The 72,089-nt window shown below is 33.8% G+C and overlaps 1 protein-coding gene across 1 annotated transcript; it reads right to left on the bottom strand.

Moving 5' to 3' along the window:
- Positions 1-33,023: 33,023 nt before the first annotated feature.
- On the bottom strand, positions 33,024-48,088 carry LOC113496399 (monocarboxylate transporter 12-B). Its single transcript, XM_026875588.1, has 8 exons — positions 47,951-48,088; positions 37,858-38,031; positions 37,107-37,377; positions 36,536-36,738; positions 36,197-36,449; positions 35,358-35,527; positions 34,408-34,573; positions 33,024-33,994 (listed from the first exon to the last, which is right to left on the bottom strand). The coding sequence occupies exons 2-8, from the start codon at positions 37,969-37,971 to the stop codon at positions 33,645-33,647; spliced, it is 1,527 nt and encodes a 508-aa protein (XP_026731389.1). The 5' UTR covers positions 37,972-38,031; positions 47,951-48,088; the 3' UTR covers positions 33,024-33,644.
- Positions 48,089-72,089: the final 24,001 nt, after the last annotated feature.

The following is a 72,089-nucleotide window of genomic DNA, read 5'->3' as shown; positions in this document are numbered from 1 at the left end:
CTACCAAAACATTTATTTTAAAATAAAATGAAACCTCCAAAATCCCAAATGTATCCAAGAGAAAAAAATGAAAGTTATAAATTGACTTAGAAGACTCTTAATCCCGTTTTTGTAACAAATTTCATAACTGATCTGCTTTCATTACTGAATATAGCTAATATAGATAATATACCTAATAGCCTTCCTGTACAAATGGGCTATCTAACATTAAAGAAAGAAATCAAATAGTCCCGGTAAATCCTGAGATTTGTGCTTTCAAATAAACTCCTCAACTTTGATATACTAGCATAGATGAAAAAAAAAACAATAAAAGTTCTTCGAAAACTATTCCAGCATTGTCTTCCTAACATGCTAAACAAACATAAACGTAGCCACAGCACTGTAACAACTAGTATTTGCTGGTCTAAGTGAAGCTCTCGCCGCATATGCAACCAGTCGGGATCATTTCCGAGGTCTATTGCTCTAAGACAACCATAATAACCCATTTTCCTTCTGCCAGCTCTCGCGAATTGTACGACAGCCAGATTCGTGCTAATGCAGTTTTGTTATAGCTAAAATGTTTACAACAACTGGTGACCAATAGAACGTTTAGAATGTGAACTGGTTACAAAAAAAATTGAGAAAAGGCACTCCACATCTCGTCGACCAAATATTTTTTTTAACTCATAATAGTGATTTTTTCCAAAGCGGTAATGGTCCCACCAAGCTCGTGGTCTATGCAAATCGAAAGTTTCCTCTAAATTTATTTACTTCTAATATAAAAATGAGTGAGAGAATAATCTTTACTATTGTACCTTGACGTATAGAACTCTATAAATACCCAATGAGGTTCAAAAACAGAACTGATACAATTTTGGAAGCAAGACAGCGAACTACACTGTGAATAGCGGGATCCTGCTTCCCCATTCTAAATAATCCTGTATGGGTTCTTACCCATCATAAACTCACTCCTACCAAGCATGCTTAACTCATTTAAAAGTTCAAGTCGTCTCCAAACATACGATTCCTGGCCAAAAACTGCATCTCGGCCTTCCTATTTCGATCTATATAGCAACAACTTACGTTTACAAATTGCTCGTACAGTACTGTAACCGTATCGTTATCAGAGATTACTATGAAACATCCACACATGTGTTATCTACGATCATAGTACGGGGTCGTGAATATCACTGAACGACGTCAAAGAACGATAAAACATTTCTAATCTATTTGAATTAGATAAGAAAAGTATGCTTCAATTATGTTTGTCTATTGGTTCCGCTTTCTGCTAAACCCTTAAGCTAATTTTGATGGGTTGGAGTTTTTGGGTCTGACGGTAAAATAAAGTAATGATAAGGGCAGATAAGTACAATGACGATTTCAATTATGATACCGAATATAATATTGTTCTTACTTAACAAAATGCGATGGCTAATCTACTTTAATATCAAATAATCAGTTTTTGTATTACGTATTTGAAAATGAGCGAAATTAATAAAACAGTGTATTTGCAAAGGAGCAACAGCTGTGCAGTCTAATTAATTATTCAAAATACATTTTCATTTTAAACTTTGATGCGTTTCATTTAAAACGTGTTGCTCATAATTTTATATTCATCTACTTAAAAAGAATAAGTAGTTTAATTATCCTGTAAATTAAATTAATAATGGCGTTGATAGAAAAAAATAAATATTTAATTTTCCTTCATTCAAATACGCTCTTCGTCGTGTTTCCGCTCTCGCTCTCTCGTAACTCCGTCTCGCTTGCACCCACAGCTATTGTAGTTTTAATTTGAGAGGTAGTGTTAGGCTACTTGGATACCATACAGTCTATGACTTTACTTGTAAATAATATTTTTAAGTACAAAAACATACGACCGACATTAATTAAAAAGAAACATAAAATTTAATAACAGCTATTTCACGTTAAATGTAAAATGAATGAACAGAATAAGGTAAAAATATATATGAAATAGATGAATTGAGAAACTTCTCCTTTTTTGTCGGTTAAGAAGTAAATAGACAAATCCACATAACCTTATTAGTGCTTTAGTAGTAACACGAGTTTTCATGACCTTCAAGTCAATTACTCAAATATTTTATCATTACCGTCATAAATGGAACATAATCAATCGAAGACATGTGATAGTATTAATATCTAATCAAATTTTTATATAGTTATTTTAATTTACTCTTATGTAATTTTGTTCATGTCGCTGCATGAAGTGATGGAATTAACGATTTTTATAACAGTAATTAAATTTTTACGTCACCGGTTTTATGCAACTGAAACGTCATTATACTCATAGATAGATGCGTTAACTTCCAGCTTCCCGTTTAATATAAATTTAAATTTGATTTTTAAGTTATTTAACCGAACCCGCGACACATCACGCACTTTTGGTTTGCCGCGAAAACCTTTACCAATCCATCCAGTCAAATCAGAATCTTTAAATTGGTACCGGTACCGGTAGTGGTACCCAATTTACCACGTAAATTACCAATGTACTAATCTTTCGCTAGCTCTATACCCAAAATCTACCATAATTGGCTCAATCGTTTCAGATCCATAAAGAAACCTCATAAATGTTCTCCTTTACTAGAAGACTGATTAAAGGACATCATAGACAAATGAATATAAATGAAAATTATATATCAATTGCTACTCAAACCCCAACTTCTCTTTTCAAACAAAAATAATTAAAACAGTATTCCATTCCATAAGTCTGAAACGGTTCCACAGTCACAAACTCACATTGCAATATGAATATATTTTTGTTTAATTTGGTTGCGGCTAAATAAATTCATTCCCGCTGTGCCGGCGTGAATCAAGAGGGTCCTTTTCTATTTTCCACCAAGATTCAGGGATTACGCGGCCGGCCTTGAATTGTACGTATTCTCTTTGTAAGATATTATAAAACTTACTGTTGATTTTAATATAATTTTTAATAACTCCGACTCATATTTAGGATTGTTATAAGATATTTAAACTTGAATAAGTTTGAATGTTTCACTTTCATAAGTTTTAATTTTTCAAATTGGTTTCTTAGTAGATGATTTTAGGCATTCAACGAGTCACTATTTGTAATTTTGAACTATTAGTGGTCAATTTTGGATTTTGCTAAAGCAATGAGAATCAAACACAACTCTTGTTAACTTTATAGTATAGTTTTTTTCATCAAAACCTGCGTTTACGACACCTTAAATGTATACAAAAATAGGTTTCTAAGCCCAATATAAACATTCCACATGATATACCTAAACCAAGAGTCATATTTATTTCTTAGAAAGCAAAGCTCAGCCTAAGCTCCAATACGGAGCATACCTATTTTATTAAGGACTGAATGTAGTAAGTACGTTATTTTGCGGTACTTCCGTCACAAAGACAAGCCAAAAGGATAATGTTACAGTCACCGCGCGTGACAAGCAGATTGGCGGCTGAATACCAAGATTATGTAACCTGATGTTGTGTGGAATTTCTATAGAATTTAAATTTAAATTTGCACTAGGTAAGTAGGTACATTAGCTATGAGCCTCGTTTGCAGTACTGTTACAGTTGTAAAAGCAGGATAGCGAACCGACACGCGTTGATTTGCGTCTCTGTTCGACATCAGGCATGAGACTGGTAAAAAGAAGGTTGGGGACCAGAAAGCTTACCTCTATCTACTAATATAAGACAGTTGAGAGCATAGAAATGGCTCTTTCGTAGCATGCTGTTTAATGAGTTCCGTATCTAACAGGAAAAATCGGAACAATGTCACTAGGGCTTAGTTTATATGAAAATCCGTCCGTCACCATTTCGTTTTCTGTGTATTGTATGCGATATAGCAGCAACAAATTAAAATCGACTGGTTAAACGGCAATTGTAAAGTCATAAATTTCATGTGCGTATATTTTTTGTTTTTTTTTTTCCATATAATTTTCACGTCACTCTTATTATCGCGAGACCAATTTGCTGGACCGGATTATTAGCTTCCATTCTCGCTTAGCAGCAATGTGTAACGTACACCCTAAGCCATCACTACAAAATTGAATACCAATACAAAATTTCCATATGAATGACCTGTAAAAGACTCAAAACATCCATGCATGTGACGTAACAGTTCCCCAGTAAAGTATTGTCTTAGTCGGGTAGATCACACGAAATAAGCCAGCGGTTTGTAAACAGCGGGTATATTGTTTCTCCTTACACAATGCGGGCACACACGCGCAGATTCACTTGTGGTTTAGACAGATGAATCGGATGCGAAATTGTGAATATATTTTATTTCGAAACAAATTGTATTTTATTAAAAGCTTTTTATTTGTTTGTTAAGTTGTTTCGTTTACAATGGGCGGTTCAATGGATTTTAGAGGTAGGTCGGGTTTAAAGTGATTATTTTGAGCGCTGGTTGATTAGGTCGCTTTCGCGTCGAACGGGAATGAGTAGCGAACGATGTGTTTGTTACTATCCAATAATGTGAGCAAGAAATGTATTGCGAGGTATGTGTATTGAGAAGGATGTATTACTTGTCTGGGACATTTTCCTGGCACAGGTTTGGTTGAAATACCCACACATTATCATAGCAGAGGTTACTGGTTACTGGTGATGGGCTCCTTTTTCCGCACGTAGGCTCCAAGTCGGCCCATTGTGCGTCAGGTGGCTTTGGGAGGCTGTCAGTCCAGCCATCCCAACTCCCTCCAGAAGCGCAGAAGTCTCCTGGGACGTTCGCAGGCTTCTGTGACGGAGCTCGGTGAACCGAGGATCCCTGCCCGCATACCAGAGGTAGCAAGACACATTTCACACGCATATCTCTGGTGGACACTCAGACTAATCTTTTAATCTGCATTAAATATCATTGTAAAAGTTCTTTAAAGGCTGTTTGACGTCTGTCCGTCCGTCAGTTTGTACCTCTTGGAACGTACAGCAATGGCTCTTACCGCCAAAAAACTGACATGCGGCTAATTTTTCGTTAGGCTGATTGAGGTTTATTTCTTTTCCTTTAGCTGATGAACTGTCTTAACTTTTGATAGATCTTTTTCGTTCAATGGCAGTCGCTATCATACACATGCTGTGATTATTACAAATTACCTCTATCTACATTGAAACAACAAATGTCATACAATTCGCAACATCCCATTATGCAAGAGTTTCAGGAAATCTAAGTGGGAAAGTAATCGTATCGCGCTGGCGTGTTCGCAAACGTTTCGTACTCAGGATTAGTAAACAAGCCAAGTTTTACTTGTTATTGTTTAATTAGAAACAGTAATAATCTGCAAGTGCAGTACGATTTTATTTATATGATGTTTGGTCTTTGCATGCATTCAAATTGGTTTGATGAGGCGAGGAAACTAAGAATTTAAATTCCTGATATTTTTTTCTACACAAAAATGTCAAATTACTATGTTGTAATTAAACAAAATATTTGAACAGTTATAGCTATAAGAGACGAAGATCATTTTATCCAGAGATGTTTGGGATCAATTATTCGAGGAGTTCGTGGCTAAGCAACAACTACATATGTAAGTTGATCGATTAAATTGTGGGTGTTGTTAATTAATCTTAGACAGACGCTATGTAATAGATTTAAATAATTTTTTTTCATAAAATCTATTAATTAAAAGATATTAGAACCACATTTGTAGTCTCATCGGTGCTTTTACATTGAATTCTAAATATTATGTAAAATAACTTTAGAACGAATGAGTTACAACAATTAGCAGATATTAAAATTCTTTGATGTCAACATATTATTACAACATATTGATTCATAAACAGTAAAAAACAACAAAATAAAAACAATTTTTTGTGCATACTGGCATTTTAATATTTCATTGGACTTTAAAATAATTTATAAAGCTTATGCTCACGTAAAACAAAATTAAAAAGTTGTGGAATGCTGAATACAAATTGCTATAATATATGCAAGTGTTTTGTGTAACAATTGCCAAATGTGTAGTCATTCTTTTTATCACATGTGTTCTTGACGTCACTATTGCAGCCGAGGACGAGATTTACGTCTGATTTGTGATTGAGATAAGATCTGTGATGATGCAATGATGATCTAGAGATAATATGATGATGATACATCAATGTCAATTGATAAGCTGGTGATAACCGAGTGATCTTCAATGTTTAGGGTTTCTGTACAAAAAGATTAAATACGGAAACCTTATTACGGATGTCGACGCTGTCTGTTCGTCTGTTTTTCCGCCTATCACCAGTCTGTATACCAAAAACCGTTTCTAGCCTATAAATTATTTAAAGTATTTCTTGTCAGCAACAGAAATATCACTATCATAAGTGTAATTACAACAATTAAGTTCTTGTCAACCGGTTCATGAGATACGGCCCGGTAAAAAACGGACTGACGCTTTTGTAATAGGGTTCCGTTTTTACCCTTTTCGTACGCGACCACAAAACTCCTATCATTTTTTTATCTCTTATGCAGAATATTATTATAAATATATTTTTTTATACTAACATTATTATCACAAAACAATTCCGAAAATAAAGAAAATTGTCCTTTACGACAAAGTATGTTATATTCTCGCTATTGGTTAGTTTCAGTTAGCTTAATAGTGCGTTACTTTCCGGGTCAGTGACCTGTCTGTCTGTTAATAATGTGTGAAGTCCTATGTGTAGTAAGATAACGTAATCAATGATAGGATAATGGATGGTCTCCAGTGAAACTGGATTTGGTGATGGTTTTATTTACTTTTTTACATACGCTGAAATAAGTGCAGTCTTTTCATAAAGACTTTATTGAAACGCTTTTTTTAACTTACAAACTGCTATTACTTTACAAACTATTATTTTTTTGTAAATTCAATACATTATGTTACATTTTTGTTAGTTAATACGATGAATAATTCTTCATCGTATCCGTAACGTACATATCTCCATATACCGCAAACAGCGTGTGATCATTTTTCTTGCCCAAATTATCTGTTACAGACGCAATAGTGTTATACCAGGACAATAAGAATAAACCGATCGAGTACGATTTGGATACGCGGCTGTAAGAGTTCCGTACAAATTAAAATCCTCAAATGTAGTGTTGTGTAAATGCACTTACCAACAAATTTATTACCGTAATAACATCGATCTTTATTTTATAATTTGCCATTATAATGGCAAAGAAATACATACTGTCTAAAATTTCATATGATGTATTAAAAAAAAAAATCTGCTTAAGCTCAAGGTTCGTGTCTTGAGACGGACAGACAGTCAGACAGATGGCTAAGCCTAAGAAAGAGGGTTCCGTTTTCACCCTTCGGATACAGAACCCCAAAATCTTCGTTTACAAGATTTCCCGACGTCCGTACAATATTTTTATTGTTCGCCTTGACTGCAGTTAGAGGCGTCGAGATACAAAAGCAAAAAAGTATTTAATTTAACAGAGTCATGGAAATATTAACTTCACTATTCGCGTTTCAGACGTTTTTAAAATTATTTTCTATTCAGCGCAATATTGTGCCGTTGATTTATTCAATTCGGGACGTTGCTATTTCATTTCACATTTTTTTTATATTGTTGCTTTCTTTGATTAATTGAATAAAACAGGACAAAATGCAGGAGACTACCATTGTGGAAAAGAGAACGAGCGCTACAGTATGTATAGCGTCGCCTCGCTTATTTTACGTCTATTAGTAGTAAGCGATTCGCACGAGGAGAGCACCTGGCAAATTCAAGGACCCAACCTTTCGATTCAAAATATCGACTACACTGTATTACTCAAAAATATAATTTGTAGAAAAATAAAATGTAACCGATAAGCGGCGTTTACAGAGACAGTATTACATAAATCTTACTGAGCAAACCACATTTATGCGTAATAATAACATAGTATTTTCATATTAAAAAATATCTCATTTATTGAGGGGTTACCAAATATTCTTTTGTTTTTAATGATTAATTTAGGTAAGACCGACCTTAGATAGTTAATTCTGAATACTCAATACACACCACCTCACCTTAACAAGTTGTAATCGCAATCGCAAATAGTTTCTCACGTAGCCCTGGACAACATCTTAACGTTACCAAGAAAAATAAAAGCATAGTCAAAAAAACATCAAAATCTCATTAGTTCCCATTTCATGCCGAGACACTACGGAAGCTGTATAACTAATGTACAGTAATAAACAGAGACGGGGAATGTCGTATTTCTTTTTATAACTTCTGTGTACCATCCATTTTCTGGTTTAAAAGGTATATACTGAGTGGCGACGTGAAAACAGTTGGTGTTACTCGATGTTAGTACCGACGTAAAATACTTCCGAGGTTATGTTCGAATGCTAAGAGATAGGTACTGATGTTCCGTACATTGCGCTTGTAAACTCTTTTCGGTTAATGTTTCATTGTGCTTATTCCGTTTGATGTTCGCTTTGTGATTCTGATGTTGTTTTGTATGTTCATTTGGCAGTTCTGTTGTGACAGTTATTAGCTTTTTGTTTGTTTAAAGGTTAATTGTTAATGTTTTTGTTTGTATTTTTAATTTATATTAGCTGTTGTGCGCGACTTTGTCCACGTGGTTGTTATATGATGAAGCTATATGATGTTTTTAATCGGATTAATAGTTTTAGAGTGCACGCATCTTCTAATCGTTTTTTAACACATTTCATACCTATTACCGCAGTAGTCTTTCTCAATATATCGGTTATCCAAAACTGGATCTTTTCTGTGAATCGCACAAGTAGCTCCAGATATTGGCACGTTCAAACGAGTTTTTAGCTTTATAAAATACTATATAGATTATATAATTCTAAATCCTGACTAAAATAAAATGGATACTGTTTCTGATTCAAACACAATAGTTGTATCCTATTTATTAATAAAAAAGGCTTAATTCGAGTACAGAATTGTCAGTATTCAAGATATTACACTTCAATTCAAAACATCAGGTGTTTTATAAGAGATAGTTGGAAAATACACAACAGAGCATCTTCGTATTTATCTAAACATACTCCTTTAGCCTTTTAGTTCTACTTCAATGCATTGTTTTACATTCGCCGTTCGCGAGTAATGTGCCCTACCTTTTTACCAATAAAGTTTCTAGAACAGTAGGTGGTTCCTACTTGTATTCATTTTCTTATTTATATTTTTTAAACTTGAATATGTATTTTTTTTTATTTGAGATCGCCATAAAACTAAATAATCATGTATTCCATTTTAAATTTAAATAAAACTATAATTTTGGATTAAAAGGTAACTACTATACCTACTGTATTACCCGACTGCGGTACCCGATTACCGACGGTCCGTTGTCTGTCCGTCTCCAGATTTTCACTTATGATGTACATATTTCTGCTACCGTTAAAACAAATACTAAAAATAAAGTTGTTGTTGAAAGTTAAAGAACTTAAGGCCAACTTAAAACACAAAATCAAATTATACGTACCATTTTTTTCACTAAACGACCACCTAAAATTCATAAATTCCAAAAGCAACTTATATCAATAAACCTGGTGCAGTACTATAAGGTTAAGACTTAGACGGTTGGTCAGGTAAATGGAATTCTCTTGCTCGGCCAGCGAGGTCCATCGTACTTGTCTGTTTAAATTTGCAGGCGAGCCATCGTCCGCCCCCTTCCGAACTTTTCACAGCAACGACGTAGCCTGCACTTGAATCTTCTAATTCTACATAATGCGCAACAAATATGTTTGGTAGACTTTGTATTTGTTTCTCGTTAAAAGGAAATGTGGGATGTTGAATACTTGTCTATTTAATTACGGAAGAAACGCATGAAATTAGAAACAAGTTCCTATTACAGTTGAAGCAGTTTTTTATTTATTATCTTACACAAATAAAAAAACCTAAGTAGAAGGTACGTTCTGAGTAATAAACAATATTGTGCTCAAAATAATATTTATATGAATTATTTTTGTAACGATACCAGTAAATAAAATTTTGTGAAAGAGTAGATATTTAGATGTCCGTAGAATTTTTGATAAGTATCAACTTTTCAAGTAAGTAATCTTGCAATAAAAATATTTGTATTTTTTACTTTATTACTTAAACAAAAGCCTAATCCTAATCTAGCAAAAGTCACTACCAAAAACATCTGAAAATAAATAATAATAACAAAAGCTAGTAATTAATATTACGCAATTTCTTAACGAGAAGAGAAATGTTTAATCTTTTGTCAAAGTAAGTAGTGAATTGTGATTATTTTCCTTGACTGGTTGCTTCTGAAAGAATTCCACCAGGATTAATTACCTGAAACGGCTTTGTAACTCCTTTGTCTAAACAGGGAGAATTCCTAAAGAAACCTTTCAAGATTTAATTGAAATGCTTAGATAGGATTTTTGTGGACGACCATCGGTGTGGGCTGAAATCATTTCTTTTATGTGCTAACAGTCTACTTTCAACGTCATTTTTTTTTCGAAATTCAACCTCCTTTTGTAATTAATTAAGTTCGATTGGAAATTTTATTACCTACATTGCTGTGCTGTACTTTGTGGGTGGAGGCTTTTTTGTCCTGGCGTTATCAAACCATTGATCTCATCGTATTTTTTATTGTTAGAATAAAGTTATTTTTTGTGAAATCGAAACTGATAAAATTATTTTTCTAAATGTTGGTGTCGGTAAAGATTTCAACAATTAACTCAAGGCCAACTGCTTTTTGTGTAAATTGCATTAAAAAAACTGTCTATTAAAAACACACTTTAATAACTGTAAAAAATATTGATGCATTTTCTAAAAGTAGGTCACGCCGGTCCAATTATTTCCTCAACATATTCCAATGTTACCTATCAAGGCCAGGTAATTTCACAGGATAAATCATTTTATATTTGCGGGGAACCAGTCCCCTAGAGTTCAACGACCGAATGTTTATTACTCCCCTAACAAATGCAAAACGAATACATAATCAAACGTTAAACGTTTGTTCATTAACCACAGAATTATTCACGCAAATTGAGAAAAGATAAAAATTAATTACTACGCCAGAAAAGAAACGTGAAAATCCGGCTCGCCCCTAAATAAATGAGTGCTTAAACGAAAAACAAATAAAAGGAAGGGAATAAAAAGAGCTGCATATTGTGAAACTCGCAGTCAATGGTTAACCGTAGTGTTTTACTGAAAACGAGTATTCGCCATTGGAACTCAGGAGCTTCTGAATGGAAAACGAAACAAATCCAATCAGCCGCAAACATTCCAGATGCTGCAGAAAATGTTGTTACATTTTAAAATTCCAACTCCATTTTAGACGTCTTAAGTAATTACTCTGATTATATAGAAATATCTTTATTGGTTCACTTATAATTGGATCATTAAATCCGATACAAGTCCCTTCGTTTAGAAGATTTTATTGCTATTTTAAAATGTACGATTAAGATTTAAAAACACTTTTTTCAAATCTATGCAGCCAACCTGAGTGCGGATTTTTACCGTCTCACCGAAATTTAGATTTTTTTATGATAATCGCTGTTTGTATGACTTCATTTACGTATATTTTATTTCAATAAGGATATACTATAAGGTATCCATAAGCCAGACCGCTGCCTGTAATATTGAACGGTCTGGTTCCGTCTACGAATAAACCACGTCATCCCTTCTTAGGTAGCCCTAGTACCTTGACACGGTGCCGCCAAAAATTGCCTGATAATAAATAACACCTATTATTTTGACACCAAAATATTTTGTAACGTCAAAATGATCTAGCCTGAAATAAATCCTAAACTAATATAGTTAAAACCTATATTTTTAACACAATATTTAAAATAATAACAGTTAAGTCTCCTAAACGCTGTCTCTGTAGTTCTAAAAGCCTAAAATACATTTTCTCGAAACGATTTTCCATTGATATCTCAGTAAAATACGAAATTGTGGAAACGCTTTCATTTGCCTAATTTTAGTTCTCTAATTGTGTCTGTTTTTAATAATAAATTCGTTTGTACGTTGCTAATAACAGTTTCAAAAGGCAAAGTAAAATGCGCGACCTATTTTCTGCCGCAAGTTTTGTGCGTCTGCTAACGAGACTCAGGAAATAGGGAGACGTCGCGTCCTTTTTCATCATTCGTTTTATAGACAGATAAAGTTTAAAATAAGGCCCATTTAGATCCCTTTAAAGTTGTGAAAAGTTTCTTGTAGGAGCGCTCGCGGGCGATACCGGTGCAAATTTAAAGTATGTATTACTAGCGCCGCAAACCCGTGAGCGGAGCGAGCATGAGAATTCCATTACTGGTGCTGAAGTGACACGTTCGCCGCGTAACCCCGTCGACGCCGAACCTCCCGGAGAGCTATCGCGTAACAAGCAATTGCGATTTGTGATTGCTCTGCTTATTGGTTGGTTGGTCTTTTAGATATTGCGGAGACGTTCATAATATTGTTTAATGTACGTAACGAGAGAAAGCGAAGAAGTAGGGGGCAACGTAAATAGATTATTGTGTTGGATAACAAAATTTAAAATTATCGACAGTTGTATAGACTGATAAACCAGACTAATAAACTGTTAGTTAATGCTACATTAACTAGCATTAGTTACGAGTAGCATTAGCTAGTATATAGATCTAGCATTAACTAGTATATAGTTAATTCTAGATTTAAGTTACAAGGTGTCATGAGGCATGAACATTTGATTTATTATCGACTTCAAATTTAATTAAACATAAATAATGTTTAACTTCTGTTTCAATCTAAACAAATTCAAAGTCTATCCAAACAAAGCCAACACAAAGTAACAGGAATGCAAATATTCTTTGTAAATCAACAAGACAAAGATCACTTTACACAAGTTCGATAGGTTATCAAAATCGCAACAGTTTACTCATTTTTTTCATCAGCGAGAGTTTACAACTCGCAGAGCAACCAATTGCTATCTCCAGTTACGTGATGAGTCCGCGGGAGTGCTCCAGCGATAACTAGTGGATTTATTTAAATCGCCCGTTGACGTTACGCGTTTACACAGGGAATTATAGATTACCACTGTTCTGCTACTGTCGCGTTCGCCAGTGTTTTCTGCGTCATAAACTACGAACACTTGTTTAAAACAGTAAATATTTATTGCAGATTTATGCGTGCGTAGCGGATGCCACGATTGTGAATTTTTGAACATATTTTACAAGGGATCTATGAGTTTCCTTTTATTTTTTAAGTAATTCATACTACCAGACTATCAGACATTTAGGCATTTGTGTTTTACTAGCTTAAAGTTTTACTCGAAATATTATTTTACTACTTTCAATTCATGTATTTTCTACAATCAAAATTCCTAACACTAAATTATCTCAAAGAAAATAAGATTTTACAATCTCGTTACTCATTGAAAACCCAAAGCGTAATCATAAAATAACATAAAGAGCTACACACAATAAAAACTAAAACGTAAAACGGTATTCTTTTATACTTTTGCATCAGTACTTCGCAAAAAAATCATTTCACATTTTACAAAACTACACAACAGCGAAAACTCATTAAGCTTTTTAATTAAATTCAACAGTGTCTATATGACGTGGAGGCAGAACATAGGTAAGTGAATTTGGCCGACAACCTGCATGTCAGACACTGGATAATTCGCAGACGTGGTGGAAAATACTGGACAGTGGACGAGCATATGCCAATGTTACTGAATGAACATGAAATCATACCGGCTTGCTACTTAATTAATTATTGAGGGGAACATTTCGCTGTTTGTTTGTAACGTCCAATAAGTACTTGAAACTAGTATTGTGTTTGCTTGTTTGTCGTTCTCTTTTACGCAAACTACCAAAAGTAACAATAATTTTGTGACTTGTGATTATATTTACAGCTTTGGACGTGATTTTGTTGTTCTGTTTTACTCATTATATTAAAGTAAGTATAAAATAGCAATCAAATTCTAAACAAAAGAGGAGATAATTGGTTTTCTGTACAAACCTATGTAGTGCACATTCACTGTTCCCGCACAGAAACGACGTGGCGAGCTCATAAAACCTTATCTGTACCCTTCGAGGAGCATTCACACTGATTTGCCTACTTGCTTCAACTGGAGTTTTTGAGGCGAGTTACTAGACCGTATTTATTGGCCTAATAAAACCACGTTAAAGTGAAACTGAACTATAGTAATCGGTTACTATATTAATTACACTACAGATATTTTTTATTGAAATTTCAGAAAAATGTTTTTCGCTTAAATGTACTTTTTTTTTAATTTGAGATTGGCAACGAATCTTGTTTAATCATACTTAATAGTTATTTCTAAGAAGTCATTTTCTTACAGAAGCGGTATAATGCAAATCATAGATGTTACCCAACTCTAAGTTCGCGTAGTTGTGAACTTGTAAATCAGGCATTTTTATCGGTTGAATAGTTTTAGAATAATCGTGAAAAGGAAGTTAAAAAAATATCTTCAAATCAAAAACCGTCTCATCTTTGCTCAACAACACTTATTATTAGCCAGCGGATTAATGTTGAAACCGAGATATCTTTTAAGGTATTCTCTGAAAATAAATGATGCAAAATAGGGAAACTTCAAAAAAATAAATTAAAGAATTAATGAAATATTTTATTCTAAATGTAACGTGAAGGCTATAAACTCGTGATAACAAACCTACATGATCCGACTACGTTCTACCCTCGCTTTTTAAATATCTTTGGTAAGACCAGTTGTATCTTTTTCAATTCCAGAAGCTCATATTTAAGTTGATTTTTATACCGTAAGCGGTGAAAACTAAATTAATGCAGTCTGTGTACAAAATAAAAAGTATTAAAATGCAAAATATTATTTATATATTGTTATTATTTCTTATCACGTAATATCCCTTCTTAATTCACAAAATTAAGTAAAATTCTTCAAAATAAATCGACACAAAATAATCCAGAGTTATAATTTTTTTCTGCTATTAATAAATAGGCTGTTTAGGATTTTCAAATATTAAAATATATTTAAGCTAACACTTAGTGAAACAAGAAGCAAAAGGTTAACAGTTATGAATATAAAAATAAAATTTTACACAAAACAAAACATAATTAACAACAAAGTAAAAAATAACAAATATCAATAGTCAAAAAAACTGTAAACTAACTTCACTTCAAATTAGAGCATAACTCTAGTACAATGGGCTAGTTCATGAGATCGGTCGAGTAAACTCGCCCGTTCAAACGCGCCAACGCGTCGGGGATTGAAGTACCAGCAACAATGACGGTCTTTGGCTTTTGTAATACTTTATTATGTGCCGGCAAAGATCCCCTGACAAAACTTTATTGGAACATCGAGTATGAACACTCGGCCTGATATGAGGCACTAGTTATAATGGAGAGACATTATTCGTTAGATCTTCATGACAGAAGCCTTACAGTATAATGATTTATTCAGTATTTTTTCTATTGACAAACCTTTGCGTTTATTTCACCTAAAATTACACCAATTTGTGCTGTATTGGATGATATTTTTGGGATAGGTGTTATTTGAGTGACATAATTCAGTCGTAATTGATTATTATATTGCTTTTATTATTGAAAACATAGAAATAAATGTTTTTTTTTCTATGTCAATTTTTTTTTATTTAGTGATAAGTAGTGCTTAGGGTTACGCATCGCACATATAAAAATAAATGTTATTACTTATATTCTGCTGTCTTTCTGTCTTTCACCAGGCTGCGTTTCATGAACCACAATACCTAGAAATCTGTTTTTTTACAGATCATTTATTTATGTAGCCGTGGCAATAACTATTATGAAAGAATGTCTGAGAAACGCTTTGTAAGGTCATCAATTTGATGGGTTTGTTAATATTTTTTTCAGTCGCGACTCCAAAGTCCGGTTTTTTTATTGCAGGAATATCTTAAGCTTTAACCTTAAAGATATATTCCTAGTAAAAAGGTTAAAGTTAAGGCTTAGTTTAGGACGAAGAAAACATTACATTTCCGTCTTTGATTTACCCAGAATTCGTATGCCATTAATACTCTTAGAGCATGGAGCATAAGATTTAGAAATTTTCAGAATAAATTAGGAATGTGGAAGCAAATCTGTTAAAATGAACAAATAGAAGACAGTTATCCCATATTTAAAAAGATCTGTTCGTACCGTAAGTTGTACATTAGTAACAACTGAATTTGTTTGTGTTTACGTTCTGTTTGTTGTGTGTAGAATAGATAAATATTTTTTTTTTCTGATTGGGTTATAGATTGGATAACAAATAGTTTATTTGCCTATCCTTTATGCAACCCTCAATTCGAGAGTCCGTTTGCGCTTGACCGGTAAGTTAACAATTGTGGTACACTCTCAGATTTAGATCATCCTACCATATTTCATAAGCTAGAAGTATCCTAGTGGAAGTGTATAAATCTATGCCCTTTAATTTTTTAATGCGAAGACCTTAAAAACAACGACAATCGTCTCTCAAAAAAGGTTGAATCAATTTTTCAAGAAGTTTCAAATGGGCAACGAACGAAACAAATTAGTCACTGTCATAACAATGTTTTTGTATGGAGGAAGGAGATATTTCGACATTTAGAGCGCACTTCCTACAGTTTGACCTGCAGGGAGTTCAATACATCGGAGCGATACTCACTAGGTGATTTTGTGTAGTAAAGGTTGAAAAAGATATGTGCAATATATTGAGTGATAGTTCTATTTAAATGAGTCAGTAATTAACTTAGTTAACAGTCTGGTAGTTTAATTGTTTTATGTTTTAAGTGCGAGTTTTTTCTCGTTTATAGTCACACAGTATTTCTCTTCACTTGTGTACAGTAACAGTAACATAATCGTAATTTTGAAATATTGTTAGTTACCTATTCAATTTATAAACAGACACTAGAAAACAATACATCCCACTGTTTCACTCAAATTTCGAGTATCAGTAAATTACGTCAGCAATTACTCAAAACGTATATGTATTTCTTTGTTTAAAACGAAATTTCTTCACCTATCAAGTATTTTTATAATAACTATCGTGAGACTGATTCATTATTAAATGATGTAACGGTTTACTCACGCGTATTTATCGGGGTAGCCCGACTAGTTTCGGACCCAACCGGAGTCCTTAATCATGAGCAGACGCGGCGGGATCGCGAGTCGAACAGTTCGACTCGCGATCCCGCCGCGTCTGCTCATGATTAAGGACTCCGGTTGGGTCCGAAACTAGTCGGGCTACCCCGATAAATACGCGTGAGTAAACCGTTACATCATTTAATAACCTATCAAGTAGGCATTTATCTCCTTACCAAAATCTCCCCGTGCAGACCGCGCGATCCTTGTCCTGTTACAACAGCCATTGACTGGTCGTTCCTTCCTCCTGACGCCATGAAGTCTAGTCACAGACGATATAATATCACACTCCACTGCAATCGCAAAGGTAATCACATAATATTACTGTTCTCTTTACTCATTGGACTTAAACATACATGAACTGTGCACAAAGAGGGAGTGCAAGTGTATTCGTGATTATTTACGAGAATGTTTGAAAGAGTGAGCTAATGTAACGTTATAGAAATTACTAGCTGTTGCCCGCAACTCCGTCCGCGTGGTTAGAAGATATAAGTTATGATTTATACCTGCCCTGTTTTTTCCATATTTTCCATTGTATCTTCGCTCCTGTTAGTTTCAGCGTGATGGTTTATAGCATATAACCTTCCTCGATAAATGGTCTATTCAACACAAAAAAAATTCAATTTGAACCAGTAGTTCCTGAGATTAGCGCGATCAAACAAACAAAAAAACAGACAAACTATTCAGCTTTATATATTAGTATAGAGTATAGATAAGTGTGTTGTTACAAATTAGTTACCTTTGTGTTCAAATCAAATGATTACAAATCTTTTTATTGCGGGTGTTAATTTTTATTTCTATAGTCCTGATAAAGGCGCTTTTCAAACCGGACATATCAGATCGAGTGACTTAATGGCAAGGTTTTAAAATGTTATACCTTTTACGAATAACCGACAAGAACTCGATATACAAGCAGGTAGAAGTTTGAACTCTCTATGTTTAAATAGGTAATCGAATTTACAGTTTACTAAGGTATAGAATATAGATACATCTCGAAAAGATCTATTTGCGTCTGTATTAATATATCAAACGGAGTATTTGCTTCTATCAGTTAGGTACATACATGTTTCGGGCACTACCTGTTTCGGGTGGCCCGAAGGGAGGTCACCACAGTGTGTCATCAGTGCGGTGATGCGGATGACACCGCACTTCACACACTGGCCGCGTGTCCGGTCTTTGCGGAGAATCGCGCCGAACTTGTGTCTGCGCTGGGTGGAGTGGACGACGCCGAGTTGTCGGCTGTCATCGCTGCAGCGATCGGCAGCCGGGCGGCGTGGGATGCATTGGCCTCCTTCTGTGAAACAGTGATGTGACAGAAGGAGGCGGCGGAGCGCGTTCGGGAAACTGACCCCAGCGCGCCCGCCATACGCCGACGTCGAGTGGGGCGGCGTAGAGCCGCGCATGAGCGCGCTCTCCCACCCTAACTAGGGTTCTGGGCGACGCCACGGGGGTGTCTGTCGTCCGAGTATATTACCCACGGCGGGGGGCCACATTCGGTGCTATGGATGCGGTCCCAATATGAGGCGAGGAGGCCGACGCTCTTTACACGTCGGCCTCCACACAACACAAGAAAGTGACCTACCGGCCCACATTACTGGCCGGTGGAAGCCCGCGGTCGGTGTATGAAGGATTGCAAGTTTGCAACGCATTGCCATACACCGACACAAAAACGCGGATGACGTAGCACGGCGGTTCAGGTTTAGTCAGTAAAAGTCTGACACTACCCATTTCCTCCCCCAAGGGAGTGGGTGTCCATGAGGAAAAAAAGGTACATACATGTTCACGTAAAATATAAACTTTGCAAAGATTTTACGCTATATACCGAAACCTTCTATTTATCCACGTATTGTAACGCAACATAACTTTTCTTGGTATATCTGTCGCTGCTTTTCATATAAATATGATAGAGACAGCACGATACAAAAATTAAAACAGTAGTATCTTTATTCAGTAACAAATAATTCAAAACTAAAATAACTTCACAACCCATTAGTACTTGTTACACAAAAACAAAACAAATTATGTAAAAAGCTCGTTATTTTAATTAATATTCGAGCTATATAAAATGCCCATGAAGCCGCAAACCGAATAACAGAGATTAACCACGAAAAGCACTTTAAAAATTAATACATTTTATTTATATACACTCATCTGAAATGGACAGGAATTAATTACTGAGCAATAGTGGACTCCGGATATATTCTGCGAAGATACTGATCTGTTAATCAAGCAATCTACGTTAATTGGTAATCAAGAGTAGAGTGAATCAGTGATTACAAGTTTTCTTTATTTCTCTGTTTACTTATGCAAAGCGGGGGGTTAGTCGGCAAAGGTGGGTAAACATATCTTGTGCTTGCGGGACCACACCAAAACGATCATACGTTTTTGTTACGTATTTATTGGAACCGTTTGTTGTACAGCAAAAAAAAACTTCAACCAAGCTTCATTTACGTGATTTTCTGACAAACTTTTCAAAATGCATGTTTGATTTGAAGGACTCCTTAATACCTACTTAATTTATTTTATACCATGCTTATTAGATATTACGATACTATTCTTTAAAATAAGAAGGTCTCGTATCGTATGTAACATTCTAAATTATATTATTATACATTATAAACCGGGTTGTTGAGTGAGTTATTAGCTATTCTGTAGTATGAAGAGAGCTTAATTAACTTCAGTGTTCAGATGGAAGAGAACCCGAAAAACATTTCACCCATTTTCGCGTTATAAAAGGGAGACGCGACGAACACGACCCCGTGAACCCATAGAACGTTGCGGCCAAATTGTATTAAAAATGCGAGCAAATGGACTGATGTGTGCTGAGTTTTACGGCAGTAATAACTCATAAGTCATGGACGTAATGTGCGTGAAATAGATTCTGCGCGCCCTCTCTTAGCTTCTAGAAGAAATGTTTAAATTCAGGCTGACTCGGGCCGCTGGCTTGGAACGCTAAATTAGCCTGCCACGCCGCAGATCGCGTTGTTTGAAATATTATGTGAAATGATATGAGTATCACACTCAACATATTTTACGTTGAGTTTTATTCGTATTATTCTGAGGCGTGTGTTCTCTCTTGTTCTTTACTTAAAGTTCATATTTGAGTTATTACGGCTTCTCTTTGTAATGTTGAAGGTGGCATGTTTTTGTTGAATCATATTCATCTTATGAATTGGATTATTTAATTGAATAAGACTTAAAATAGTGCTAAATCGTTTTTACGATATTTTAGATACTCTTCTGTTACTTCACCTGTAACTTTATATTTAATGAAATGTGCAAGTTTAATTTAAACCTACTTCTTGGTTTAAAAGCTTAAATTTGTATCCATAATTAACATGTTTTATCATATTATTATGACTATGCACAATAGACACCCACAAGAATGCTACTTTGAGACATGGCGGTAGGCCCATAAACTTTTGCTGGGACTGAAAGGTGACCATAAAAGTTCTGCTGTATCACGAATACAACCCTATTTGTCCTAACGATTACTTTGATACCAATGTAAGAAAATAAGTATTTTGTTATTATATTTTGTCTGAAGAGAAATCGTTGAATGTCAACCATAGAATAAATTTAGGACAGTAGTGTTAATTTTTATTTAGTATCTAGCATTTTCAACTGACATATTATTTTCTCTATTAATCATATCATCATTATCATCATCAGCCCATATTTGTTGCTACTGGGCAATGGGCATAGGCCTCCCCAATTGCACGCCATGATCATATATAGCATGATTAAATAAAACTGTTTCTAATATACAAGGTTGTTTATTCAAAACGGATTGGTCAATTTCATTATGATTTATAATTACCTTGGGCGGTACAGAAATTATCGAAACGTGATTTTGATAAATATTTAAAGCCCCCGTGGGTGTTGGCGTAATTTGTAATGGAATAACTAATATGTAGATTAATTTATCTGTAATTAGTTTGCTAATACTGTTCTACCTACTCATATAAATGATCGAAGTATCTATTATAGACTGAAATTTAATATCTTATTTTAGCCTTAATGTAAGGGATACGCAAGTCAGTCATTATTTGTAGGATTCTAAAAATAAAGATTATGAAAGCTTTTTGTCAATACCAACGCTGCATTAATTTACATCAAAACATTGTTACATTTTGTCCTAATTTACTAAAAAGGCATTGTGTAAATTGCCAACGACAACGTCAGAATTTGCGTCGAAATCAATTCGGGGATGTTGAAATACCGCAGCAAATTGAAATACACCGAGACCGGCAGAGCTCGCAATATTATTAATTGATTGAAGTAGATCGCATACGAATATTTTTAACCCTTTGATCGGTTCAGTAATACAATAGTTAATTCAGACTATCCGTTGAAATATTTCTCGTTTTAATAATTCATTCGATGAAATATTTCAGTGAAAAATAATACTGTGTTCGTTAAAACAGTTACTGTAACTGTTCAAACTACAATATATAAATAACGGCATAATATCAAATGTATTTTTTGATTGTACTACTTCGCACTATGGAATTACATCCTTGTGTTGGTTTTGACAAACGTTCAAGCACAGCACTAAGACTAAAAAATCATAAATCATAAATATTTAAAATGACCTTTGCAGTCAAATCTATCGATCCAAACTCCTATACAATTTTGCCAATAAATTATACATTTCGGAAAAGCAGTGAGTTAGATACTGAGTTCTGGGTAACGAGAGCTGAATGTTAATAACGGTGCAAACATAGCTGTTTGTTTTGCTAATAAACATTGAGTATTGAGATGTAATTGAGAGACAAATTTATTTAGGTACAGTGAAATACAAAACTAGTTTTAGTTTACGATAACTGATTAATATTTGAAACTGGCAGGTGCAGCATAAATTGTAAGAGACATGCATATGTAAAGGGAGTGGTGTGACCAGCAGTGACTGACGATGAGGGTTTTAAGTAGTGATTCGGAATTTTATAGATGTACTAGCTGACCCAGCAAACGTTGTTTTGCCGAATAATTTTATTTTCTAAATGTATGTATTTTTAATGCCACATTATAAAAAAAATAAAAACAAACAATTTCGTCCAAAAAATAAAATATTTTTTTTTAGTGTGAGCAACCCTTATCACTTAGGGGTATGAAATATAGATGTTGTTCTATTCTCAGACCTACCCAATATGTATACAAAATTTCATAAAAATCGCTCAAGCCGTTTCGGAGGAGTACGGTAACTAACATCGTGACACGGGAATTTTATATATTAGAAGATGTATACGTATATATGTACCATGAAGTCTTGATCAATCATTTATAGCTTATATTATGTTTTTAGTGTAAAACGAATGGTATAGGTTAATTTGAAACCAAGACCCAAATAAGCTTAACCAGAAAGTTCTTTTCACCAACTGGAACTATTCAACACTGAATATTAAACCGAAAAAACCTAGCCAAAGAAGTTGATATATATCAGAAAAGTTAAAACGGACCAAAAAAGGCCGGGGCGATCATAAAAAAATCCGCGCTGGAATAAACGGTGCGACGCTGAAGCGGCTATGAATAATCCTCGCGTCAGCACCACGCGAGCTCACTGCCCAATTAAAAACGTACTCTTTCCACGATTTTTAGCTTAGAATATTGTATAATAAGCCAATAAAATACCCCACTTAACGCCCTCCAAGCCCCGGCGCCATGAAATATGCACTTCTCCAACCTCATTATGGGAAGCTGAAATTAAATGCAAGAACTGCGACTGGGACGTCGCTTACAACTTAACTAATTGAAATTTAACGTTTTACTTTGGATTTTTTGTTGTGTTTTTACTTTATTAATGACAAAATTAAATTATGAAATGTGATATTAAGTACTATTAGCTCGTAGTTTATTATGACTGTGACGTGGCAACTTTTTTTATTCACTGCTTTCTAATGGACTAGTTCCATATCACGAATAATACGACAAAACTAAAAAAATATGTACTGTACTGAATTATACACTTAATAAAAGCTTTTGTACTCCAATGAAAACGGTGTTTGAAATACTACGCTGCGTCTATGTATGCCCGTCCGTCCGATACATCTTAAGTATTATTTAAGAAAACATACATTAGAAATAGACTATGACCTATATATGTAGTAATGCGTGTTCCGAGACTGCGTGCCTTATGAATGTTTGGGAAACGTCTGGAATGGAATGGAAACTCGTTTATTAAAAACAAATGGATACAATATAGTAACAAATTCCAAATCCTGCATAATCATTAAACAGCCAACTTTACACCTGGTTTTAAATCACAAATCATACAACCTTTAATACAAAATCTTGTTATCAGTATAACGCCTAGCCGAGTGTGAGTAAATATTAGCGCAGAGTAACGTAACATCTCAGAAATTACGATTAGGCATATCAGAACATAATCAAATTTCACACTCTGCAGGAGCAACTAATCTGTGCTGGGAACACATACCCTGGCTTTGACGTGGCGTATTTGGTGATTCGAGTATAAAACTAAACACACATCACGGATAACTTGATTATACTAAACGTTGATACTGTCTAAATACTATCTGGATAACATATCTAAATAATTGCAGGTATTACCTACGCATGTACACAAGTACCTTCATGTTTTTTTTTATTCCTTGTGCGGTTTCACAAACATTCTAGTCACATGTACAAGACACTCAAAGTCGGAACAAGTATTTGTAGAGTGCCAAATTTCTTGTGGATCACACAGATACTTGTGCTACGCGGGGACCTAGACATGTCGCGCACGTTGGGTTGCAGTGGTGACCTGTACCACTAAGCTCTCCGTATCTCAATTGGACGTTTCATAAACGGAAAAGAGCATTTATAGCTGGTTGTTTTTGTAGTATTCAATACTGGAATATGTGAGTGAATGTTTTGTCTCTTTGTAATACTCCTGTGGTCCTTTGGACTTTGTCTTTTTATGCTAAGCTTGAAACTAAAATAGTCACACACATACATAGACAGGCACAAGCTAGTCTTAAACAAAACTACTACGAAATTATGCGTATACAGTATATACAGTAGTTTCAGGTAGGTCCTATCAGCGATATATCAAGCAACTCACATTGTAAACACGTATTATACCACGACCTAAATTGGGAGTCGCTGCTAAGCAAAAGTTTCTCATTATCCGCTTAATATTTAACACAGATTTGTAAGTACAAAATATATAGCACATTATATAAGGCTAGTCAAAGAAGCAGCTACTTATTACGCTCTAAATATCATGAAAGGTACGACGGAAACGTTTCCTTCAATTCTACGCGAAAAATGCCCACTTACCTGTAATTTCGTTTTAATTTCTATTGAGGATTCCGGGTCGAGATCTGTGTACAAATGAATAATTATGAATTAAAATGAATCGTTAGGATCGTGATGTTGAGATGTCTCGATGCTCTTTGTCTATGCAATGTGTGTCACTGGGATGTTCGGATTAAAAAGTTAATACTGATTTTAATGCACTGGTACAATCGATCGAGATTTTTTTTTCCAAATTGGAAGGATCTTAAAAGCTATATAATATTCTAAAAGTGACAGGATGTTTTGTGCGAGAAATTAACGACACGACAGCGTGTCATATACTGGCCCTTATACATATTAATGCATAAAATTACTGGTTAATTGGTTTGAAAACTTCTTACTTTATATTTAAATAGCATGGAAACAGGGATGAAGTCGCTGACACAGCTAGTATTTAGAATTTATATATAATCTACAAAAAAATTAAGAACTTTCCACTACTTATTACGTAAAGAACACTCTTTTTATTTATTTGCTGAAGAAACAATATTTTGGCTTTTTCCAATAAAATATTAGTTCAAATTACCTTTATACGCCAACGATATATCAAAGGAATATTGATATTATGAATAATAAAAACTTTTAATAAAAGTATAAAACAAAACTTTTAAAACGATTGAACTGAATCCGATCCTAACTTTCTCAAGCAAACGGAGATTGTGAAAGTTAGATTTCATAACTTGTATTACGAGGAAATTGCGAGTATAATTTGATGATTTTTTCATTTAATTTTGTAAGATTATATTCGATTTTTGTTAGATAAGCAGTAAATAAATTGATGTCTGTTATTAGCGTGAACTTTTACGTTAAAAGTCTCAATTACTCAAACCAAAACTAAATTTATTTATTACCGTGATTTTTTAGTCGTCTTACAAAAGCAGCCCAGTTCATGTATCCGATGACTAGAACACGTTCATGATAAAAAAATAGGTATTTATGAGATTTGAATAAATTTAAAATGCAATTTTTATTCAATACTAGCTGACCCAGCAAACGTTGTTTTACCGATTTTTTTTTTCTAGGTTTATGTATTTTTAATGCCACATTATAAAGAAAATAAAAACAAACAATTTCGTCCAAAAAATAAAATATTTTTTTTTTGTGTGAGCAACCCTTAACACTTAGGGGTATGAAAAATAGATGTTGTTTTATTCTCAGACCTACCCAATATGTATACAAAATTTCATAAAAATCGCTCGAGCCGTTTCGGAGGAGTACGGTAACTAACATCGTGACACGGGAATTTTATATATTAGATTATGTTGCAATTCGTAGTTTTTTAGAGAGTCCGAGCCTTGTAACAATTGTGAGGGGTGCGGGCGGCGGCGTTTTTAAGAGTATATTTCAGATTTCTCTTGTTTAATTTTTCTTCATACTTATTATTTTGAGATAAAAAAATAATAATCGCGCCTAGGGGTATTTTACGTCGGATACATGAACTGGGCTGCTTTTGTAAGATGACTAAAAATCACCGTGTATATATCATGTTACTCTAAAAGAATATAGCGACTTTCTGCCTTCATTTGTTTCTTAAGATTTAGATTCAACAACTTTCTAAAGCGATTTTAGTAACTTGTTAGTAGGTAAAGTTAGGTCTGGCATTCACAAATAGTTTTGGATTCAACCCAAAAGGATGCGCCGTGATCATGAGCAGAACGTCCTAGAACTGGGGTGGGAGCTGGGGGTCTGCTACCATGTTATAAAGCAAGATTACTGCGGATGTGAGAAAGAGAAGCTGCTCTACATTATGTAGCGTGCTGTCTCTTTTCTACAGCTGCAATAATATTAGTTCAAAAGGTGGTGGTAGGTTCTTTCTACTGATTAAAGACATCGGTTAGATTTGAACTTAGTCCGATAATTCCTGATGTCGGACGTGAGTGCTGGCTGTGATTTCATTTTAATTTGTTTGGATTGTCTTGTGTTCTTTGTGAAGTATAGGAGTCGGAGTGTTTGTTTGATTCGGAAAGAAAAATCCGCATTGCGCCGATCTCAACTAATTTGGTAATAGTTGGCAGATGATGCTCAGCATTGTACCAATGCCTTTCGATTGATAAATAATTTAACTATATTTTACTGAAAATCTAAAAATAATCTGAATAAGAAGAATTTATTCAGGGATGTGCAGTCGGAGTCAAATGAGAAGACATGCAGTGGAATTTTTTACATTAAAATAAACTAATTAAGAATTACAATCATACAGTTTTTTGGCGGTAAGAGCCATTGCTGTACGTTCCAAGAGGTACAAACTGACGGACGGACAGACGTCAAACAGCCTTTAAAGAACTTTTACAATGATATTTAATGCAGATTAAAAGATTAGTCTGAGTGTCCACCAGAGATATGCGTGTGAAATGTGTCTTGCTACCTCTGGTATGCGGGCAGGGATCCTCGGTTCACCGAGCTCCGTCACAGAAGCCTGCGAACGTCCCAGGAGACTTCTGCGCTTCTGGAGGGAGTTGGGATGGCTGGACTGACAGCCTCCCAAAGCCACCTGACGCACAATGGGCCGACTTGGAGCCTACGTGCGGAAAAAGGAGCCCATCACCAGTAACCAGTAACCTCTGCTATGATAATGTGTGGGTATTTCAACCAAACCTGTGCCAGGAAAATGTCCCAGACAAGTAATACATCCTTCTCAATACACATACCTCGCAATACATTTCTTGCTCACATTATTGGATAGTAACAAACACATCGTTCGCTACTCATTCCCGTTCGACGCGAAAGCGACCTAATCAACCAGCGCTCAAAATAATCACTTTAAACCCGACCTACCTCTAAAATCCATTGAACCGCCCATTGTAAACGAAACAACTTAACAAACAAATAAAAAGCTTTTAATAAAATACAATTTGTTTCGAAATAAAATATATTCACAATTTCGCATCCGATTCATCTGTCTAAACCACAAGTGAATCTGCGCGTGTGTGCCCGCATTGTGTAAGGAGAAACAATATACCCGCTGTTTACAAACCGCTGGCTTATTTCGTGTGATCTACCCGACTAAGACAATACTTTACTGGGGAACTGTTACGTCACATGCATGGATGTTTTGAGTCTTTTACAGGTCATTCATATGGAAATTTTGTATTGGTATTCAATTTTGTAGTGATGGCTTAGGTGTACGTTACACATTGCTGCTAAGCGAGAATGGAAGCTAATAATCCGGTCCAGCAAATTGGTCTCGCGATAATAAGAGTGACGTGAAAATTATATGGAAAAAAAAAAACAAAAAATATACGCACATGAAATTTATGACTTTACAATTGCCGTTTAACCAGTCGATTTTAATTTGTTGCTGCTATATCGCATACAATACACAGAAAACGAAATGGTGACGGACGGATTTTCATATAAACTAAGCCCTAGTGACATTGTTCCGATTTTTCCTGTTAGATACGGAACTCATTAAACAGCATGCTACGAAAGAGCCATTTCTATGCTCTCAACTGTCTTATATTAGTAGATAGAGGTAAGCTTTCTGGTCCCAACCTTCTTTTTACCAGTCTCATGCCTGATGTCGAACAGAGACGCAAATCAACGCGTGTCGGTTCGCTATCCTGCTTTTACAACTGTAACAGTACTGCAAACGAGGCTCATAGCTAATGTACCTACTTACCTAGTGCAAATTTAAATTTAAATTCTATAGAAATTCCACACAACATCAGGTTACATAATCTTGGTATTCAGCCGCCAATCTGCTTGTCACGCGCGGTGACTGTAACATTATCCTTTTGGCTTGTCTTTGTGACGGAAGTACCGCAAAATAACGTACTTACTACATTCAGTCCTTAATAAAATAGGTATGCTCCGTATTGGAGCTTAGGCTGAGCTTTGCTTTCTAAGAAATAAATATGACTCTTGGTTTAGGTATATCATGTGGAATGTTTATATTGGGCTTAGAAACCTATTTTTGTATACATTTAAGGTGTCGTAAACGCAGGTTTTGATGAAAAAAACTATACTATAAAGTTAACAAGAGTTGTGTTTGATTCTCATTGCTTTAGCAAAATCCAAAATTGACCACTAATAGTTCAAAATTACAAATAGTGACTCGTTGAATGCCTAAAATCATCTACTAAGAAACCAATTTGAAAAATTAAAACTTATGAAAGTGAAACATTCAAACTTATTCAAGTTTAAATATCTTATAACAATCCTAAATATGAGTCGGAGTTATTAAAAATTATATTAAAATCAACAGTAAGTTTTATAATATCTTACAAAGAGAATACGTACAATTCAAGGCCGGCCGCGTAATCCCTGAATCTTGGTGGAAAATAGAAAAGGACCCTCTTGATTCACGCCGGCACAGCGGGAATGAATTTATTTAGCCGCAACCAAATTAAACAAAAATATATTCATATTGCAATGTGAGTTTGTGACTGTGGAACCGTTTCAGACTTATGGAATGGAATACTGTTTTAATTATTTTTGTTTGAAAAGAGAAGTTGGGGTTTGAGTAGCAATTGATATATAATTTTCATTTATATTCATTTGTCTATGATGTCCTTTAATCAGTCTTCTAGTAAAGGAGAACATTTATGAGGTTTCTTTATGGATCTGAAACGATTGAGCCAATTATGGTAGATTTTGGGTATAGAGCTAGCGAAAGATTAGTACATTGGTAATTTACGTGGTAAATTGGGTACCACTACCGGTACCGGTACCAATTTAAAGATTCTGATTTGACTGGATGGATTGGTAAAGGTTTTCGCGGCAAACCAAAAGTGCGTGATGTGTCGCGGGTTCGGTTAAATAACTTAAAAATCAAATTTAAATTTATATTAAACGGGAAGCTGGAAGTTAACGCATCTATCTATGAGTATAATGACGTTTCAGTTGCATAAAACCGGTGACGTAAAAATTTAATTACTGTTATAAAAATCGTTAATTCCATCACTTCATGCAGCGACATGAACAAAATTACATAAGAGTAAATTAAAATAACTATATAAAAATTTGATTAGATATTAATACTATCACATGTCTTCGATTGATTATGTTCCATTTATGACGGTAATGATAAAATATTTGAGTAATTGACTTGAAGGTCATGAAAACTCGTGTTACTACTAAAGCACTAATAAGGTTATGTGGATTTGTCTATTTACTTCTTAACCGACAAAAAAGGAGAAGTTTCTCAATTCATCTATTTCATATATATTTTTACCTTATTCTGTTCATTCATTTTACATTTAACGTGAAATAGCTGTTATTAAATTTTATGTTTCTTTTTAATTAATGTCGGTCGTATGTTTTTGTACTTAAAAATATTATTTACAAGTAAAGTCATAGACTGTATGGTATCCAAGTAGCCTAACACTACCTCTCAAATTAAAACTACAATAGCTGTGGGTGCAAGCGAGACGGAGTTACGAGAGAGCGAGAGCGGAAACACGACGAAGAGCGTATTTGAATGAAGGAAAATTAAATATTTATTTTTTTCTATCAACGCCATTATTAATTTAATTTACAGGATAATTAAACTACTTATTCTTTTTAAGTAGATGAATATAAAATTATGAGCAACACGTTTTAAATGAAACGCATCAAAGTTTAAAATGAAAATGTATTTTGAATAATTAATTAGACTGCACAGCTGTTGCTCCTTTGCAAATACACTGTTTTATTAATTTCGCTCATTTTCAAATACGTAATACAAAAACTGATTATTTGATATTAAAGTAGATTAGCCATCGCATTTTGTTAAGTAAGAACAATATTATATTCGGTATCATAATTGAAATCGTCATTGTACTTATCTGCCCTTATCATTACTTTATTTTACCGTCAGACCCAAAAACTCCAACCCATCAAAATTAGCTTAAGGGTTTAGCAGAAAGCGGAACCAATAGACAAACATAATTGAAGCATACTTTTCTTATCTAATTCAAATAGATTAGAAATGTTTTATCGTTCTTTGACGTCGTTCAGTGATATTCACGACCCCGTACTATGATCGTAGATAACACATGTGTGGATGTTTCATAGTAATCTCTGATAACGATACGGTTACAGTACTGTACGAGCAATTTGTAAACGTAAGTTGTTGCTATATAGATCGAAATAGGAAGGCCGAGATGCAGTTTTTGGCCAGGAATCGTATGTTTGGAGACGACTTGAACTTTTAAATGAGTTAAGCATGCTTGGTAGGAGTGAGTTTATGATGGGTAAGAACCCATACAGGATTATTTAGAATGGGGAAGCAGGATCCCGCTATTCACAGTGTAGTTCGCTGTCTTGCTTCCAAAATTGTATCAGTTCTGTTTTTGAACCTCATTGGGTATTTATAGAGTTCTATACGTCAAGGTACAATAGTAAAGATTATTCTCTCACTCATTTTTATATTAGAAGTAAATAAATTTAGAGGAAACTTTCGATTTGCATAGACCACGAGCTTGGTGGGACCATTACCGCTTTGGAAAAAATCACTATTATGAGTTAAAAAAAATATTTGGTCGACGAGATGTGGAGTGCCTTTTCTCAATTTTTTTTGTAACCAGTTCACATTCTAAACGTTCTATTGGTCACCAGTTGTTGTAAACATTTTAGCTATAACAAAACTGCATTAGCACGAATCTGGCTGTCGTACAATTCGCGAGAGCTGGCAGAAGGAAAATGGGTTATTATGGTTGTCTTAGAGCAATAGACCTCGGAAATGATCCCGACTGGTTGCATATGCGGCGAGAGCTTCACTTAGACCAGCAAATACTAGTTGTTACAGTGCTGTGGCTACGTTTATGTTTGTTTAGCATGTTAGGAAGACAATGCTGGAATAGTTTTCGAAGAACTTTTATTGTTTTTTTTTCATCTATGCTAGTATATCAAAGTTGAGGAGTTTATTTGAAAGCACAAATCTCAGGATTTACCGGGACTATTTGATTTCTTTCTTTAATGTTAGATAGCCCATTTGTACAGGAAGGCTATTAGGTATATTATCTATATTAGCTATATTCAGTAATGAAAGCAGATCAGTTATGAAATTTGTTACAAAAACGGGATTAAGAGTCTTCTAAGTCAATTTATAACTTTCATTTTTTTCTCTTGGATACATTTGGGATTTTGGAGGTTTCATTTTATTTTAAAATAAATGTTTTGGTAGTACATAGTGATGTACTATTCATTTTAAAATAAAACCAACTTATTGCGTAAAACATTTTAAAAACACCAACCTCAATATTTCACCAACAATTCATCCATTCCCACCAGCAAAAACTTTCCCGATCACATAGAATTTCATCAAAAGTTTCATTTGAGGGATAGAGGTGTTGTCACAAATCTTTTCATTTCGTATGCGTGGGGCTGACCGTCTGGCCGGGACACCGACGCGACGCCGACACACGCACGTAACGCCCTCTGCATTATGCATGAGGTAGCCTCAAAGAGATCGCTCATTCTTGCGTTATCGACAACTAACTGCTGTATTTTACCAGTTTTTTTTCTTAGTTTTTGGGCGTCTTATTGAAGTCCAGTATCCAGGTTGGCGGTTTGATTTTGAATTAATAATTTTGTGATATAAGATTTTAAAAGATTAATGCGCCTTGCTGGCAAAACTGTTTGTCGAATGTAAAGTATTACGTAGTTTTGAGCAACATAAGAGCGTCAAATTTCGTACTTTAAAAATTATCTACATTCTATATAATGATCTATTTCTTACTTTATTTGTTTAAAAATAATCATATGTTAACAGAATTGTACCATAGAGAAGGGTGCCTATCACCATTGTCATGTAATGCTACTATACTTTTTTGTTTTCATCTATGTAAGAAAATTTTACTCAGTTCGCACCAGAGTTCAATTTAATTTGTATTATACGTACGTTCAGATACTGTTTGATCAAAAACAAATTGTAGCGTCAGCCGTCCTTTTGTATTTTGATATTTGCGAGCACAAAAGAGAATTTTCTAATCCCGAGGATTATGCTTATCTAATCCCTGGCGATAGGGATTTCTATCTAAGCATATTTATCGAGCTATATCTGTAACAACTAAACCGTCAATCCCTTTGTTTAAGATAAGTCTATTTTAAAAAAAGTCTTGAATGCGGATGTGATATCGTCAATTTTCACAAAATAGAACTGTTAAAATTCGATAAAATAATTAAAAAAAAATTGATTTTATATTTCATATCGGATATTACAAGTATACGAACAAAACTGTACAGTCACGTTTGATAACGTCAGTTGCAGTTTTTGTATTAGTATCAAACCAGTTTTGTGTGATAACCTACGTAGCAATGGAAACGTTGACTGGGTACGACAAAATCTATTTATTCTATCGGTCAGTTTATGTAAAAATACGAATACATTCATTGAAATAGGTAACTGTCCACTGCTGGGCAAAGCTCTCCCCCAAATCTTTCCACGATTCTCTGTTCGTGACCTCTGAGTAACAATTACTTCTTACTAATTCTAATCAATGAATTATCTCTATCCTTTTATATGTAGAACTATGTAGGTAAGCGTCCAAAATGTTTCATTGACCTGACGGACAAAAATGAAGTCAAAGTTCTTATTGAACCTTTGTGGAGAGAATAAAGGTCGTGAGCTCACTATTCCTTTTAAATAACACACATGCCAGTTATTCTTGTACTCGGATAGTAGAGCTGTGGTCGGTGCCCCTAGCGTAATGTCTGCTGAAGACTCGTCTCAAATGTCCACATTTGCATAGACATCGTTTAAAATACATGAAATATACAGCGCAAACCAAAAGCGACTATCTGTCACTGCGGCTAACTACGTCAGAGACAAGCCTTACAAAGAGGCTTCGCGTTTAGACTAAAATAAAATTCACACACTTAACGTTGTTCATTTATTAGACTAGAAAATTATTTGAATTACTTTACAACTTAATAGTAACGATAAAACAAAGTCTTACATAAATTATTTATCTATTATTGCATTTAGATCACGTTACAATGTTGAACATAATAATATACGTACTAAATCGAAATACACTCACAGGATTTATTACTAGAATCTCTTAACTCACTCAAATTTCACTTTGGCTTAAAAACTAACTGGTCAACGATACCAATAAATATGAAATGTATTTCACAGCCACGACACAATATACATATATACAGGTACGCTGGTCATCTTATCACCAACATATAACTCCAAAAATGACCACTGGGATGTACTAAATATAGTATTAATAAAAAGTAAAAGGATTTGAAATATTAATCAAACATATTTTTTATCCAAATCCTCATGTATGTGTTATGAAAGCTCTCTCAATCTGGTCTATCTTTGATTATTATGATGGCACCATCAAGCTGCCCCTAGTTAAAACTTACGGATGTCGCATCTGCACATTTAATAACTAAATATCTGTCTTTCCTGACAGAAAAGTGCAAGGCACTGGAGTATTTCCAAATACTTAATAAGTTTATTCCATTTACTCATTAATCAGTCTCTATGTCTGGGCTTGTTCAGTATTCGTCTTGTTGTTCCTTCTTTCTTTCATCAATAAGTATAACATGTCCGGTACCCACGTGACTAATAGTATGACTAGAAGGATGTTTTGAGCTGTTATGCAAGTTATATAGCTGCCCGTGTAGTCTCTTATCCAGCCTAGGAAGTAGCCTGCCGGTGGGACGATAATACCCATTGTCAGCATACCCAGACCAACGGCAGCCGGGACTTGGTCCATCCTGCAATTCTCCGATATGGCAATATTCCTCGCGACGATGATCATACTCCTTCCGAAGCCATAGAGGCAGGACATGACGATCAGCACTTCGATATTCGTCTGATACGCTAAAACTGAAAAAGAAATTGATATTTAGTCGAAGCGAGTCGGCAACTAATAGATATGGTATTACCGTAAAGTGAACAATATGCTTATCGACTATCAAATTCAAATCGATAAATAGTTTCGTCAAGGTCGTTTTTTATTCTTCTTTTATAAGTATTAAAACGCGGGGATATACTTCAATACCCACAAAAATTATCGCATTTGCTTGAAAGTCTCATTTCATATGCTGCTGATCATTTCTGCAATACGCAGATCCCCCATGACAGTTTGCGATTTAGTTTAAAATGCAGTTTAGGATAATTCAGATTCTGTTCTGTCTCATAAACTTCTAAAAACCTTTCGCTATTGGTATAATACATCGTATCATAAGTATCGCGAGATATAGGTACCAACTATTGGAAGACTATTTCTTTCTACTTACTTTGCCGGATAACGATGAGCCACACGCATGTTCCAATCAACATCCATCTTGCCTTAATTTTGTATTTGTCTTGGAATATCGGCAGTATAAGCCTCCCGCAGATGTCCGCGGCGGCTACCGCTGACATGCAGTTGGCTGTCTGCTGCTTATCCATCGATGCCACATGCTACAAAAACGTGAACAAAAGAAAAACATCAGTTTCGAATGAGTCATGACTTTTTATAACTCGGATTATCGTATTTATTGATAACACATTCGTAATTTACGATCAGCTGATTCGATTGCATTTTTTGGTAAGAGACGATGAATGGAGGTATTTTGATACGCATTTTTAATTTTCCATTTGAGGAATGGGAAAAAGGGCCGAAGTTTGATTGGATTTTTAAATTTCTATGCTTAGCATATTGCTCGATACAGTTTAATTAATAATTAATTAGTAGAATCATTTTAATTTTAGACGTTCATCTAGTATTTAGTTTAGGTTTGTTTATGCAAATTTAGATTAAGGTATAGAGATTAATAAATTTTGATAAATCTTTATCGGTTATCAATTAGCGAATCCTGATTCTTTTCTTATAGACCGATAGAATGTATCGATTCTAATTCCGTGTTGGATAACATAGATATTTAATAATTGATTGATATAATTATATTAGGTTTTCGAATGTAGTTCAACACTGCTGTCTTTTACACCAAAAAAAAAAATGTGACAGGATTTTCTTGGGATTATGTGGTACTTCGATAATTTAAAAAAATGGCGTAAATAACATAGAAGTGTAGTTAAAAAAGTGGATTGTCTCGTTCTTGTCTATAACAAAATCGAATTCATAACGAACTCTAAACACCGACATCGAAAGAATTTTTAATATTTTTGTTGCGTTTAGCGCGTTGTGTAACATATCTCATTCTGATAATTTATGATGTAATTACAAATGAAGAAAAATATTTACCTGTAAGAAGAATGGGTACAGCATGCTGAAGTTTTGAATTGACGTGACAGCCAAGGCAGTTCCAATCACGATGTTAAGAAACCGCATGTTCGAAAGCAGTGAGATGCCAAACAGATCGTATAGTTTGGTCAACATATTTTGCTTTTTAGGCGTGCCATTGCCATTAGATCCTGAAACAATAAAACATTTATTGTATTTAAAATAAAAAAGAACATTTTCTCATTCGCTTTCAAAGGCTGGCAAAGGTTGCCCAATCTAAGGTTGTAATTTTACGTATAAATCAAATTGTATATGCAACACACCAGTTATTGGATTCAACCTTCACCGAGATTAAAGCCAAATTCAGGCAATTTGATCACATCATTAATGTTGCTACTATCTTTGATAAGTAGTAATACATCACTAACTTACAATCGTTTACGCCAAGTCGTAAATTGAATTAGCAACGAAAATGCTCATGACAAACTAAACTAGTAATCTATCTTAATAACACCTACGTAGTGATATTGGTTTTATGCTATTGTAAAAACAAATCTTTTAAGACACCAATGACGTGTTCATGACGATCTCAAAAACTTTGATACCAGGATCAGGATACAAAATCTTACAACTAAAGTATGATAGCTAACAATAGCAGTATTGAACAAAATTCGTTTCTTCAATACAACATTTGTACTGTTCGATTTGATAGCCTATAAATACTTATAAAAATGTTAAGTGATTAATGAATATTGAATATTTAAAACGGTCTCATCAGGAGCCAGTAATTTCACTTCGCGGGCTGCTGACCCAAAAAATGTAAGACTTTTAAATTAACACAAAAACATTGCGTTACTTACCATTTAGACCATTTGCGTCTGATTTATTTATTTTGCCACCGTTTAGTTCTTTATTGCTCAGTGTTTTTTTGCTGCCCCAGTTGGCTTTTTCGTTTTCATTTGTTAGTTCAATCTTCTGCGGCTCGCCGTTCGATTGTGAGGTTTTTCTTGAACCTCTGTCTTGTAGTAAATGTAACGTTTCGTCAACGACTACCTCTTCTTCAACTTTCTTTAGGTGCCATTCGACTGGCTGGATCAACATAGTCCCGGCAATCTAAAATTGTATTGAAGTTATTAGGATCCTATTGTGAAATGAAAATATGAATCAATAAGCTAAGAAGAAGTAAAACAATAGCTTACCCCGTGTAAACTGAGAGACGACAGGAGCAAGCACGCGCCACGGAACCCGTAATTTTCCAGAAGATATCGCACTAAGTGCGGCATTAAGGTCTGTCCTACACCTGTGCCCACATTGGCGAGACCCACTGCGCGGCTTTTCTTTAGCTTGAAGTAGCTATTTATAGCCACAAATGACGAGTTTTGGATGAAACCCAAACCCAAACCTGAAACAAGCGTAATACATTAGTTGTATTCTCCGACAATTCACATTTGGGGTAAATAGTCGATGTCCGGGGTTAGATTAGACCCATTCTGAATATTAATGAAATTCGACTCCAAATTATGGCAGGTTTGCGTAAGAGGGTCACAGTAACTTTAATGGTTTTATGCAATTAATTATAAGATAGCTAGCACGTAACTTTCACCGCAGTTTTTTTAGCTAAGTCATGACGTAAAGAAGATTGAAGTTTAGATTGTCTGCAAGAAAAAAGAACAACCGAAGCTTTCAACATTTATCGAAGCATTTGGTAATATGACACTGTTGTTTTTCGTACTTAGAACTGGAAATATATTTAGGGATAAAGTAACCCACCTAATAAAACTCCATACGTTATCACCAAATGGATGATATTCGTCGAAAATCCGCTGAAGAAAATGCCCATAGTACAGAAACATGCTCCGGTGACCGCCACAAATCGAGCTGATGTCAACTTAACAACAGCTCCGGCTATGGGTCCACCAAAATTGGTGACGAACAGCATCGTACTCATTACTACAGCGGCTCCCTGAGTTCTATGTCCCATCGCTTCTAATGCATCTCCATATAATAAACTGAATAGTGACAGCATGGATTGATTGAAAATCTGGAAAAGAATTGGGATTAGTATTTTTTTTACATATTACGTTGAATGAAATACAGGTGACACTGTTAAATTTTGGAAAAGAGATTTAACTATATCGTGGTTTTATCAAAATATCATCTATATGCGAGCAAAAAATATGTAAGGTATTGTTATTCAAACCAACCTCACCGAAACTATGGTTACACTATAATTGTTTACTTGATCTTCCTGACACTTGAAGAAACAATTTTATCTAGTAGACATTGAAAGTGAAACTACCAAGAGTAGATTACACATAAACAACCCACTTGGACACAAGTATGACCAATTGATCATCTCACTAATCATTCGGATCGATGATAACGCAAATACGGTTTACTACCGATGGAGCATTGTTGTGGTCTACAGAGGATGTCAGTAAATTACTCCGACTAGTGGTCGTTACAAGTAGCTTGTAATGGTCTGACTAATACCTGTGTATTTGTCCTGACTTGTACTTACGTTGGATAGCGCCGTCCCGAATAAAACCATCCATCCCCATCCTCCATCAGGCGGTATTAATTTAATTACTTTCTGTGTCCGCGGCGATACCAATGAGTTCTTTTTAGACAGCATCTTTGTTATTTTTCTTATAAATTAGTTAACATAATTTAATTCACGGATTGGTCTTGACTCCTGGAACAAAATGAAACATATTTAAGTTTTATTTTTTATGATACATTCAAAATTGTTGCCTTGTCATTTTCATGATTTACAAATAGTTGTTAATCTCATATTAATTTGATATTTCGTGAATTTTAAAATAAAAAAATAATTTATTGTTTTTTGTTTATAATATTTTGTACTCAACTCGGGTTCAAAGTTTTAATAAATATGCATAAATCTAGCCTGATCTACTAAACTCAATACAAATTACGTAGTTTTACGAGTAGGGTGTGTCGACTGATAAGTAAGTATTATAATTAGATCGAGTTCAGTATGTACGACCTCTTTATCAAGAGTCAACTGTAATAATGGAATCGTAGAGACTTTTAACCCAGCTTTGGTTTTTGAGACAAACAAGATTTTATCCTTTGTTTTCCTTGTTAATTTATGTCATTTTAGGTACGGAAAAAAAGCTATTATTTTTTTCGTATTCGTTTACGATACTGATGGAGTTTTTAGTTATATATTTTTATTGTATCGGTGATCATCCTTCCTGCGCTGGTCTTTGTGACCTGCCAGACTTGAACGGTCTGGCTTTTGTCAACAAGTTACTTTGGTCTAATAAGATGCAGCTGATATCAGAAAAATCCTGCGATTTCAGCGCCGAGAGTGAGCAAAAAAAATTCGGGTTGATAAACTTTTGGATTCCACTTATGATTGGAAATATATAATGTGAAAAACACTAAAAAATATACATTTTTCTTTCCAATCGAGAATTTCTTTCCAATCTCTTTCCTTCACAATCTATTCTGATTCAATTCTGAAACAGTTGCCTCTGAGATGCATGTTATCGGCGCCAATAACTTTACACTATCAGTATCTGCTTATTACACGGTCAAAGACCGTCACACGTTCTGAATGTTTTACGTAACAATAACTAATAGAATTCATTAATATTAGTACAATTTTTATCATGTACGAGTTCGAGTATGATGTTATAATAAACACGTGTTGCCAAGAATCGTTTGACTTTGGTTATGTTACATGACCTGTAACATTAAAACGATAATTTGTTTAAAATATTATGGACATAATATTGAGGTTTTTAAATATTTAATCAGTATAATATTTCAAACCGATTGATGTGTTTTAAGTTCGTTAGTGAAACATATTTAGTTACTCACATCATGTTTATATTAACTGCAACAGTTGAATATTGAAAGTAATCTCTAATAATATTTCTATTAAAATATTCATAATTGAACTTTATCATAAAGCATCAAGGATCAATTTCTTACAAAAACGAAAGGGCGAGAATATGAAAATGTTATTCCCCTCATGACCCCTAGAATGTAAAATATCCGGTAGGGATAAAGTTATCTAAAGATTTTTGTGTTTTTTCGCGAACAGAGTCCTACATCGATAACACGGTATCAACATATTTTGCGATTACATGTGACGCATTTGCGAAGGTTTTGTTTTGTCGGATAACTTTCCCTATTTTAACGCATCTACGTCGAGATTTGAACTATGAACTTTACGATTGTTTTTTTGAGCTTGAGACGCTGTCCCATTCATAACTTTTTTGCGAATGATATGTCTATTTCAGGATACGACATTATCTTCTATTCTTAGCACATGTAATTTTCTGTCTGTTAAGGACTTGTTGTTCTTTTCTTTTTCAATTTTTAGGAGTCCGTACTCAAAGGGTGAATTTGGATCCCTGATACTAAGCATCGCTGTCTGATCGACCGTACATATATACAGAATGTCTATTAAGTTGAAATTTTTATTGACGCTTTATTTTTCTTGCCGCTATAAGAACCAATACTGAAACTTAGGATAAACAAAGTTTTGCAGCAATTGTACCAATTGAGTAACAAATAAGTTATGCAACTAGCTCTCAAATTTATTTGTTATCATTAACATTTGTTTTTATTTGGCCTTTTTGTACCTAACTCTCAGCGTTTTGAGTCCGACTCGGACTTAACCGGTATATTTTGCTGCGTAGTTTGTGTAGTACTTATGGTAGTATCTACATACCAAAACAACAGGTTCACTAATAACCTGCTGAAAGTACTGAAACCCACTCAACGTTATCCTTAGATAAGATTCGACACCAGATTCATAGGTTAATCATAACAAAAAACGGTCAAGTGTGAATCGGACTTACAGTAACTATACTGCAAGTTACCGTACAAATAGGCTAAAGAAAAACAAATTATCAAGTTTATGACTGTAACAAACGTTGCTTAACCATGATTTTGATTTAATTTTTCTATTGTTATCGCTTCGACAAATTTATCATTTGAAAAAAAAAACATGAAGCAGCCTGTGGGCAGACTGAAGAACAGACAAACAGAGGATTGGACAGACAAACAGACGATTGGACAGACTAACAGCGGTCCCTAACCTGTTTGTTTGACCATTATGAAGCTTAAACACATGTTTACAAAGTATCATTTTAATTAGCTCATGGACATTGTAAAAGTTCTCGAGATAAGTCGATGCAAAACAATAAACATTCGAGGTTACTGTACTTTACATAGATTGTGCGTTTGTTTGTGTGTTTCTTCGTGGGAGGTAATATCTCAAAGTAATGGCGCAATAATCAGCCAAGATTTTTATTTCAAGTTCGGTATAAAATATTAAGGTTCTCTGATTGATTTTTGCAGTCGTGACCGTTGTTGTTTTTATTATCAGGATTTGTTTATGTATTAATAATACTACCTGTTGCCCACGACTCCGTACGCGTGGTGGTTCGCGTTTCCGTGGGAATGCAATATTAGTATGGATTCATAAGACGATATTTTCTTATGATTAATTTATTGTTTAGCATTTTCTGTTTTGCCCGTAGAAATTAGTATAGAAGGCTATACCATTATCTACCAATTTTGCATCCGACCAATCTTTATTACATTTAATTCAAATACGTTGTTGTCGTCAAGGTAATTTCGTATCCAAGAGGAAAACATTTTCATATGTTCGTTTCTCTAGTAAATCTATGTGAGTGACTCCGTCAGTCACCGTCATTCGTCACTCTGTCAGCATGTGATTGAATGTCAAAGAAACACTGTTCTAAGGGTAAAAGAAGATTATTTCATTAGAAACGGAGTAATAGTTTATGAGATTAGCTCCATAGTTTATTAGCTCATGTTATGTAACAGCTTAAAAATGTAGGCATCAGTTTATGAAGTGTTTGGTACATCGTTTGCTAATTGAGTTTGCCCGTTAAGAAGGTCATTTTCCATCTCTTCAGTTCGTCATAATTCACTTTCTATTGCCTAAACCAATTTTATTAATGACTAACATACGATTTCTTTATGCAAATACGAAAACTCAAGATAAAGTTTTAGTAAAGGCATAAATTGTTCTGGGTACAAATGTTTTTTTTGGCATTGTACAAGGCCAATGTCATTCCTTGCTTTTACATGTATCCGCGTAAATATTATTACGAAAACATACCGGTGATTTCATATTTACTTCAAACACTAATTTAAATTTTACCGAAAGTGGTTCAGTTGTTTAGAAGAAAAGCATAACATATGGATATTTTCGCAGTTTCGTCATTAAAATACCAAGGTTAATAAAATAATAATATTTTAGTAAGATATTTTATTTACTTTATTTGAACTAGCCTGGCGAGGTTAATTTTTACATAATATTATGTTTAAAACAATTGTTTATCTTTAAATACCTTCCAATTAAACAAAAACTGGCAATCGGAGCTGTAAGAAACATTTGTGATGTAAAAGTTAAATATGCATATCGATTAAATGCGTATTATCGGTATAAGATTACATGAACGAACATTTGTCTTTACGATAAACGTCAAATAAATCGTTATAGAAATAGAAATAGATGCTGTTCAGTATGATTGAATGCTATTAATTGATAATCATGGTCACGGTAATACTGAATACTCGTGGACGAGTAGGTATTAGTATGCAATGTAATGATGTAGGTAGCAAAATAACCGGTGTTTTTATTAAACTAAAAAGTAGTGTCAAAATTGGATCGTCGAAAGGGGAAGTGAAGAAAAACAAAAGAATTTTGTGATTGTTTTCTTTTTCAAGAAATTTTAATATTTACCGATTAAATATTATTAAAATCAGAACGAATTAAATATCTGAAGGTATAGGTTAAAAGACAAAAATCTATCTAAAGTGCAATATTACGAAACACAATCTTGTTTTTTGAACCTCATTATTCATTTACAGTAAATCGTGCCAAAAAACAAAATTTTACGTACAAAAAGAACTCTAATTGCGTTGTTGCAAAGTAATGACGAAGTTTTTTTAGCGTCCGCGCCTGCGGCCGTCATGGGAAAATACCCGTTGCCAATTCACTTGAGTATGTTCCGTGGTACAGGGTATGTCGTGGTACAGGGACAAAAATTCAGTTGTTGAAATACGTGGTACAGGGTAAAACGTGGTACGGGGACACGAATCTTGATTTTTTTCGCATAATTTTCGTTACATGCAATTGAGTTTTTTAATTAAGAATTTTATTACATTATGCAATTTATAATACTGTTATGGTATTACAAAAGGAGTTTGTTAAGTTACGTAACTTTAGTCACCCATGAAATTCGAAGTCATTATGTTTATTTCTCAATTCAGAAATTATAAAACCTTTAACAAGCCTTTTTGATTATTTATTTGTAATGATAATATGTTATTTTGATTCCGTCTGAATGTATCTACTTAACCATATAATTGTTTTTTTTTTCTTGTAAATAATAGTTTTCTTTCCCAATAAATCGACTGCCCAAATGATTCAAGTGACCAAATTCAATAGCATTGTTTTCGCAAATTCTAACTGTAAATGTACAGCTATTCTGTTCGTTTGTTTCAAGGTTACTATGATCAAATACGATTTTGCACTCATAACACGTATGTATTTCGTTGTATAACATATTAAGTTTGTTTAATGCTATGTAAGTGGAACTTTAATTGATAAAACGGTTGTTTGGCGAACGCTATCGAAAATGCAAATGTATACCGATATAATAGTGAATAATGACCCGAATTTTAATGCTGAAGTGTTAATCTTTTTTATATATATATAGGTATTGTAGAGTCTTTTTACATATATCCGCGAAATTAATTGAACAAAAATTTTTATTCAAAAAAACTATTATACTCTCGTAAACTCTGAAAATGATTGTAAGTAAGTACATAATATACCTAATCTAAGCATCACGTTTGAATCAATGCAGAAAATAAATATTGACTTTAAAAACGGTTGTTGTCATTGTTTTTGTGTTTATTTTGATAAGAATGTCAATGTTTTCTCTCGTCTTTCAGATTAGTAATGAAATTTCTTGTAAATAACGTAATCACAGTTGCATTCAAGCGAATGAATCATCTCAACGTGTAATAAACTACACATGTCAAGGAACACCTTGATAAACTAATTTGAATAATTCTATTCTCTTCACTTGGTTATATATACTAAATTTGAATATGATTGTTATTCATAGCACTCAAAATGACTTTTTTTTTAATTGGTGTCATAATGTTCATAGGGGAGGCTTTCGTCCATGAAGTATTTTCTCGGTTTGGTATTTAACCTTGTGTTCAAATACAGACAGAACCACAAGACTACCCCGAAACGATAGAAAACACAATGGAATTAAACACACTTGTTATTAAAATAAAATAAAAAAAATTGTTTGGCCACATTAATACTTAGGCACAAAAAACTTCTGCCATCGACACGAAAAAAATCTCGATCGTACATCAAACAAAGGTATTTTGAATAAACGTTTGAATACTGGACAATCAAAGTACACGTATTTAAGTAATAGTGCATTAGTTATAAAAGAGAGATGGGCCATCTACACAATATCTGTGTGTGCTATCTTGCTTCCACAACTGCTGTCTCACTGTTAAGCGTGGTGGTACGCAACTGAAGGCTTGTTATGGAGATGTCTGTCTCTCAGATTCCTTTACTGAATTAGTGTTCAAGCTCCGCATATGAGAGGGGGACTCCTCTGCAAGTCACTCTTCTGTGACGACTTGTATAATGTATACGTCTGCCAAAAGACGTGTCACGATGCAATTGTTGGTCAGCGACCCCGATAGCAGGGACCATCGCGTTTAGCCAGTCGTTCGTCCTGTCTGAGATTTGAATCTTTTGTTTTCTTGTACATATATAATTGTGGTCTTGTATATTAGTCTCCATTTATTTAGGACATGAGTAAGTATGTTAATTATTTTACGACACGCCTAATACTGTTATGTTGACATGTTCATTTTTGTTCATACTCTTCGAAGAGAGTTTTAGTGCAAGCATTTAATAAGACATAAACTGCACTATAATACTTCACTTTTCTTATTCTTGGACTTACTTTCTTTGTTGTATTCATAACACATGACTGACACAGACGATTGAAATCAGCTGATTTCCACTGAAGACACACAATGGTGTTGCAATATTTTACTACAACTGTGCATTATAGGTACCTATTAAAGACCGAGCCATATCATATATTTTACATTTATGAACAAGAAAATGATAATTCAAGACAGATTTCTTTTAAGGAAAGTCCGATAGTCCGAACTACTTTTAAATGGCTCGACCGATTTTTATAAAACATGACTAAGAACACTCATGCTTCACTTTTAATAAAAAACAAATTAAATAGAAATTGCTCAATCCATTCGGAACCTATGGTGCCATAAACAGACAGACCCATCAAAGTTCTAACAGTCGAGAGTTAAAAAAACCCTGATAAAAAACAGTAAGAAGCCTACTAGAAATTCGTCTTCAAATAACACGAGTAAAAGTTACGAGGGTCTCGTAAAAGTACCACGTTGTTCATGAGCTCAGTGAGTGCAAGTATATTACACTTAAATATCCAACAACTGTCATCACACTCGGTCTTTAACCTAAGTTCTTTCACGCGCGTGTAACTGTGACTTCAGTGCACGAGGGTTTTAGTCTACAAGCGACTAACTGTACAAAGACTAATTCATAGTGTTTTCCTTAAATGACAAGTGTAGGAGAACTTTTTTTTCATTTTAAAATGTTAAGTTAGTGATCTTTCAACAGTTCTTTATTCTTAAATAATTCAAACAAAATATGAACAATGCAATACGACCAGTCAAAGTAATGCAGAGTTTATATTACCAAAAGGGTTCCAACAATGTAAATCGGCTTATACAATGACTTTAAAACAAACTTATTTCTGTCTATGATTTGGATTCATCGGCTTGCTTTTTATTAATATTAATTACAAGTAAGTCCGTAAATCCAAAGTATTGTATTATTAAAATGTCAGTTATTACTTTTTCAATTGGATCACAAGTAGTCTTGATCGTAATCCGCGATCAAAGTCGCTGATAGCGCACACGAAGGACATAGATGGACCGTCAATTTTTTTTGTGGACGCTCAATCTAGTTGGTCAAAACGGCTAGGGAGTATCATTATGTTATTCTTTTATGAAACACTATATCCCCAGAATTATCTCTAACAGTATTGAGACAAGCAGACCGTGTTTCCTGTCAACCTTAAAACTATTGTGAATGTGCTAACTCTGTTATTTTTATATTACATCCGGTTAATCTATCACTACACTAAATCCTTGGTCTCTAACAATAAATATTAAAAAAAAAAACTATTATTTAAAACTTTAACTTGGAACAGAAAGGACATAATATGGAATATTGTCTTTTTGAGTATTCGATAGCATTTATTAAGATTACTTAATTTGATACTGACCAAAGCATTTTTTAGCTGAAAAAGGTCAGCACTGGTATCAGGTCACGTGAGTTCACTACGACGTCACGACAATTACTTACCACTCTAACGACAGGCCTTGATTTCAGATCCCGCTTGGGATTTGCTATCATGTGTTTAATTCACATCATTTGCCTTGACTACACATAATTTCTTCGCATTGGTGTTGGGTTAATATACACCGTGATTTTTTTGTCGTCTTACAAAAGCAGCCCAGTTCATGCATCCAATGACTAGAACACGTTCATGATAAAAAAGGTATATATGAGATTTGAATAAATTTAAAATGCAATTTTTATTCAATATAATGTTGCAATTCGTAGTTTTTTAGAAACACAGCTCTGTTGCGAGCGCGGTCCGAGCCTTGTAACTATAGTGAGGGGCGCGGGCGACGGCGCTTTTATCATTTTTAAGAGTATTTTCAGATTTTTCTTGTTTAATTTTTCTTCGTACTTATTATCTTAGTTGATGATAAAAAAATAATAATCGCGCCTAGGGGTATTATACGTCGGATACATGAACTGGGCTCCTTTTGTAAGACGACTAAAAAATCACTGTGTATAGAATGTTTGCAAACATACATCAGTCAAACATAGGTAAGTACGATAACCGTTCTAGATAAAAAAACACATTGAAATTCTCATATTACCTACTGCAAAAAGATTCAAATTTGTGCTGTATTTGAATCTGAATGACTGGCGTTATTCATGTAAAAAGAGTATACTATAATTATAAGGATGTAATGAGAGGAAAATTTTGTACTATACGGACTGATGGCTATCTTATGATATCATCCGTTCAATTCCGGATAGCTAAAAGCAACTGATTATTATCTAATTTATGTCTATTTGTCACATGTTTTTTGTGGAATAATTTTTCAAGTTGATAATATTTGTCATAACAAACAATGTGCTTAAGATAAAAAAGAACTATTAGATAAGTATAAATATGTGGAATAAAAATGTTGTTTATTGGAATAATCTTGAAGAACAGACAATAGACATGCTAAATATTAATTTAATAATATTATTAAAAATATATAATTGTAAAATAGTAGTCTTTTTAACTTTTTTAATATCTTTATACCTACTACGTGTAATTAATTAACTAATTTATGTCTTTTTTACTTTTAGCTAACAATGGGTTCATACTAAAGTCAGGGTATTAGATGTTTTATTTAAAATACACAGGTAATTTCGTTGTTTATTTAGAAGACATTGAATTGACACGGATCATTATTAGTTCAATAATCTTTCGTAAATAACTTTCAGCTTAAGAAGATAATACCTTGCGCCAGAGATAGCGCCTGATATCTAAATTTAAAGATTAAAAATATAATGTTATAATACTTTATTTAAAAATAAATAATTATATTACTAGCTTCCATTAATTAAAATAATGTTTTTTATTTTCTGAATTAAACATTTTTATAAATCGATCAAAATTTTTTTTAACCCGTCTTCTTTGCCCCGAAATGAGATATCAGTGTTTTATCATATTTATCGAAATTGGATGATACTCAGCAGAGTTTCGATTATGACGTCATTGCAATGTTAAAAAACGTGCGCGCTTTCCTTATAAACGAGGTTACCGGCGCGTCGCAGATACACAACCCTTTTACAAGGTATTACGAAACTTAAAAAAAAAATACGTTGAAGTTAAAAGAGAAAAATTTCTTCAGAACCAAGCGTTGATTATACCCGATATCAACACGCAAAGATTAATTTCAATGAGTTGTAATTTAATTTCAAAAACCCGAACGGCCTAAATTAGCAAAAATATTATGAATATAAATCCTAAACTCATCAAAACGTACTTTATAAAACATTAGCAAATAATTTAATATTCTACCATGAATCGAAATAAATTTGTAATAACGCAGTTGTAATTATTAAATTATTATTGATTTAAAGCAAATATTTATTCAAATTCGGTGGTAAGGTTTCGATTTTTATTCCCGTATTTGTATTTGATTTATTAGTTCCTAGTTCGCCTGGAAGTGCAAATATTGTTATCGAAAGTAGGTCAATCTGTTTGTTTACTATTTTGCAATACACACATCAAATATTTATACATTGATATAATACCGTAACCTAAATTCAGAATAAAAAAAAAACGATTTCATAAAACTTTTTTTAAATAACATTCCGGTTGTTCGAAATTCAAAAAAGGGCGCGAATATAGAGATTCTTAGCTACTCACTCAGCTTTTATGTTTAAATGTCACTGATGCTCCGTTCAAGTCACTCGCTCGTTCAAGTGTCACTGACTCATCTGATGTGTTTTTTTTTTCATGCGGCCGTGCGTCCACGGCGACTTCACAAACATCAATGAGCATTGACATCGTACATCATTAAGTCGCGCGATAATGCTTTATTTTATACCTTAGCGATATATCGCTGTTGCTAAGCCTTCAATCGCGTTTACTTTTGGGGATCGCGGACGCTAAAGCGACTTGCCAATCTTATAGTCATTTCCGTCTCAGCTGTGTTGTGTATCGTTTTGTGATTTTTGTGTCTGTTTGTTTTAAACTAACTTAAACATTTTAGTGTTCGTAAATTAATCTCGAATCATCGATCGGTTGCTAAGCAACGGCAGGAACAAAAACTTGCTTTGTAATTTGGTGAACTGGATCAGCACTCAACACAGCACTTGTTGTAACTGGTTTTTCGTAGTGATTGACAGTTAATGCCCTCGTGTGTGATTAAAATGTCCACGTGGTGGACAATACTTGGGAATGTGGACTTTATAGTAACAGATATACGGTATAAATTATACTGAAAAGTTTGTGAAACTCGATGCAAATCGTTCAAAATTCCAAATTTACAGTAAAAACCGTAGAAAGCCTAGGGCACTGTTATAAAGCAAGCGTAGTCACGAAAAAAAAAATGACGCGTATGACGATCCTCGTCGACAACTGACATGACATCAACTTGTCAATTCAATCCATTTAAATGATTTGATAATCGTTAGTGCTCTGACAAATGTACCTAACTTGTGCAGGCCCAGATGTTAAGTCAGTACAATAAAACTGTGAGATTAAATAAAGTCTACAGCCGTGCAGTACTATACCTATTTGAATAACAAAGTCTAGAAGAATTACGTACAATAATAAATCCGTATGTTATTAAAAATATGTTCCTTCTGACAGTCGTTCGTATTACCTAGGCTTTGTTTCCATTTCACTTCTTCAATTAATATTACGTTGTGGAAAAGAGACAACGCAACGCAATGTAGTGCGCCGTCACGCTTCTACAATTGCAACTATTTTACTTTTAAACTTGGTGGTAGGGCCTTGACTAAGATGTTTCAACTTAAAAGAGGAAAATAGTAAGAGGTTTTTTATTTTTTACTGTAAAACGTGGTTGTAAAGTTTAAACCGCTCACTGGTTTCTGACGTAGCCAAAAGAAAATCAGGCGTGGCATTTTTCTAACCATAATTTTCTTCATCGTTTTAAGCTAGTGATAATTTCTTTGTAACCGAAAGCCAATAAGACATTGTCGCCGGTATCCGACAGTCGACCGGTCATAATATCACTGGGCTACATTCAAATAGCATTAATTTAATGGTATGAAATTCCACCAAATATCCAGACGATCTTATTACATAAAGATACACATGTACGATTGATATCAGCACAGCTGTTTATGACAGGAAGGCGTAATTACAAAATAATATGAAGCAATAAACAATATCACTTGTTATCATATTTTAATGACGAGTCAATGTCCAATTGTACAGTGTATGTTCGTATTGAACATTTAACGTGCAACTTGCCTTATAATTGGCATGATTACTTGGTTCGCTACTTACCTATACGCAATTGTATTAATATAATCGACTTAGAATCCTACTTATAATAGCGAAAGTTTTATGTATGGATGTTTGTTCCTCTTTCACTCAAAAATCACTGAACGAATTTAGATGAAACTTGGTGCACAGGTATTTTATAACCATGATTAAGACATGGGATAGTTTCGATCTGTAGCGGGCGAGCTCACGGGTAGTAGCTAGTCAAAAAATATTATTTCAATATCAAGTCTAGGGAACAAAGTACACAACAAAGTTACACTTGAATACTACTGAAAACATGCTAAATACATTTATTATAACGGTCGAAAATATTTTTGTTCTTTTAAGTTTAAATATCATACTGCTTGAAATTAAAATTTCGTTATTGGCGGTAGACACTAATTACTATTAAAAAATATATATAAATGGAACCCTAGGTGTACCGCGATAGGGTTCAAAATGCAGAACTGATCCTTGGGCCCCTGATTACACAATATTTAGTAGCAATGGAGTAAGTCAATGCGTTGGACATCCTTTTTTTGGTTCAACTTTAGGCTCTTGCAAAAATTACGTAATGCGTAAGCAACGATAGGTATTTCTGTTTCGCAGAAATGTACACAAAATATAAGAAGATCGGAAGTTGAATAGACGTGAGTCTAGTAGAGCATTATTGATTCAAGACTCAATGAATAAAACATTGTGTGGTATGTAGCACGAGTTTTGATGTTATACATTTACAACAAATCCCTAAAGGCGTTCTAGACTTTCATAGATCTTAGCAGTATCAAATAAACTTATGCTTACAAAGGCTACCTAACCTTTGGGTTTGGCCTTTTGGCTCGTAATACCTACAGTTTATGTATAATTTGCTATAGCTTACCCGTAGCTTTACTTGCGGCTTAGAAGTATGAAGTATTCGTGAGTGGACTTCAAGTTTCCCTTTTCTTTTCTAGATAGGAAATCATGAAAAACGTTAGTTTAAGCGAAGGGAAGTGCTAGACTTTTACTGACTAATCCCACTGATCCGTGTTTCTTCTTATGCCCTTTTTGTACCTGTTGCTGATCCGGCAGTCATCAGACTAAATGAGCTTCTCTGATGTTGCACCTAAAACTACATTTTATCAGAGTCTATTCTTTAATTTTTCCGCGTCAGTGAAAGTCAGGATTCAGCATGAAAAGTAGAACAATCGGCCTACTTCTGCGACACCGTACATTAAATGTCCATGAAAACAAAATTTAACATGTGGCTTTATTAATCATCATGTTATTAATAACATACTGAATGGCCATTCAGTTTTCAATTACACTATTTTATAATTTAAAACACGTGTTTGGGGGACGATTGTACAATTCAAGTCATTCAATTACGAAATCGTATACAGTCTGCAAAAAATGATGACGAATTGCGATGATTTCAAACTGTTTCGCTGATAACTAAACTACTAGGAAGGAAGTGTGACTCAGTTGTTCTCGGTATGGTAATCACGTTTGTACATGACATACCTACTCACGAACTCGATGTTACGCGATCAAGATCAAGGTAATTGTGAACGCAACCTTTGACGTCAATGGTCTGTTTTGTTAATAAGCGCGATCCAGGTGTTTAAAAATGTTTGTGACGTTCCATAACAAAATCACTTTAATCGTTCGAAATTTGAAAAATATTGTGTTGGTTTTAAATAAGGATGTATTATTTTTAATATTTAGTGTTTTGTTATAATCCGTGAAATGATAACAATCAGGAACCTTGTCGTATTAAGCGAAAATAACGACATTCTGACGTATAAAACCGCTTGCAATTATTACAAATTAAGGTTTGTTAACTTAAAATAAAGAAAAAATTAAAAAGGACTGCGAGATTATTTCATGTGACATTGAATCACATACTGTTACACAATTTAGCAGATGATACAAACCATACTGTCTTACATAAAAATCTGAGTCTAATAAGTAGATAGGTAACTGCAACAAAATAACAAAAATATTACGATAAAAGGTTAAACAAGTCAGTTATTACTTGTTTTATTACGTGAACAGCGCGTGAATGTCGTAAATTCACTAATTAGTATAAACAAAGATAGTGCATCATTTGTGGTCATCGGTAATCTTGGCCTCGATGATATTATGAATGGCATTCATTTTTGGGGTTGACTAAAGATTGGAAGTTTACTGGATTACTAAAGCTCGGCTGTCTGTTCTTTGGATCCAATACCAGGCTGTAACTCATGGACCCTGACGATGAACGATGACCGTTGAAATTTTCACAGTTGATAATTTCTGTTGCCGCGATCATCGGCCTAGCCTCTTCCCGGACCAACCGTGTCAGGTGTACCTTAAGCTGTGATCGGTTTACTTATGCAGTTATAGCTTAGCCACGAGCTCCTCTTGCTCCTCCTGATTTATCTTGCCGTCATTTCTTAAAAATAAAGATCGACATCAAGCGTCAGGTTGCAACTGTCATCAATTTGTTATGTTGGGTGACTAAATACTCACAACTTTTTTGACAATCAACTGCTGATATTTTATTTCTGTAAAGAAACTTATAAGCATGTTTTCTTCTACTATAGTAAGTTAATCTACATTTATAAGGAAACCACTTTTTAAAATACGTCTTTTGTGGTTGTGAAAGCCAGATGACTTACTACACGGAATAGTGTCGCTTCTTTCCTGGTTTTCCCAGTCCTTAGAAAAGGTTTACGTTCGGATCTTTCACAAACTCAAATAGAATATAGAAATTATTAACAAAACCACAACTACGTCAGTTTTAATGAGAAATTATGTTTCCCCGTGTGTATTCATTTGGGTATTACCTAACTACGGCGTGATCATGAATAGATGACCTAAATTATGAATTAACTTAGACTTTAAAATCTTGAGTCATAAAAAAAATAGAAATCATTCCAATTTCAAAGTAGGGTAGAGTATTTTTATCAAACAGATCTAAGAACACTAGCACATAATTAAATATTTAATACAAAACAAACTTAATTGAATTTGTTCCATTGGTTCGAGAGCTGTAATGCCACAGCATGACCGACAAACAACGGTTTTTCAGTTTTTGAATATAGTCATATTTCTTGCGAGTTGCGATTAATATTTAAACTTAAATAAAGAACAAAATTTATCATTTTCCCAAGATAAATAGTCGTTTTGCAGTACTTATTAAAAGTAAAATGATAGTAAAACATCGAAAAATATAATATTATTATTCTGAAAAAAAAACTAAATAAATTGACGACTGATTTGACGCGAAATCTTAAGAGAAGAAAGGATTATAGGATTACCTGACTATTATAATACTTTCAGAATACCTAGTCTACAAAAAAAATATTTGTATTTGTAAGAATATCTCTATTGATAAGGGTATTTACTTACTGTTATTGAGCCTTGAAAACAATCGTGTCAAGTAAATATTATTGAGTGTGTTTTTTATTTTTAATAAGCACGATTTTTTTTTTCGCTGGTTAGCCCATTTTAATATAAAGCCGTTTTTGTTTGTCATGTTCTTAAACTAATGCTTTATAATAATATATGTGAATATTAATAAATTCAGTACCCATGGTTAATTTATTGCTACATATCAAACGAGTTTATGATACTAATAGTCATCATTTTAAACAACTATTTTTAGATTAGTTATAGAACGATGACGCAAATTCGACGAGTTAGTTACTTGCGGTATGGAATTTGACCAACGCCAATTATTATCCTTACCACAAACAGCAGTTCACTCTCTTCGCTGTCTTTGTCATCCTTCTAAAGATGATTTGTCATATGACTTTATTGTTACGACATTAAGAAAAATGTAAGGGCAATGTTAACATAATAATATTTTACATCAGTTTCGACTAATCTTTTTCTGTCGTGAGCTTTCTTTGTACATGCTTCAATTTATTCGTTATTAAGTAATAGAATTTAATTTTAAATTGTGAAATTTTCCTCCTTCCTCTATTGTGGAAGACGGAGTTTCATTCTATTAGTTTTAGCCGGTAAGAGTCTGGCAACTTTCGGTCATGATTTTCCTCAAGGTCACAAAAATACGCTCAAGTTTATGACAAAATTAAGATTTGTTTCAGAGATTAATATATTTTTGTAAATATTTAATACGTAAACAACCTACATCTCTAGTATTATAAAAAATATTTATGACAACTTGGACAAAAAATATTTTATACTAATTCCCCGAATTGAGATTCAAAGGTCAAATAATATATATTATGTTATTTATCCATTGCCTACGATTCCGCAAAAGATAAAAAGGCAACTCTGTGAATAAAATAGTTTTTTGACTATAATTATATTGTTGCCATCTACGACTCTATAAAAAATACGGTGGTCTATGAGCTGTTATAGCAGAACTGATTTCAAATGTGGAAGTGAGATGGAGCTAGGCACATTATCTTGCATCTCGCTTCTACAAAGACAACAGTCCAGTTACCTTGTTAGGCGGCCTGATCAACCAACTTGTGCAGTTAAAGCTTAGCTTCAAGCCCCTCCCCTTTCCTAATAGCATAGGAAAAGCATTTGTATGAACCTCAAACGCTTTCTTTTGGATTAAATTTGACACAAGGCTTACATACCTTATTGCAGAAGCCGCATAAATTGTTCTCTTTTTTCAACTTATATGTCTGTACTTATTAAAAAAAAAATCCCTACAGAACTCCTCTTTTGTTTAAGCAACGTAAAACACAACTATCAATAAATAATGAAGATAGACAGTATATTTTTATGTCACAATCTGTAACAAATACTTGATTATGAATGACGCAAGTGTTTTAAACATTAGTTAACTTTATTTACTCGTTTATCGAATATGTCAGTGTTTTTTGAAGGCCTATCAACAAATCTTAAAGTAATATTATATCAATTGTGTAAGGGAGACACCGCTCTACATTGTGTCACGCTGTCACTTTCCCACGACTGTTTTAATATTACTTAAACACGTAGCAGTGAGTATGACCTCATTATTTCTGATGGAACAATGACACACGTTTTAAATACAGGTATGAGTTAATTATTATCATTTTATTGCCTAAACTTATATTTTTACAGTTGGTTTTCACAATGAAAGTATCACAACAGTTCGTTATTGAGTATTTTGATAAGTAATGTAATAGTTCGGTTATGTTAAGATTTCCAAGATGAGAACTGGATTAAACCTTTTGTCAAGACATGTATGTTTTAGCTGAGTTGCTACTGTACAACGCTCCTTACCAAGGACTTTAGTTGCATCCATAAGAAGCCAATATATAAGGCAAATAAATGCAGGTGCAATGACTTTTTGTCTTTACCGTAGCTAGACTGAGGGGACCAAAATAGTTAGTAGACTACTTTTAGGGATTTTACATACTGTCATTTGTTCGACTAAGTATTTAAGGACTACTCACACGTATCCAGCTCTATTTCGGTTATGTCCATAGAAAAGAATCGCCGCGTACGCTTCGCTCTACAGCTTTCTCCATACAAAATTGTTTGTGTACGTAAGCTAACTTGAGCTAAGATGTCCCTAATAGAATATAGAATGGAAGCCGACCGCAATATATGTACGTAGTTGGTAAGGGCCTAAGCTGATGATGAGTCTCCAATCTAATGCGCTGGAGGTATTTTTGAAGCAACACTAACTCCAGCAATAAACTAACATTTATCACAGGAATAACAATGGATTATTTCCAAGTTTATGCCCTTGACCATTTATCAACGTTTTAACAAATCGATAAGATAACTTGGGCAATAAAATTTAAATGGTTTATTCTTTACTAGACCAATAAATCAAGTTTAATGTAATATGACGAAAGGTATTTGGGTATTGATTGATTATGTAATGTTAAATCACGATTTGATGAAGTGACAAAAATAATTGTACATTATTATGATAACTGAAACTGCCGCATGTGGACGGACCTTTGAAACTAGTGATTGCGATGTTGTGATTCTACGTATTGAAAAAAAAGATCGATGAACTAGTTGAACTAGATGTACTTAGTTGCTTTTCGACAAAATAATTACGCACTAGTTATCAGCTGATAACAGCTGAGTGATAATATACTCTGCTTCACCAATGACCAAGGTGTGATTTGACATGCGTTCGAACTCAATCTTTTGCAGCCCTCCGCGACGCAAGGATTCAAATAGAAAAAAAAAACAGTTATATTAGAAAAAGTATAATACACTGATCAATCTCATTCGACAAAATATTCTTATACCGAAAAAGATAAACTACTAGAATGTTTACACAAATCCATGTTGGCATAAAGTTTTCATTACGACGTTCGTGTTATACAAATCGTAATAGTTCAGACAACCTTTCATATTTCACAACTTCAATAAATCATAGCGGAGAAAAGGGCTTTTGAAATTCACCAACTGTATACATCTTTTAGCAAACGACTGTATGATGCCATGTCGGGTAATATAGTGTCTTCCCGTCCTTCCATGTAAATGTTGCTGGTGAACATAAATCGTGACAGAACAATCTGGGGATAAACTCCTATAGGACCCGCGTAATCGCTGCTGTATGAGTCATTTACAAAGGTGGCTCGGAATGGGCGTCGAGGAATCAAATTATAGTTGTCGTATTTGTAACCATATTATATATTATATGAAGATATTTTGAAATAGTAAGTATTTCATAAATATCTTGGCTTTTAGAATTAATTTATAGCCACTGTCACTTTCTTAAGCCTACCAGCGGCCTTGCCAAGGCTGATTATGATAATAAATAATTGATAAATCAAGTAACGTGTTAGAAAGTTAAATGATTGCGACTCATAATGTGTTTAAAAAAATAATATTTGAAATCTTATCTAATTTAAACAACACTGTCGATATTTAGACCACCATTGAAGACGTAAAACATTCTATCAAAATCATTAAAACAAATCTCGCAATCGTAAAGATAAATAAAAGCGGCATTTGTGAATACAGGGTGGAGAATTTGTGAAACATTTATTCAGAATGTGTTCAGGGTCGATAGTACGAAGATAAACCGAGGCAATTTCGAGCAGGCAAGGAGCCGTTAGCTGGAGAAAGCACAGCGACGCAGCGGGTACAGAGTTACTAAGAAAGGGATGTGCCTCGTGACAAGGCCCAAATTAACGAGGCCGGCTCCACTTGAAATTTACATGGGTATGCATGTTGCGCTCCTAGATACTACTGTACAGCCAACTGGATTTAGTGCCGCAAATAGTTTCGGAACTCCGGATCTAAGCGAGCTACTTGCATAAGGAACTGTAATTAAAGAAGACTCGAATGAACTGTGACCGGGCCTTAATTGTATATAGCGCTTTCCTTAATTTGAACGAGCAATGTTCTTACAAACAACCGTTTTATTTATTTGTAAATACTTCGTTACTGTTTTAGTTATTTGTTGCGTTGTTGAGCACGTTATGCGAGTTCTTGTTTTAGAAGTTAATTAGTCTTTTACTTTTTAATGTTTGTAAAGTGGTATTGGATTAAGATTTCTGTAAGCATACGTAGTCCAATATTATACATGTAATAACTATTCTTAAATCTTCAATCGTAATTCCTGGAACTGAGAATAGAATAAAAGTTGTAAAACTAAGCAGGGGCAGCGATATATTGAAATGGCAAAATATATGTCTTATTCGTAGTCAATGATCATGAACGAGATATCTTGGCGGCCAACAAGCCGGCGGTGGTCACGTATCAGGAACCGATAAAAATAAGTTACATCTATCCGTTAGCAACAAACTTTGCGGGCGATTAAGCAATTCAGCAGGATGCGAAAATCGGCCAAGTTTAATTAAAATTAACTTTGAGTCGCGATTTATCCCGCTATCAGAATGAATCAATAATTTATTCCTTCAGTGCGAGGGAGTGTAGGCTATTTGAGTGCAGTTACAGGATCCAACCTCGCATACTGTAACACATAGCTCCGCAGAGCGCTTAGCACGGAATTCGATTCAACTAATGCCGCCTAATCCTGACCGGTGGCACACAAATGGCACAGGGTGCATTCCGAAAGGCTATGTGCAATTTGCAGTTGGTGATTGATGATAATCCCCGTCGCATCTGTGCGGGCGACAAAACAATGCACTCGCCGCCTCTGCTCCGTGCTAATACAATTTTTCTCTGCGCCTCGATTGTTCTATCAATTTTCCTTGTCATGGACATGGACGGAGATATTGATATTGTGAATAGGCGTTTTCTTTTCTCTTTTGTTTTGTTATTAACCTTAGCGTCTGAAGAGATTTGATCAATAATAACTGAGTTCCTATTTTCGTCGATGTTTTTATTCAGAAGAAAAATTTGGGTGTATTTTAATGCGCAATAAAAACGTGCTGGTTTATTCTAAATAAATCCCTGTCGGTTCCGGTGTGTAGTGCGGCGGGGCGGAATGGGGAGCGGAAGGTGCGCCTTCGGAAGCAGGATGGTGTAAGATAAAGAGAACATTTCCTATAGCACGTCTTGGGAGATTTAGCAACATTCCGAGACGGCCTCGTTCTTTTAATGTGCCTCTGCCAAGTGTAATTCAGTTTTTATTTCCATTTTACTTTATAATACTTTACAGTTTTTGCTAACTTAAATGGCTGTTTGGAATAACTCGGATTTGTGTTACTTGGAAATATAACTTTTTATTTGTTGTTCACTAAAATTATAGTGACGGTAAGATTATAAAAGTGAAAGTTGTGAGTATGTCTGTATGAGTTTATATTTTTTCCAGAATAAATGTCTTCAATATTTCGATAAAATCTGGTATGAAGACACCTACTGAATTAAAATATTGTTCGACTCACACTTGACTGTTGTTATTTAATTTTTGATAAACAATAATGTCTACTTATTGCAATATCAACCAACATTCAAGGAAAAAAATATTAGTTTAATTATACATTTGTCAATAAAAGCCTAAACGTATCCCTTAAACACCGCAAGCACAAGGATATTAACAGCTGTACTTGTTAAGCCGAGGTGTTAACTGAATGTTACGCTAAACCGTCATATTATACGTAATAATTTAATCTTCGAACAATATATTAGGTTAAGTACCAAATGCGCGTAATTGGTTGTGAGTATGATTACAGGGTGTGTTGTAAATGGTACTTAGTGAATACTAAACACTTAATTTCTTTTTTTGTGTGGTATTTATGTGCAATTAATTGTCAGAGTTTAAGTTGCCAGTATAAGAGTTTCAGCTACCAGATAAGTATCTGTCGGGACTAAACATAACGTTGAAATATTTTCAAGTATTTTGAGTTCGTTACGATGTTTTCCCTTGTTGTTTTAGGAAGTCATAAATATGTTGTAATACGAATATGAATTGTATAGCCCAATGAACGTACAACTTTGAAAGTCCGAGGTTCGACGCTAAGACATTTGATTTGACAATACAACGGACATAAAACTAGGATGGTTAAAAATAGTCATAAGTCGCCCAAAACTAGAATGAAGCAGAAGCAAAAGATAGAAGAGAAAAGATTGTCTTCAAAGTTTTTATTGGCATTAAAAGTTTGAGAATCACATTAAAATACAATCATTATTGAAAAAACTAGAACAATATAATCCTTATATAGCAATTGTCAATTCTTCAATTGTTTACAGCCAATAGATCCATAAACGAGAGAAAACATTCATTTTTAATAGACGTAAATCCAAATATAAATTAAAACACAATTATTTTTTTCTAAAAAACATGTTTTTGGGCAACGATTTCACGGCAATCAGATTTTTAAAATTCTAAACTAAATTTACATCTTCTAAATGAAGTTTAAATGCAATTTCCCCTCAAACAAAACCATTATGAACAATTTGCAGCGAAATTAAAGCGAATTAAAAAGTTGAATAGTTGTTTACGGCGTTGAGTTGACGACTTATTCTGGGCGAAAAACTGTGGTTTATGAAAATTATATGGTGTTTCGAATTCAGATTACTTGTGATAAAAAAAATGATAAGACTTGTGTTTCCGTAAAACACTGACTATCATGGTACAAGGTCATAGAAGAAAGATATTTATCACTAGAAATTTTTCATCAAACTTGTGACGCAATTGGGTAAAAATAAATCTGAAAATTGTTCATCGATTCAAGTCCAGTCAATTTAAAAAAATACTTTCACACAGTAATGCATGCATTTTAGTTTTTATTATCGTCCAACGCCAATAAAATATTCAAGACTGAGTTCCATAGTAAATGGTTTGTAAAGTTGTTTTCAAATAGTGATTGCAACTATTTAAATTTTATGTTCCTCCACAATTTGATTAATTATAACGCATAGTAAGTTTTTTTAAATACTGATTTCAACCAACTTATTTTAGTGTTTGTACATTATTTAGGTAACCACTTAATTTGTTGTCTACAGAAATGTCTACGTTGTTAACTATAAAACAATATTCCTAAGTACCAAACAACTAGTCTTAGAATTATTCAAAATTTAATCGACTACCTGTCAGGCGCAAAGATTAAGGGTTGATGAAACTATTTTAAGAGCCGCAAAATAGAGAACTAAATGACATAATCTATATAACTTTTACCACAAGGTAACACAAATTTATTCAAAAACAAAAGAATTGTTAGACAATTCTTATTATCACTCATTTAGAAGTATGAAAAATAAATAGTAGCCCCTTCTCAAAGCTGCTGAATTTGCTATCTAATCTAACCGTTTTGAAGGAGTATGGTGGCTAACATTGTGACAGGATATTTTTATGTAGGTATAAAATATATCGTAGCCAATATTATAATGTAAGCCTTTATTACATTTTATAAGACCACTATTAGAAGCTTTTAGAACCGGCGCTAAGAGCAAGACAGGTCAAGTGCGAGGGCAAGTCGTCTATGGACTATCTACTAACAGACGGACAGACAATCAGTGGTCAGTGGACTCGCTTTTTACCGTTTGGTTACGAAACCCAATAACTTTATTAAGAAACTCTCGTACATCAAATATCTGATAAGTCATGGAACCCTTTCAACACACCCACACAAATTCTCTACACAAGGATTGATTAATGTAAGTCTCAGGCAGAATAGTCAACTAGAAGAAAAGGCAAGTCTAAACCTATGTAGTACATTGTAGTACGTAACGATGTCCTAAAATCACTACTTTTTTGTCAATGTTTCCATACAAAAATGTGAGACAAGATTACCGAGGAATACGTTTTAGTTACTTTTTTAATTAATACGGATAATTGAAAAGTATTAGACACGTATTTTTTCCTTTTTCAGAAAAACTAGAATTGACAAAGATTAACTGTTTTAAAGTTTAGGAGAGGGGGCTTGTGACGTAACGATATGGTAAAATTTATACACAATCGTGACGTCACGCGTAAGTTTCATTCACTGTAATTTGGTCAATTTATGTTTGCGGGACAAATTAAAAAATACGTATCCTTTATTATACAAAAAACTATACTGCAAAAAAAAACTGTCGTCATCCGTATTGTACTCGTAATAAATTATGATAAGTTTTAATGCCATCTCTCCACGTTAGCCCTCAATGCTAAAAATCTCAGAGTTAGCTGCAACATGGCTGGCTGAACAAACATTCATGGAACACAATAACGCTTGTTCTACGCGGCTATCGAACCCACGATACGTTGCATTTAGTGGTTTAGCTATCCCTGCAGTCAAATTATATATTAATGTTAGTAAAGGATATAGTTTACTCCCTAAGGCAGCATCGCATTGGCAGCTGCCCATTAGCGATAGCCAGACAAGCAGACATTGAATTTGCCAGTCATCAAGTAACGATCTATCCGGCATAAGGTAGGTACTCTGATAGTGATCTAATTTTAACCTAAACAGAAAGTGCTAAACAGAAATCTGATCTTTTTTGATTTAGGCGTTTTTTAAAGAGCTGATGATTTAATTTTGAGTGCTGAGTTTATCAATCCCACACGTGACAAACATTTGAGTTAGTCACCAACATTTGTACCAAGTATGGGGATAATATCTTCATCCTCATTGCGAAACTTTGTTCTAATTTTGAAATAGGAAAGAATTGAATACTTATTTTTAAATCGGCGACCTGTGAAGGGTTCTAGTGAAAATTTATAAATGGCCTGAATCTTATGAGTATTATCTTAGGATTTTATATTTTTATACTATGCCTACGTGAATTTATTATTCAGTCGATATTCGTAAGTATTTAATATTAAATTTTACGTAAAGTGTAAATTTACCACTGCTATGTCTGGACGGATGCTATAACAAGTATCTGATATGAAATGTAGTATTTTTGCAGATGTTATGTATTCTCCTTCGTTTCCTGTGATTATCGATTTTGTTTCCATTACATTAAATACATTGCTCATAAGACATATAAAGGCAACCCTTAATACGTCAATATTAAATTCAGGTACCAATAAGTCATATAAAAGTTTGATAAAAAATTCTACATTCTATTCTGTTTATTTTTTAATTAACGCACTTAAATGTTTTAATTACATCCTGTTAACATTCGGATATTTTAAAGATAAATCTATTTAACATTGAGCAAAAAATATACCTACCTAAAGACAATACCGCAATTAACTTGATTGAGCAAGACTTTGACTGGCCTGTTGGTCTAGTGGTTAGTGACCCTGACTGCTATACCGGAGGTCGTGGGTTCGATTCCCACCCAGGACAAATGAATGTGTGATGAGCACGATCATTTGTTCTGTGTCTGGGTGTAATTTATCTATATTATGTATGTATTTAGAAATATATAAGTATGTTTATCAGTTGTCTAGTACTCATAATACAAGCTCTGCTTAGTTTGAGACTAGACGGCGTTGTGTGAAAGTTGTGGAATATTTTATTAACCACGTATCATGAAAATACTCGTCTCTCGCCCCACCTTTGACGGAGGCAGGTGCGTTGTTCATTTGTTTTCCATACTTTTTCAGACGACCAACTTCACAGACAGACTGCGGTGCCGCGCACGTCTCACTTCATACGAACACTCATTTGCATTTGTTTTGTAAATTGAAAGGTAATTTTTATATTTTGTGGTTTGTGTAAGGTTTTTGGGAACCATAATTCATGCAGTCGGTAAGAATATAAACACCACTGGCTACATATGCTTTGTAAAATAGATGATGATGATTTTCGGGCTGGATATATTATATTATCTTACCGTGTACTATGTATGTAGTTTCTTTTTATAGTTATAAGTCATTGAAAATTATAATAAACTAGACTGATTTGCAAATTTAAACCATATAGAGCGCAGAAAAATCATTTAAATTGGTCCAGCCGTTTAGGAGAAGTGCAGTGACAAGCTCATCATCATCATCATGGTCGGCCGCCATTACAGAAAATTTAAACAGCAGCCGTGGATTTTTTTGGCACTTACATACACACTTACAGCAGCAATTATATTGATTTGCACTTGATTAGTTACGACGAATTCGTCTATTCTATCGTGTGAGTGCTTTGATCGATTAAAAATAAGGTTTAGTTTCTCAACGATCCTTCATGCTTATAAAAAGTAGTCCATTAGGTAAGTTGTAGCTTGTAGTCACGTTTACGTTTTTATAATTCACAACATGAATCCTTACATAATATTCGATGAGTTTCCTTTCAAGAACGTCGCCAGCCTTTTTAGGAGTTGCCATTGAAACTTGGAACAATGAAATAAAAATCTCCAAAAAGTTTACAATCAACCGTGATTCGATTGTTTAAGTAGGCGATAGGGGATTTTTTTTGGACTTAATTTATCGGGCACCTCGAGAAACCGCTAGATTGCTGTTGTTTTTTGTATCAGTTAAGTAATATTTTAATTTGTGAATGTCTAATAAATTAAAAATGAATTTGATATCATATAAATGGTTTTATGATGGTAAAATTTGACTAGAATAACTTTCTTGTGGAAAAAAAATATTATCTTTAGCATCTAGAGCAGCTTAAAAGTCTGTTTTCGTAAGTAGGTCATTAAACCGTGGAACTAGTATATCATACACATACAACACTCATACAATTTAAGAACCTTACTTGGACACAAAAAATACATTTAAATTAAAACTAAAACTCTACTCTCAGGAATAAATCTCTTGGTAGAGCAATTTCAAGTGACATTCTTAACCAATCCAAAAATTTCTAGAATCCTAAACAAATAGGCTAGGTTTTATTATAAGCTACCAGTGCTAATCTTAAGGCTCCTTCGAGTTTCAGTGCTGTCAGTTGCATGGCTCCACTCCAGTGATTAGAACCAGTGTACATTGTAGCTAACTGCTACGACGACGACGCTACGAAATTTAGCAATGGCGTAGCTAAATTTAGTTATTTATGGAAACTAAAGTATGTATGCCTACATAATATTTCATTAATTGTTTGTATAGATAGGTAATATAAATTTGTTATTTTTTTGTTTAAGTGTAAATTATGGCAAAAATAATAATTAATAGAACATCTAAAAGTTATATCGAGTCGATAAATATACTTTGTTTGTCATGACTACAAAGCTAGGCGTGAGTAGTTAAAAATAAAGATAATACTTCTTTAATACGATTTCTATTATAACTTGTCTTAACGAAAGTAATCTAATGTAATAGAAAAATCACAAAAGCATGAGAATTTATTCGTTGATTTTAAGTAAACGTCTTGAAAGCATCTCAAGCGAGATACACGCATTATATGAGCGCATCATATATTATTTGAAAATATAAAACTTATCAATACGAAAAAAACATTATCCATGAAACTTATAAGAAAAACATAGTTTAAGTATTACTAAGTGTACCAACAAAATTACTAATTTACAGTCTTGGTACTATTATTAATCCTATAGATTTATAAGTATAAGAAAAAAATCTGTTTACAATTTTCTTCTTATTCAAATACTGTTTTATAAGAAAAATCAATCGTTATAACATTATATTCTACATAAAACTATTGTAGTCACATTTTGAGCATTCAAACTCAAAACAATAACCATTACACTCAATACCACTATTTAAATCAGCCATAGTCCGAGATGACACGGTTTTAGAGTACAGGAGCTTGTGCCAATAATTGTAGATCAATGAATGGGTCAGCCGAGGATTCGCTGACGTCACGCTCCCGAGGGTTTAGGACTGTTGACACACTGCTGCTGACTCCCGTCTCCTGCACTTACTTAGCAATTTATGTCTGTTTGAAGTGCAATCTGCATAAATACAGCCACCGGTAAATCGGTTGAGCACACTTTATACTCTACAACATGGGTTCATGTTTCAAATCCTAAAATAGAATCTTTCGTAAGCTTAAAACAAAGGATTTCAATGACAAAACTATATTGTACATTTTTATTCGCTCATTCTTTACGTAATCTCAACGCTCTTTTGTTTTCGCATTGTCACTCCTTTAAATACGATATGCTATCACAAACTTTAACAAAACATTTTAATAAACATAGTTTCTAAGATAAAAGTGATATTAATAACAAAGTATTAATCGCTGTTCAGTCAAACATCTTCACTTAGTTCTCCATTATCTCTCTAAAACAATATTTAGGCATAACCACTTATAAACTTAGTCGTTACATTTAAAACAAAAGCTATCTGTTGTACTCAGGGGTGTTTTGTAAAACTTGTGCTTTTAGAGAATGTTGGACAAAGGAGGCGGTAATAACTCCTCTCCTTACTGTAGTCGTAGACGGCTGAAACAACTCTATAGACTTCTTCGGACGAAGTCCATTGACGTCCAGAAAGGTGTGTAGTTTTGGAAACTTTTTCGAGCGAAACTTTTCCTCACCGCTGCGAAAAGAGTCCTTTATTAAAAAAAATCCTTTGACGTTCCACTTTATTTATTCGATTGAGTACGCATTGTTTATCGAGGTTATTATTAAGAGTGTTTTTATAAAAATATTTGTTTATGTATTATCTAATCTGCTACTTGAGAACAAAAACAATGAAGTGACGAGAAACCTATTTCGTAATTTGATAAGGTAAAGACAAGTTTTATTTTTAAACAAAAAAATTCTTACTGTATTAATCTTCGTGATTTTTTGTAATTTGCTCATTAAAAGTATAACATCATTAATTTAATTTTGGAATCATAAATAGAACAAAAAACGATAAATATTTTACATTACTATATATTACACATAATAAACTTGATATATCTTATTCCTTGGCAAGTTTCAATGTAAGCTGAATCACCCAAGTTTCGTATTTTATAACGCCAATCTAATGCCTCTACAAGAAACCTGCAAACGCAGCAACATCAATGCATTTTATTAACAATTCTGTATCATAAAGTACTACAGTAAAAGTTTGAAACAGCAATAATATCTGAGTGTGGAGACGTTATGTTATTGCGTTATAAAACTATAAGAATCTCTTGGGGGCCTACCACTGACTCTTTAAGTAACACTGTTGCAGGGTGGAAGAGAGATAGCGCTATACACCATGTAGAGCGGTATTTCAATCCCACACTACGACTCTTACCGTAGGTTGTGGTGGTGGACCCCTTAGCTGAGTGTAGTTGGACGGTTTGGTTTAACTTGTGAACGATCCGCAAATATGAAACGGACTTTACCACCTCATGAGTGCTTGTGGTCTGTCTGCAAATGGATGATTTTATTATGCTGAGAAAAATAATGTACTCTTTACAATTATGATCTTCCCAAGAAATTGTTAATTTTAGCCCTAGTTTTTACGAGTTATTTAATAAATTATTTGTAAGTCTATCGTCATAACAACATACGTCATAACATCATAACATACGTCCGTCTTCCTTATTTAAAAGTTACAATTACTTGACCAGATTTTATTTTTGCTAATTTGTTAGAAAAATTAGCAAAAAAGTGGTCAAATGCAATTTCGAGTCGCAACTCTGAGGGTTTCATATCAATGAAAAAAACAAATAAGTCGGCGACAAGCAAATTCTAGGGCTTAACAACCATTGCTTAACCTGGAACTACACTTGAAGTATTTGTTGTTTTAGCGGCTTAAGAATTCTCAACTGCCTAGTAACCACTGTTTATGAGATATAGCCTGAACTTACCAACTGAACCTTAAGAATTTATGGTATTTGACTTACATATAACCTAAGCACTTAATGAAAAGTGGGCCAATATTAAGCGAAAGACTGTTTCGTTGAATTTATTACATCTTGTATTTTTGTTTAAGTGAAACGAACTTGAATTGAACAATTTAGTTCAAAACTAAAATACAAGAAGCGAGTCTTAGAGTTGGTACCTATTTCATTGCTTTTTATGTACTTAAGTAAGAAGTTATTTAAATTCAAAACCTTCGTTGGATAAAGTAAGAAATGTGGTGAATCATAAGTGCATTATTATTTTAATCATTCTTTTTTACGTTTAAATATAAATTATGTTTCAGACTTTTTCGATTGTATTTATATCAATGTTTTTGTTTATATCAATATTCATCACTTAGCATTATTACAATCAAACACTCTTGTTATGCAGTAATGATTAAACACATTAAAGCAATAAATAGAAAATTTGGTTTGAGAAATATTAATTGTTAAATTGTACAAAATAATATTGTTTATAAATTATAATGGGCATTATATTCCATCACACTACATCCACGAGAAGCGGGAATAAAACAAGTAAAACCGCGAGTACCAACTAGTTCCTGAATACGCGAATACCTCAGATCCGTTGCCAAGCACGACAAACACGCTTACCTAATCGTGTTGTCAATAAACGTTGTTATCTTCCGTATCAGTAAGAAAACAGACTAAACACTCCACATCAAAATCTCAGTAATTCGATTACACCAATAGCTACAAATTGTATCAACACTAAGACGATTGAATCGCCAAACACACTAGTTTCAATCTCCATAGATACTCCTAACTCGTAATTCAAAAGGGTTAACTGGGGACTTACCATCACGACTTAAACTGCGACTTTTACAGCTGCGGAAAAGAGATAGCGATCTACACTGTGTAGGGTTGTCTCGCTCCCACAACTGCAAGAGACTTAGTATAAAACATGGTGATAGGCCTCTAGGAGTTAGGTATTACATTCGCATCAGTGTTACTGTGTTTACGCTTCAATCCTGATCCATGGTATTAACAATAGTCCATTAATTTAGTGGAAGGCTGGTCTCAGATGGTCTGTGCGGGCCGTCCATTACGCTGCAAAGCTGAGGATAACTCTATAATATTGCAACGCATTGCGATAATACAGTGCATATTACTTGTCATTAGCCACGAGCCAGGTAGATCCGGTAATTAGTTTGCCCAATGAGGGTATAATTGTTCGTAGTACATTAGTTAGGCGCTGTTCAATGTAGTGATTGGTTTTGCTGAAATTTTGTTTGAGAGGCGTGAATTAATTGTTGTGAATTGTATATGACTAAAGATATCGTTAGATTTAAATGAAAAAATATACCAGCAAACATTCTCGTTAAAACAATCAACACAAAGACAAAAGACAATCTAAAATTCTTGAACACCGTAATTTTATGTTAGCGTCTAAAAAATAAACTCCTACGCTAAGTGATACGTTAAAATGTCAAGTGTGCCAACTATATACATATCTTATATTGTAAAAAACACAGAAGCACTTCTTCAGTAGTAGTCTCGGGCCGCATCAGTATTCCGCGCGCCGTTCGACGGGAGGAAACAAATTCCCAAAATTGAATTTTCAGAAACGAGTTGAATGCGACACGGTGGGGTATACAAACTCGAAAAACGAAACGAGATTTTTATCATTTTAACAATGAATTTTATGATTGTTTGACGACAAATCCGGCCTTCACAAAGCTTCATAGGTTAGCTCGTTTTGTTTTAGGCATTTTGTAATAGACAATTTCGGCATTGTTTTATTTGAGCTCGCGTTTTTAAAGGCTTGGGCTGATACACTCAGTAATTATTATTTTACATTTAAGTAATTTCGTATTTGAATAAAAACATCCAATAACTTGAATCTATTTGATAGATAGAGATTTCCAGGAAATATTGTATTTAAGTATATTTTGTAGCGTAAACAATAAATGAATATGATACGGTAAGTTGAAATCTTGTGTGACGTCACTTATCAGTACACTTATTACCGCCAAGTGACGTTACTAACCGTAACCGCCACTTTGATACGGTTCACCATCTTTCATGTGTTTTATTTCTATATCCAAAATATGTGGCGGATATTTTTAAGAAATCTAAGGAAATCTCCTATAAGATTGTTGTCAAATACCGTTTAGTATTTTTAAATATAATTTAATTTCAAATCATAAACAAACTATAAAGAGCAGTATTAGAATCAGTATCTACCTATAGCCAGTATTTGAATTCGAAGAACAAATAAAAAATAAGCATTAAAAACTCAAAAAAATCTCTGTGTATTTGTAAAGATAAGTAAATAAAATTAATAAATTAAAAGCAAATATTTTGAGCTGAATTTCAGGAATCCAATCAATTAAATGTTATAGGATGTACCTTGAAGGAAACCGCAAATGAAATAAAAAACCGCCGTTCGGGTGTGTGATGAGGAAAAATGTGTTGAAAATGGTATCGTTAGATTTGGTTTTTTTTTTTGGAAAGAAAAATTTATATAAATGGGACTCCAAATTTGAGTTTAATGACAATTAGCATCACAAAAGGAATAATTAGTGTAGTTTTGTGATTAAATGTCAGTTAATACCTAAATATAGTATACTGTTGTACTTCATTGTTCTTATGCTCGATTGAGATTGACAAATTGTATGTTTATTTTTGAAATAAACATTTATGATTTATTGAAATTATTAACTCGAATTTGTATTGAAATTATTTTAACAAAAAATTCTTTCAAGAAATAAAATTGATAAAACAATTTCGTTATTTATACTTCAATTGACACAAATATTACAAATCCGAATTACTAAGATTACAAACGGAAAATACCGCTCAATGACCTTCTTATAATTTGTTTACCTTCGTAATATCTTTGATAACAATCTGATAAGTAACGAACTTTAAACCCAACCTACAATAGTATATATAAACAATAGATTTGTTAACTAATAAAAATTAAAAATAAACTCTTTGGTCCTAAAAAACGGTCAAATTTTGTTATTATGTTACTTTGAATATTTATTTTGTTATTTAAATTTAATTTGATGCTTTAAATATATATTGAATAGAATAAAATAGAATTTTATATGCTAAGAATGTAGGTACATACAAATAAGATCGAAAATATCATTTTATACTTATTAACAATGATCTTATTGTGACGAATAGTTTATTGTTATTCCCTATTTACCTTCAGTTTAATAAATAAGAAGGTGAACGTAGCCTTCACTATAATTTCAAATTAACAAAACACAAAAAAAAGCTTTAAAACCTTCGTGACTTTAAACTATATTTAAAGACTAGCTGTTGCCCGCGACTTCGTCCCCGTGAGTAGAAGATATAAGTTATGATTTATACCTGCCCTAGTTTTTTTCACATTTACCTTTGTACCTTCGCTCCTATTAGTCGCAGCGTGATGGTTTATAGCCTAAAGCCTTCCTTGATTAATGGTCTATTCAACACAAAAATAATTATTCAATTTGGATCGGTAGTTTCTGAGATTAGCGCGTTCAAACAAACAAACTCTTCAGCTTTATATATTAGTATAGATATAGAAGTATAGATTAGTATAGATTAACAAAAAACTGCACTAAAAAAAACTGAAAAACTTTCTTGAGCTAAAACTATATTTAAAGATAAGTGGGAGTAAGCGGACATCAATAAGGCCCGGTTAGAAGTTTCATATCTCTAGTTGAATACGGAGACTTGCTTGCTCAGCTCGGATGCTCCCACTATTGCCAACATATATTCTAAAGAGTACAGTAAGTATATATATTCTGAACTTAGCTTCTATATGCTCTTCTCGCTAACGATTTTTAGCTCTCGACAGTTCTCTGTAAATACTGCTATAGTAGTAGCTAGTATTTGTGAGTAACGTAAGTAAATCCTTAAGGCCCTTGTCTTCGTTTTCTATAGGAAAAATAATCGTTTGTATCACTATAAACTTTATTAAACCAATTTTGGTGGGAGTCAACAATCGTTGCTGTCAAACTGTTTAGGTGACCGATGATTTATCTGTCAAATGGTATGAAAAAACTTCTGAAATATTTACATTACAAATCAAAATTTATATCAAATCCGATCGTGGTACTAAGCATGAGCGTTAACAAAAAAAATCGAAGATATATAAGCATATTAAAAAGAACTACGGGCCCTAATTTCAAGAGCTTTGTATAACTCTGCTATTGTTACGATTAATTTATGAATACTGTATTCTCGCTCCGAGTTCAAAGACCTCAGAATGTTAATGTGTGAAATAAAAATACATTTATCACGATATAAACTTTAAGAAGAGAATCCATCAAAACATAGTCGTAAGTGTAAAAAACGTGCCAACCTCGCCACCCTAAAAAGATTTGAAATCTTGAACTGAGCCAAGTTTACCCCTTACGGTGTTCAAAGTTTACCACTTAAACGCTTACTTCACTGAATATGACATTAAAAAACTTTTCCTTGTAGGTATTCTGTTCAGTACTGCGCAAAAAGAAGAAAAATGAAACATACTTGAAGGTTGAAATTGATTTAAAACTCTGTTTTCTTAAGAATATTCTACAATAGGGATTACGATCACTTTATTTTTACGTTCTTTGACAATAATATTGAATCAATAAACATTTGTGCGGTAGATTTATAAATATTAATATTTATTTAATAATTATGATGAATATCGCAAATCGCTTCTCTTTCCTCTTACTTAAATCTGACAGAACTTTTTTCTTTTCAAAACCCCACTCATTCCAGCCTCTCTGTTGTCTTATAAATCACAGTTTTGTATTCTGACTACATGCAATAGCGTTTTGTTAGAACGAGCCTTTCAACAGAGGATTCCCAGAGAGAAAGCTGCAAATTGTTAATCCTGTTAAGCTAAATAAGCGATGAATGAAAGCTACTTTTCGTTTTTTAACAGAATCCTACTTTAAAGTGAAACGAAAAGTCGTTTTTACGAAGCGAAAGTTTTTATTACATCATAGAATTGACAGCCGCTTAAAAGGCGAATGAAATGCCTAAATTTATCACTTACTAGCTGTTGCCCGCGACTTCGTCCCCGTGGGTAGAAGATATAAGTTATGATTTATATCTGCCCTATTTTTTCACATTTTCCTTAGTATGTTCGCTCCTATTAGTCGTAGCGTGATGGTTTATAGCCTAAAGCCTTCCTCGATGAAAGGTCTATTCAACTCAAAAATAAATTTTCAATTTGGACCAATAGTTCCTGAAATTAGCGCGTTCAAACAAACAAACAAACAAACTCTTCAGCTTTTTATATTAGTATAGAAGTATAGATAATTCTTTTTTAATGATCAAATAACATGCTTACAAGATAAACGACCAAAAACCTTTACAACACAATTGTTGCGGCCGTCAAAACGAGATACCTGTCTACGTCTTTACTCTCCGATAATCCTCCTACAAATAGAGATCGGTGGTTTGTCTACCACCGATACCAGGTTTAAGAGGTAAATTACATACTTTCATTGCACTGTCAACGTAAGAAATGCAAGTAATTAAATGTGACCTGCGATAAGTAGGCATTTATTTGACTGGCGAGAATATTTGAATGAACTTTATTTCCTCTTTTTTTTACTTTTTATTCG

Source organism: Trichoplusia ni, chromosome 8 (assembly GCF_003590095.1).
Source record: "Trichoplusia ni isolate ovarian cell line Hi5 chromosome 8, tn1, whole genome shotgun sequence".
In the NCBI taxonomy this organism is placed as follows: Eukaryota; Metazoa; Arthropoda; class Insecta; order Lepidoptera; family Noctuidae; genus Trichoplusia; species Trichoplusia ni.
This window is presented reverse-complemented; position numbering and strand designations above follow the sequence as displayed.

Excerpts from the sequence above, each read along its gene's own strand:
- LOC113496399 (XM_026875588.1), bottom strand. The coding sequence starts at position 37,971 with ATGCTGTCTAAAAAGAACTCATTGGTATCGCCGCGGACACAGAAAGTA. Across the intron at positions 34,574-35,357 it reads TGTACCCATTCTTCTTACAG|CATGTGGCATCGATGGATAA; the intron begins GTAAATATTTTT and ends ACGTTTTTGTAG. Across the intron at positions 33,995-34,407 it reads GCTCATCGTTATCCGGCAAA|TTTTAGCGTATCAGACGAAT; the intron begins GTAAGTAGAAAG and ends TTTCTTTTTCAG.